Consider the following 72,089-nt stretch of genomic DNA (forward strand, 5'->3'; position numbering starts at 1 on the left):
GACTGTGATGCTTTGCCGATTTCAGAATATGCGCCACCTTCTTGAACACTCATTTATAGCCATTGTGAGTACATGCTAAATCTCAAACCGATGAATGAACAAAGAACCAGCAACAATTCCATCATTATTAGAAACAGAAATTGGTCCCAGCCAGTCACTATATCTCGTCACATATTTGTTGGTGCTAAATATTATTCAACTACGTATAGTCTGTTTTTCTCAGAGTGTTCTGTGCACAGCTCCTGAATTTGTATGAAAAAGGTAGGTTATTTTTGTTTATTTATGTGTGCTTTTAGAACCATTTGTGTAGGCAGTGTAAAGTTACAGTAATACATGTACGGCCTTTATTTAAAACATTATTATGTTTCTGGTAACCAAACTTTTTCTGGGGGGGGGTGCTGCTGGCAAATTAACCATAGATTTCAACTGATAAAGCACAAAATTTTATATTCTGGTAGTTTTCTTTGTCTCAAAAGTTCAGATTTCAAATGGGGGGAGGGGCTTCGGCCACTTGTAACAACACATACAAAATATATACTTTGGGGGGGGGGGTGGTAGGTTAAGGCAGAACCTATATGGTGTTAATTGTGTTGGTTTATTTTGGTTTCATTTACTGCTCTAGCAGATTGGTTGTCAACTTATTGGAGGTACGACTATTTTTTATACAAAAAAACAAAATACATAAACTATGGAAGTGTAATGGTTTAATAACATAAAATTACACACATTCCTCCATTTTCTTGTCAGTTTTGAAATTAAATTGGGGTTGGCAAATAGAAAAAAAAACTGCATATTGAGTTGCATTTTTACTTTTTTCTTTCAGGAATAAAGCTCTGTTATAACGGAAAGAATCAGCTCTTGTGAGCTATCCTGATGTCCTGTGTGTGCGATGCACCTGCTCGTTGTCTCGCCCAGATTTTTACACAATTTAATGGTTTTTATGGATGTCCAACTTGCTTGGCACGAGAAAACTCGTCCAAAACACTTAAAGGCACAATGACACATACGTACCCATTCGACAACTAAAATATGGCGTGTGGACATGGGCCATTGACGAATCACCCTGATACTGTATCCCATGCAATAGAGGCAGAGACGACTGGGAAAACAGTATTTGGTGTTAAGGGAGCCACATGGCTACTGAAATGCCCCATGTTTGATGTCATTACAGGGGTGTCTGTGGACTATATGCACTGTGTATGTATTTGCGTTACAAAAAAATTAATACGTTTGTGGACTAATACCGAGTACAAAAGATGTCCTTGTTATGTTGGATCATCTAAAGAAGAAATAGATAAGCGTCTTCTTCTTATGACCCCAACCAACCGAATCTCACGATTGCCTCGAACAATAAGTGATCTCCCTAACTGGAAAGCTACAGAATACAGGATTTATGGAATATTACCTGCATCGTATTTAAACCACTTGGGCTGTTTGGTTCAAGCTGTGTTTATTTTGCTTGAGACATCAATTAGTGCTGATAAATTGAAAGTTGCTCATGAGTCCATTATTAGGTTTTGTGCAATGTTTAGTGAACTGTATAATGAATGTTTTGAATCAAGTAATGTTCATGCATTGTTGCATTTATCATTAAAGGTCAGAGACCTTGGTCCACTCTGGCCACACTCTTGTGTTTTTTTTTCAAAGATCTTAATAAAGATCTCAGAATTTTATTTCACGGTACACAGAATGTTGCTCAACAAATCATTCAGGCAGTTTCTGTTCATCAAAAGATACCTGAAATGGTTAATCAACTTTGTGAAAGATCGAAGGTTCTTGCATTCTATGAACAAATGTACAGCTATCACAGAATTAAAAGTGTATTAACTGAGGTATGTTTTGGCATTCATGCTATTGGCACTTTGAAACGCTGCACTGTGAAAAAAGAAGTGTATGATAAAATTTTGGACATGTTCAGCTTTGTCGGGGACTTAATAATATACAAGTTTGAGAGGTTAATGTTAAACAAAACTGTCATTCATTCAAAAGTTTACAAAGCTGTATCTCGTCGAAATAGTTATACAGTATTTTTCGATTTTGAAAATAGTAAATTAATTGGTCCCATTCAGTACTTTTTACAGTGCAATCTAAATGCATGTATTACATATGTTGCAGTAATTGATGTTCTGGACATACACACCTCTCTTAAACTGTCGGCAGATCATTAAACTGCTGTAACAACAAATAAAAGGCAGTTAGTTGTACCAGTGAATTCTATCCAGGAAATGTGTGTCTGTTTGCCGTTCACCTTTGACGGAACACAGTTGATTGCCAGATATACGAATGTGTTTGAACATGAACAAGTTTGATTACAGCCACAATGAAAATAGTTACTATGTTTAACTGCTTCAATTGTTGGATTGCATGATGCAATTGTATTCAATGCAGTTTCCATGAAAAGCATGACTGCTAGCAATGTTTTGAGAAAGATGCACATAACTCTGTAAAATTCCTTGAAGATCGGTTCAAAGGCACTGGACACGTTTGGTAATTATCAAATTACCAAACGTGTCCAGTGCCTTTAATTTGTTTCGATGATAAAGGGATGTGAATACAAAATTTATGAACAGAGATGGATGTAAACCACTTTGTAAATTAACTTGGATGATAGAGATATGAATGCCTTCCACGTAATCATATAATAGTGGTTCTAATAGGTAAACTTAAAACCAAGACAGTACACAAGGTATACAGGAGCTTGTGATGCTTGATCCCCCTGCTGTAATATATGTAAGTCTACCACTCACAACACTTTTGACAATGATAAAAAAAGTGCAAACCAATTCCAGTTGAATTGTACTCAAATCCTTGATTACATTTTTGCAATATACTTTATTCAAGTGGAATGATGAAATAGAATGTATTTAGAGTGTAAAACAACTGAAGCAAGTTTAAGTCGTTTATTTTGTTTTTAAATACAATAAAGTAATTCCATCGTTTTTTTCGTGTACTGTCTTAAGTGACGGTCCTTTGTGTATCACTTCTGCATAGAGATTTTGTAAAAAGTGTTTTGGTATATAATGATCAAGTAATTTTGGTGTAATTTTGGTGTAGAATATTGAAGCTATGGTTTTGTTTTTTATGGAAATAACTCGAGTCTTTTTGGTGTCAACTTGGTGTAAAGAATTTTTGCCTATTTTTATTTGGTGCTATTTTAATTACCGTCATAGTCTTTTTCGTGTCAATTTGGTGTAAAGGTTTTTGCCTATTTTTATATGGTGCTAATTTGGTGCATGTACTTAATGACAAAATCTTTTTGGTGTCAATTTGGTGTAAAGATTTTTTGCCTATTTTTACTTGGTGCTATTTTGGTGCATGTGCATAATGACAAAAATCTTTTTGGTGTCAATTTGGTGTTAAGATTTTTTTCCTATTTTTATTTGGTGCTGTTTTGGTGCATGTGCATAAATGATTAAGTGTTCTTGGTGTCAATTTGGTGCAAAGCTGACCAGAATTGTTTTGTTTAAGACATTGGTGTACATTGGTGTACCTTTAGTGTACACCAATGGAACACTATATAAGCACCAAAATCATTGGTGTACACCAAAGTTGGGTAAGGGCATGTAAACGAAAAATAGGGGAAAAAATAGTGAAGCTACTTTTAGGGAAAAGAAAACTATTTACTGACGCAAGACCCCAATAATCTCAACTCGCTAATAAGGAATTAACAACGACAAAATCCACTCCAATTCCGCCAAATTCTGACTCATCGCCCACTTCCAATGTTGAAAGCAAGCAAGCACCACCAAGCTCTATCTCAGAGAGAAAAAGTGTCGATCCAAACTCTGTAAGATTTAAATCCAGGAGTAGTTTAAATATCGATTCTTTAAATTATCCCTGTAATATAATCTAATACTCTAGTTTCCCTCAGAGTAAAGTTACTGTACTTTTATTACAATACGTACTTCAGTAAAACTACAATATACTGTAGTATATTAGAAGTAAAACTACAGTTTTATATTTTGAATATACTTTAGTTTTACTTTAAAAATTCACTGTAGTTTTACCACAGTTATTCTATAGTTTCACTATAGTTTGTAAAGTTTACTATCATACCTATAGTAAAAAACGCGCATGCAAAATTATTCTTGCCAATGACTACGTGCGCTACTCAGACGCTCTACAATTGTGCAATATTGAAACACTGGTATGCCGTCGTAACCACTTATGCCAATCTTTTGCCAAAACTCTCCCTTCATCAGTCCTCAATCGACTCTTGCCACAGAGGTATGAAAGTGGGAACCAACTTAGGAACCCCGGACTTCTGGGTCAGTTTAAATGCCGAACAGAGCGCTATAGAAAGAGCCCTCAACAGAGCGCTATAGAAAGAGCCCTCTCCCTCACCTCACACGCCATTTTAATAACTGATTTGCAATAGAATGCAGCTTTTTATGCGCCCTTTGATTGTGCCAGCAATATTTTTTAACAATTTTTTTCCCCGCAACTTTCAGAACAATTAATTTATACATTTTAAATATTTGTCTTTCCTTAATCAATTATTTTTTAAATAATATAAAATGGTGTGATTTTTTCTTAGTTTTTAATCTGTGTATATTTTCCTGTAACTCGACCTCCGGTCGCCATGGGAATTTGTTTTTAAAATAATAAACCAATTATCAATGAATGAATGAATGAATGAATATTTTCCTGCTCATCTCGCCAAGTTAAATTCCCTAGTACTTTTAATGCCCCCTTGTTTTCATGTTAAACCCAATTTTGTTATGTCTGTAATTGTATTGTTCTATCTGTAAATTATGTAAATTCAATGTAATTTTGCCTATGGCAAAAATAATAGAGCAATAATAATAGAGCAAGGAAATGCCTTCATGAAGCCAAAAGAGACAATACAATCGTACAGCGGCTGACTGCAGAATTGTTGAGGGAATTTATGTATGGTTACATAACCCGTTCCATAGCCCCATTTGGAGTAAAGGGAAGAGTAGACAACTTGACATACCTTGGGAAAGACCATATCAATTAGTGAAACAGCTCACTGAATTAATACGTCTTTTGAATTAAGAATGGACCAAGTAAACTCGTTGTTGTACATGCAGATAGGCTGAAAGTCTATGAAGGACCCTTATAAAAATTGCCTGTAGTTTTACCATAGTTATTCTATTGTTTTACTATAGTTTGTAAAGTTTACTATAATACCTATAGTAAAAATAAAGTTTCCCTCAGAGTAAAGATACTGTAGTTTTATTACAATACGTAATTCAGTTAAACTACAATATAACTGTAGTATATTAGAAGTAAAACTACAGTTTTATATTTTGGATAAACTTCAGTTTTACTTTACAAATTCACTGTAGTTTTACCATAGTTATTCTATAGTTTCACTATAGTTTGTAAAGTTTACTATTATACCTATAGTAAAAAATAAAGTTTCCCTCAGAGTAAAGTTACTGTAGTTTTTATTACAATACGCACTTCAGTAAAACTACAATATACTGTAGTTTATTAGAAGTAAAACTACAGTTTTATATTTTGAATATACTTTAGTTTTACTGTTAAAATTCACTGTAGTTTTACCACAGTTATTCTATAGTTTCACTATAGTTTGTAAAGTTTCCTATCATACCTATAGTAAAAAATAAAGTTTCCTCAGAGTAAAGTTATTGTAGTTTTATTAAAATACGTACTTCAGTAAAACTACAATATAGCTGTAGTTTATCAGAAGTAAAACTATAGTTTTATATTTTGAATATACTTCAGTTTTACTTTATCTAAAACTGAGGTTAAACTTAAAAAAAAAACTGTAGTAAAACGTAGTACTAAGATTCTACTAAAGAATTCTAGTTTTCTATGGATCTAAATTCCTACAATTGCGTTTATTTTTAAAAGTTTCAGGTTGTCTATATTCTATAGAAATTAGTTTCTTAGTTTCTATTATAAACATTTCTTTAAAAACCTTTTCAAAAGTAGAATCCCAGCTTAAACAAAAATGTTTTTAAACATACTCCCCCCCCCGAGTTCAAGATCTTTGTATTGTAGCTCGAAAAATAATGACAGGACACTTTTCCACCAATAGAGGGCGCTATACGATAAGTGGTTGTATAACAGGTCAGCACCTAGACTTCGCTTATGTAAACTGAAGAGCTATGTTCTGCACAACATGTGGAGCCCGTCTATCTATCAGTCAGAGTCAGTTTCAAACTGTTTCAAACGGCAGACACCAACGGATTCTATATTCTGTGATGATGTTGTAGTTTTGGTGTATGACAATTGTACATTATGGAGGTATTTCCAGTGAATTGTAAAGGCTGACTGTGTGGGGGCTGATTAAATGTGAATTTCACACTGACAAATTAAGAGCAAGAGAGAATCGACGTCCGTCAGGTACCGTGACCGTGAGAGTGATGTCGGTGATCATTTTTGTTTGGTAAGTGTTAGATTTTAGCCTAATTGTTGTTTTTTGTGTAATTAATCGCTTTGGTTTGGTTGGACTTGGAACCTATGAGGGATACGTTAAAGATTATTCTATTAATTTTAAGTGTTCTTGGTGAAAAGATTCATACATAATAGGGGGGCCTACTTGATACTCTGTCCATGCTGTCTTGGTCTACCCTGTACCTGTTATTAATATTATTATAATTCAGAATCAGAGCCACCATTCATGAATTTATCTTTATTAGTTGCAGTGTATAAACTCATGAATGAAGGCCCTGAATTATACTTTTTTTGTAGAAGACTCTTAACACTTCTGAATGCAGACTCTTGTTGATGCATTCGGCCACACAAGCATGAGAAGAAGCATGACAAGCGGGGCTAGGCATGCTATTGCTAGGCAAAGCGCTGCAGTGAGGTTAACTAGTTTTCATTTAATTTTGTTATTAAAAAAAATAAAACTGTGGTATGGTATGTTTGTGTTTATGTAATCCTTAATTATTTTTGTTGGCACTACTTTACTTATTTTCTTGGCTAGGAAAAAAATTGCCTTGGGTCCGACATTTAAACCCAAATTAATATTTGATAGTGTGGGTTTTGTTAAACATTAGTTGTCACGTTCATAATCATGACAGAAAGTACTTAGACTGGAGTAGTCGATAACCTCTTTCCTCATCTGACTTTACAGACTGGAGAATTGTGCAAACCTAATAGTTTTTGGCAAATGTTTTATTATTTCTGACACATACTTTCCAATTTCTTCTTTTACAGATCTTGTGCTTCTCTGATAAAGACAACTCAATCAACATCACCATCAACAGAAAGCTGGCAATGAAGCATGGCGCGGTGTTTAGGCTACGTCTTCCTCAAGATAATTATTCCAAAAAGAGATTAATCCTGTCCTGTGATATTGCTTAAAAAGGTGCTGCATGTATTTTATTTACACTGCTTTCTGGTAAAACTACAGTTAAGTTAAGGTAATACTATTAAACTAAGGAATACTATAGTTACACTGCAATTGTATTGCAGTTTTATTGTAATTATACTGCAGGTTTACTGTAAACAAAGTATTAATGTGGTAAAACTACAGTTATGTTGTGGTAATACTGTAGTTTAACTAAGTAATACTACAGTTTCACTGCAATCGAATTGCAGTGTTACTGTAATTATACTGCAGGTGTACTGTCCAAAATGAAATGATGTGGTAAAACTACAGTTATGTTGTGGTAATACTATATAGTTAAACTAAGTAATACTACAGTTTCAGTACTATCAAACTGTAGTTATACTGTAATTATACTGCAGGTTTACTATACAAAATGTTCGAAAACAGTATAGATTTACTACAGTTAGTACTATTGTTACAGCAGGTATGTTGATTTTTCTATCTCGGACTTGTCTCTTGAGGGCGCTATTTTCAGCCGAGCCACAAACAATCGAGCCACATTGTAAAACTAAAGCTAAGATTTCTGAGCCCCTTTTTGCCATCTAAACGTGTCCACATTCCATTCTACCACAGACCTTGGACACAGGTAAATACATCTTTGAGTATCATAGTTCCATTTGCAGTAATTTTAGGTGTTTTGGACTATTTGAAAGTCGTGTTTTTTAATGACTTATTTAATGAAGTTCTGTAACGTTTTTTGGAGTTGAAATGCACATGTTATAAGCAGTTTCTATTTAGTGATAGATAGTTAGCACAGTTTAATGTTGCTTCAGTTACTTGAAACTTAATGAGTGTATTGTTCCTTAACTTGCAGTTTTTACGTGAACCTAGTGAACTACGTAGTGAACCTATTGAACCTACTGAACACAGTCAATGACAGTAAACAGAGTGAATACATAGATACCTGTACACTTTGTGCATGTCGCCGCCACAACTATAGTATAACTCCAGGATAACTATAGTATAAGTATAATTACTGGAGTAATTTTGAAATAAAAGTGTAGTGAAACTTCAATAAAACTAGTTATACTGCAATTAAATTGTATTATTTTTTATAGTAAAACTACAGTGAATTGCTATAAGGGGACAGCCTATAAAACAGTGTAATAACAGAAATACAAGGAGTTAAGAGGAGCCAACGAAGTAAATCAAAGAAGATACCGGGAGGAAATACGTGGACTAAGCATTCACTTCAAATTAGTTGATTAGACCTATGTTATCCAGGCAGGAGTATAAGTAATATTAATAACAGTGTTTTTCCATTTTAGAGTCTCGTTTATACAGAACGATAGAATTGGCAGACATGCAAGACATCATGCAGGAGAGAAGGATTTTCACTTGTGAAGAATTTGGATATATGTTTGGGAAGAGATATAATTTCCATCGCGATAAGGCCACCCCCCTCAACTACAGAGTAAGGTACCACTGCCGTCAATGCCACAATCGTATCTGAGAAGTAATCATTTGAAACGGCACTACGCCACTGACCACCGTCAAAATATTCAGGCTATGGAGTGGGTGCAGCCCCAATTGAAGCAGGTTACTCCAACAGCAGCTCGAGGCAGCTCAGACAGCTTCACTGGAAGCCGTAGAGGTAGTTATCGATGCCAACATGACAGATGAGGAGGATGAACGAGCGGCGGAGGCTCACAAGCACCAGGAGCCTACAAGGAGCCCCTATAGAAAAGGGAACCTTATCAGGCCGGATGAGATCCACAACGACGAGGAGGCAAGTGTCTCCAGCGACGAAACCGACGAAGAAGAAATAGAAGAGATCCCAACAAAGAGAACATGCAGATGGACACTGGAACGCTTGGAGAAGCTGCTGAAGAGAAACTTGTCAATGTAACGTAGCAATAGACGGTGAAATCATACGACAAGAAGGCGAGAATGGTCAGTCATGACATGACGAAACGCGTGTACAAGATAGCAAGAAACAAGGAGTAAGGCCCTTCAGGTAAAATTTAACTAGGTAACTTTGGCTCAATTTGACAATTCAAATTTGCCAACCATCCAAATGAGTGAGTGTAATGTCTTGATGTTGGGACTTGCACAAGTCTAATGGTTGTTAAGTGACGTCACGTAGCCCGCACTGGGCGCCGCCATGTTTAGCTCATGTTTACATGTTAGTAACACGGAATGTTGTTCAGCTCACAATAAATGCTTTGAAGTTCAGAATTACAAATACGATTGAGTTCCAAGTACTTTTAAATATTAGGAGTAGTCTACTACAAATTGGCGACGAGGATAATTGGTTCATAATGGCTGCCCTGATCGGGAAAATCAATGAATTTCGAGAGGGAACGGAGGACTGGACACACTACTTTGAAAGGTTGGAATTTTATTTCGTAGCGAATGATGTCACCACATCGGCCAAGAAACAAGCCGTTGTTTTAACTGTTATTGGCCCTGAATCATACAAACTTCTTCGAAGTCTGGTCTCTCCTGACAAACCTGGTGACAAACCTTACGATGAGTTCATAAAAATAATGACTAAACATCACAACCCTGTACTGTCTGAAATAGTGCAACAGCCGTGAAGTTTAACAGCCGTTTCCGTGAGGAAGGAGAGTCCATTGCTCAATATGTTGCTGCACTTCGTTCTATTGCAAACTTTTGCAATTATGGTACCTCCTTAAATGATATGCTACGTGATAGGCTTGTCTGCGGTCTACGGAATGACCGCATCCAACAAAAACTACTGACTGAGAAGAAACTTTCTCTCGAAAAGGCTTTGTCCATAGCACAAAATTTTGAAACGGCAACAAAGAACGTCAAAGACATGAAAGAAATGCAGGTGGCACAACCAAACAGCAATGAAAATAGCAATACAGTGATGAACAAGGTGTTTCATGATAACTCCACACCAAATCAAGTGAGTTTGAATAAGCAGAGGTGCAAAACTCAACCCTGTTATCGTTGTGGGAAAGACAACCACTCATCAGGTAAGTGTCGGTTTCGATACAATTCATGTTTTAAGTGCCAGAAGAAAGGCCATATTGCCAGTGTGTGTCGCAGTTCTGATAAAGGGGACCAGGCTTCACATGTAAAGAACATGAATGCTGTACCTACGACCAATGATCATGACACACATGAAGTCGAGCAACAACATGACAATCCTGTCTACTCACTCTTTACTTGCAGTCGACCTGGAATGAAACCAATACGAATCAATTTATTGGTAAACAAGGACTTTGTGATGGAGGTAGACACAGGGCCATCATTATCACTGGTGTCGGAGCACGTTTTCAAGTGTGGGTGGCCTAACAAACAACTAAGTCCATCAGAGGTCAACCTAAGAACATACACGGGTGAACTAGTCACGACGCTTGGCCAATTCACTGTAGAAGTTGTGCATAATTCGCAAGCCTTTGAACTGTCATTGCTAGTGGTGAAAGGAAATGGCCCAAGCCTCCTTGGTCGAAATTGGCCGGATAACATTAAGTTGGATTGGGAACAAATCCATGTGCTTTACGGTAGCAACATGGAGGATGTTCTAGACAGACATGCTGCGGTTTTTAAAGATGAGTTGGGCACGTTGAAAGGTGCGACTGCCAAGATCTATGTTGACAAGCAGGTTCAACCGCGCTTTTGCAAAGCACGATCGGTTCCATATGCCATGCGAGAGTTAGTAGGGAAAGAACTTGACCGCCTTGTCACTGCTGGAATATTAGAACCGGTTGAGTTCTCAGAGTGGGCTGCCCCCATCGTGCCTGTAATGAAGGCAGATATATCATCTGTAAGAATCTGCGGTGATTACAAACTAACAGTGAATCAGGTATCCAAATTGGATAAGTATCCGATTCCGAAAATTGAAGATTTGATCGCATCCCTGGCTGGAGGACAGAAATTCACGAAGCTGGACCTCTCGCAAGCTTACCAGCAACTGATATTGGATGAGGAATCACGCAACTATGTGGTGATTAACACTCACAAGGGATTATTTCGTTATACCCGCCTGCCTTTTGGAATCGCCTCAGCTCCAGCCATTTTTCAGCGCACTATGGAGAATATCCTTCAAGGAATTCCACATGTGATCCTCTACTTGGATGACATTTTGATTTCTGGGTCAGATGACCAGTCTCATATTTCAACGCTCGCCACTGTGTTGTCGCGCTTGGAACAGGCAGGACTTACGGCTCAAGTTGAGTAAATGTACTTTCATGGCCCCTTCTGTGGTGTATCTTGGGCATACCATTGACGCCCAGGGTTTGCACCCTACAGCTGACAAAGTCGAAGCAATTCGCAATGCACCAGCACCTACGAATGTCACCGAACTGAGGGCCTACCTAGGGCTGCTCACTTACTATGGCAAATTCCTGCCTCAGCTTTCTACCACGCTAGCTGCTTTGTAACGATTATTGCGCAAGGATGTCCAATGGAGATGGGGTACAGAAGAAAAGAGCGCTTTCCAAGCTTCGAAGGAGTTACTTCTCTCTTCGCAGTTATTGGTACATTTCGACCCTGGGAAGGACATCGTAGTATCATGTGACGCGTCCCAATACTGAATTGGTGCAGTCCTTGCTCATCGCATGCCCGACGGCTCCGAAAAGCCCATTGGCTTTGCTTCACGCACCCTCGCTCCAGCAGAGAAAAAGTATGCCCAAATCAAAGGAGGGTTTGGCATGTGTTTTTGGAGTGACACGATTTCATTCATATATCTATGGACGCCACTTCACGCTAGTGACAGATCACAAACCTTTGCTCAGTTTGTTCAACGAGGAACGTGCTGTTCCACCCCAAGCTTCCGCACGCATACAGAGATGGGCACTGACTTTAGCTACTTATGAATATACGCTTGTGTTTAAGCCCATGGAAGCACATGCAAACGCTGACGCCCTGAGCCGCTTACCCCTGCAAGCATCAACTCCTGCAGTCCCTCAGCCGGCTGAAACTGTGTTGCTCATGGAGAACATTGCAGCATCTCCTCTCTCCGCCACACATACTCGTGCATGGACTAGATGTGATCCACTGCTCTCTCAAGTGCTCCCATTGGTGGAGAAAGGATGGACATCTGACGCGAATTTGGGCGACAATTTTAAACCCTATACTTTGCGCAGGACAGAGCTCTCAGTACAAGAAGGATGTTTGTTGTGGGGGAGTCGTGTTATCGTTCCTATGCAAGGCCGTAAACGTGTGCTAAGGTCACTACACGAAGGACACCCAGGAATGGCTAGAATGAAAAGCCTTGCTAGAGGATTTGCTTGGTGGCCCAAAATGGATGCTGACATTGAAGATGAAGTGAAGGCATGCCATAATTGCCAACAGACCCAACCTATGCCACCGAAAAATGAACTTCATCCTTGGAGATGGCCCAATAGACCTTGGTCCCGCCTTCATATTGATTACGCAGGGCCATTCATGGGTAAGATGTTTTTGATCGTGATTGATGCCCATTCGAAATGGATGGAAGTGTTTCCACTGAACAATGCTACATCACAGCAAACCATAGAGAAACTTCGACAAGCATTTGCTTGCCATGGTTTGCCAGACAAACTAGTTTCTGACAACGGCACACCATTCACAAGCGTAGAGTTCAGGGAATTTATGACGAAGAATGGTATTCTTCATATTTGCACAACACCCTATCACCCTTCATCAAATGGACTTGCGGAGAGAGCGGTACGCACATTCAAAAACGCAATGAAACGCATGGACCAAGGAACGGTAGAAACCAAGGTGTCACGTTTCCTATTCAAATATAGAATCACGCCGCATAGCTCCACTGGAGTATCACCAGCAGAGTGACTGATGGGGAGACGCTTGCATTCCCATTTGGATCAGCTCCGCCCAGATGTGTCCAAAACTGTGGACAAACACTAAATGACACAGAAATATCATCATGACAGTCACGCCAAGGCTCGATCATTCGCGATTGGAGATACAGTATGGGTGCGAAACTACACCAAAACTGGTTACAATTGGCTACCAGGCATCGTGAGCGATTATGCAGGGCCAGTGTCATACAGGATCCGTTTGCAGGAGAATGATTCTGTAATAAGGCGTCATGCTGACCAAATTCGTGGAGTTGATAAGATGCCTCAACAACACCCTGTAGGGAAAGACAGGGAGCAAGTGCCGGATGAGGTTGATGTCACCATTGACAATGAAATTGAAGACCCAAACCAAGAACAACCTCAGCAGATTGACGGTCAGTATCATCCACCGTTGGAGACCGAACAACCCGTAGGTCGTAACCCGGTCCGCAACCACAATGCCCCAAATCGCTACGGATTTTCGGCCACATAAACTGTTGAGTTTCACAGGATGTCGCTGCACATTGTTGAGGCAGAATAATCCTCAGTGCATTATTATTTCGGGACAGGGTAGTCCACCCCTGTGCTCGATGTTTTTTATTGTTCATTGCAGTTGAAGTTTGTTAGAGTTCTTGTTAATCCATGGATCCCCCTAATGCAGTGATTGGGACTAAATAACTTGACTTTCTTTAAAAACTTGACTGCATTATTATTATTGTTGATGTTTAACATTAGGGTGGAGGAGTGTAATGTATTGATGTTGGGACTTGCACAAGTCTAATGGTTGTTAAGTGACGTCACGTAGCCCGCACCGGGCGCCGCCATGTTTAGCTCATGTTTACATGTTAGTAACACGGAATGTTGTTCAGCTCACAATAAATGCTTTGAAGTTCAGAATTACAAATACGATTGAGTGTTCCAAGTACTTTTAAATATTAGGAGTAGTCTACTACAGTTTGAAACGTGTTTTGTTTAAGAAGTTTCCCATTGAGATGCCTTACCTGTTTTGTACATAAAAGTGCAATTTAAGAAGTGTAACCAAATTGTTTAAATTAAAGAGAAATTTCGCAGTTGATTAAGAGGAGCCTTATCCAACTGTATGTACTTTCATGACTTCTTTGATCTAAAACGTGTAAAATCGTTTAGGTAATTCTATGAAGAGAACATGCCTAAAGTGGGAATGTTTCCACGACTGTAATTGTACAAATTTAAAGTACTAAATGTTGAGGATTGTACTGTATTACACATGTATACAGGTTGAGGAATGTAAAAGTCATCGCTACAAACCAGCGGATCTATAAATCCAGTGCAGCTGTTGGAAATAAATGCTGAAAATACAGTAAATCTACAGTAGAGAAGAAGCTCAAAGGTAAGCCTTACTTCAGTCACACAGCCTTCCCAAAGATTTTCCTGTCCTCGGCAAATTTAAAACACACAACAACGTGCTGTACAGAATTCCTCAACCTGTATACATTTGGACATAACAAAGAAACAAGAGAAGATAAAAATTGTCAAGGAAGCTTGAACTTGAATGGATACATCAAGGCAACCAGGTGCGTAAGCAAAATGGCTTAGGAATACGAAGCAAGCGTATACTTGGGAAAAAGACTGCCAACAAAGAGTCACTGCTACGGAAAGGCAAAGATATTTTTGCTCCAAAAGGCGTTCGAAACTACCAGTGCTCAGTGAAATAGCGTGTGGCATACAGGATTTCTTAGAATCATCATTTCCTGAAACAAGTACACATCACCGCTGTTTGCAGCGCGACAAGCGGTTGCGCGCACGCGCGGATATTTTAGTTCTATCTAGCGCCCTCTCGTGGTTAGATTTGGTTATGAGTAAACACGATCGCGTTTTGTCGTAGGCCAGCCAACCGGATGATGTCATTCGACCTCGTATTTAAAGCAAGACGGTCACATGAATATTTAACAAAGGTCATAGTTCGATAGATTTTAAAGCTGGGGAGACAATGGTATCAGGCATGGCTTCGTTTGACAAAGTCCGGGCTGCACAGCTGATCCTCAAACTACATCAAAAATATGTCACGATCAGCCAGCTTTTGATGGATCGAGGAACAAGGTAAATATTGGTACCTTTGTTGGCGTTTTTAAGGGTCGATCATGAGTTTTCTTGGTGACAAAATAAGTTTAGGAGGGAAGACTGACTCATTGTGAACACGTACATGGTACTTAGCACTGAGCAAACCTCAATGGAGCCTCGTGGCCAGCCATTTAGAAACGGGATTTTTACGCGACACCGTGGTTGCGTTGTCGCCATTGTTAGTGAATTTTCACAGTGTGCTTGGGTTTCAAACGTGTACAATGGTGTAATAGTGGTCCCATGGAGGTCGCTTGAAGTTTAAATGTTTTGAGCTATTATTTGGGGTTCCATTATTAATGATTGTTAATAATTTTTAATAAATAATAAAAAACATTATAAAATTATATTTACTACTATACTAAATTAGTAATAGGGCCTATTCCTAGCTTTCCCCCACAGATTATTATTATTTTTTTTTATTTAGTTCACTTTATTATTATGTCATTAATTTTCCTAATTAAGCCATGAGTATAAATTTTAAAAACAGCTCAATATTATAGGCCCACACACATGACACAAGCATTTAAATAACTCATCACACCACCTGATGAGTAGTAATGGTACAAACAATTCATGTCAAGTCACATTGTTCTGACAAATATATACTTTAATTGATCTTGTCTTGTAGTACATTCAGACTTGCCTACTTTTTTCAGATATTTTTTCCCTTGGATTTTGTTGAGGTGTTTATTTAATGCTTATTGCTATACTACCTTCTTGATTCTAGGACTTGTCAGGTTGTAAGCGGCGCTTACGTGGTCGTGACTTTGGACGGAGACTTGTTATGGATGGGTTTACGCACAGATGATGTTCCCGCATGACGCAGAGGAGTTTGTGAAGTTTGGGGTTCAGTTTTGAAGTGTTTTTGGCACCGTTGAATCGTCTGTTTAGGATGTTGAATGAGCGTGCATGGACTCTCCCCCCTGCTCACCAAGCAGCCCCAAACCATGCTTCGTGCTGCGAATGAACGGGCAGACATGTTCCTCAAGCATATGCATTTTGGGGGGAATGGTCTTGGTGGGGAACGTGGTGCGGAAGAAGTCCATGAAGAGCTTGATGCTTTCGTCTAAGAGAGAAAAAAGTAAGTTAAACACTCACATGTAAAAGTGTTCTCATTTGTATCTTAAGAATGCTGTGCAACCTAAAATGTTAGTGTTATTTTACATTGTTAATTTTGTTTTACCTTTGCATTCAATGACATGTTAAATATTGAACAAGAAACTCACCAAGGTCTGTGATATCATTATCACTGAAGTATTCCACCTTGTTGTACTTGTTGTGACAGTTGGAGAACAAGGAAAATACAGTAGAGAAGTTGTGAACAATGGTACTTGCTTTGCTCAATTTGGCTGGACAAAGTTTTCCCACTTCCACAATTACTGCTTCTGTTATTTTTTTGATGTTCATTTCCTGTGTGATTGAAAAAACAATATAGTACACAAAATTAAATGGCAAGAAGAAAGTATAAGTTTTGTTCTCTATTTTTCATTGTTGTTTAATATATTACCTTGAGACATTTGTGTAGGTGGTTTCCGACAAAAGTGTTCGAGTAGTAGGCCTGGCGTCTAACTTTTATGTCTTGTAGAGTCAGGTCTAGCCTCTTCAACAGGGGGTTGTGATGATCTTGTAGATTGTCCACTTTTGTGTTTCCAAGAATTTCCTTTAATAATAAGATAAAGACAATGCTAAATTTACACATTTTAACTACTTGTGATATTTTTCGTTAATGAAGATAATTTTACAGTGTGAGGACCACATCCTAGTAACGACTGGATTGGTGGGCGGGCCACTGTTGTTTATGAACCAAACCAAAGGGACAGTTAATTAAATTGACTGTTACTTCCTTAATTTTCAGCTTTTACCTGTCTACTTAGTTCGTCGGTGAGGCTGCTCATCTGGGCAGTGACATCGGCCACAACTTCTGATGCATCAACACCATCATTGAGCAGAGCAATTACTGCAAGCTGCTCTTGAAGGACTTCCATCTCAACACTGATGTTACTTGCTCTTAGCTTGGCCGTGTGGACCTCAGACAGCTGGGCAATGTGCAGAGGGAATGGTCCTTCTCCAAAGTCAGTTGCACCTGCACTTGAAGTTGCAAGCTCTCCCGCAATTTCTTCTCCAAGATTCCTGCATTCTGCCTCAAACATGGTGTACAGCTTGAACCAAATACCCAAGCTGATATGTAGAGTAGGTGGGCATACCTGTGAAAATAAAGTTGTTTTTGTACAGTATTATTTTAAACGTTTAAATCAAATGTCTGTTCGCAGAAACAGGTTGCTATATTGCTAAATGCATTGATTTTCTTAAAGACAGACGATGCCTATTATCTGTACAGAGAAATAAATGGTCTACCACATTCATTGCATTTTTTTAAATTTGATATTAATACATTGGTGATGGGGATAGAAAAGAATGGCTTGTCAATCGAGTTATTGTAGTTCTTTGCTTTCTTAATTTGTCCTCCAGAAGCCAGAAATTGCTCATGATCATGATGCAGGCTCTCAAGTGATCTGATGTTACAAGGATGGCGAACTGCCTTGTCGACTGCCATCTGAGCACTTGTTATGTTGCACCATATGCAGGGATGCCGACCTGAGAAGACAAAGGTACCAAACTGTCAAATTTTAAGAGAAAAATCTCACATTATGTAAGGTGGGATCAATCTTACCTTAAAAGAATATTTTGTTGTTACATGGGTTTAGGTTTAGTTAAAGTGAAGTAACATAACTTACCACTTGCACCAGATATTCCCATCATTCTGCACAAAAATTCATAATCGCCAAACAGATACACCATGAGCTTCTTTCCCCTGGGAATTATGTAAAATAAGTTCATGTTTAAGTAGGGTTTGAAACTTTGCATGGTTGAAATATGATATAGAAAGGTTCTGAAAAGAACCATTGGTTTAAACTCGACGCTTCGATCAGTATGCTCTGATCGTCTTCTGATCATCTTCTCCAGAAGACGATCAGAGCATACTGATCGAAACGTCGAGTTTAAACCAATGGTTCGTTTCAGAACCACCCCAACTCATTACAGATAGTCATTACATGGTGTTACCGCAAACCTTTCTATATAAGTTCATGTTTATTACTTCCTCCGTCCAAAAGATATTTAAGTTAGGAGGCCAAATATTTGATACAACATACCTCCATGTCATCCTCGTTATTGCTTCTATTTCGGTCTTGTACCTATCCAGGGCCATGTGGAGATTCACTGATGTGTCTGTGGCTTCAAATGCACACAGGACAATTGTGTTGTTCTTGGAGTTGGGGGCTTCTGTATTTTCTATCTCCAGCATAAATTTGAAACTCCCTCCACCTTTGTCTCCTCCAAGTTTGAGCCAAACTTCATCTTTCGGCTGACCCTGATGCCAGTACAACCTTTCAGATCTGCAGGGAAGGTAATTTCTTTTAATTTCTACAAATAAAAGATAATAAACACAAGGGCCGCTAGATTTTCTTGTTAGTTGTTTTTTGTTGTTATTATTATTATTCTTGAAAACACTACCTGTGATATTCCTCCAGCAGATCGATTATGTACTTTTGGAGGTCTGCTATGAAGACACAAGCAGCCGGTTTAGTAACAAGGCCAGTCTGCTCGCTACACATGAACGGTAGCCTATCCCCCTCCAGAACATCCTGCCCAACAGAGGCCTTTCCGAGCTTCCTACTTTCCTGCTCATTCGCCATCACAATCTTATACTGACGCAGCCACCTATTTAAACAGCATGAAAAAAAAACAAGGTATTATTTATGTATTCGAAAAAACACACAACTTCATAGACCCCTGTACTGTTGATGTCCCGAACTTGCTATTGAATTGATTACCAACGTGTCTCTGCACAGCTGTCAGAAATCCAGTACTACACCGTAGTAGAGCAAATGTTGACATCATCAGTAGAGACAGCCTACTTTGTTGGTACTTCATTACTCCACCTTCTTATACCTCACTTTTGTAGTATAAATATACAAATTATATGAACACAATGTAAGATGAGAGATGAGAAATACAAATCTTACAACTTGAGCTCTCTTAGTCCAGCCCATGAAAGCCCTAAGTCTGCTTTTAGTGCTAGTTCGTTCAATGCAGGAATGTGTATCCTCAGTTGCAGCTTTCCTAGGAGATCTTGAAGGGATTTTCTGGAGGCTGTCTTGATCAGATGTCCTAGTTGTACATCAGACTGTCCAGCGCTTATGTCCGACAGATGAGCCTTTAGGTATTTGGTGCGACGCTGGATGGTTCCTTTGTGGACATCATTGCTTGGCTTGTGAACAGTGGGAACACGCTGAACACACAGGGCCTAGTATTATTTAGAAAACAAAAACAGGTTGTGGTTGTTGAAACATGTTTTTCACATAAAGGAAACTGCCAAAGAATTGAAACGATAAGGGCAACAAATCATTTTGCTTTTTTATTGAAGTAGACAGTGAAGATTTCTTTCTTTCAGAGTTAGCGTTAGCGTTATTTAAATAAGTTGTTTATAAGATGCTCAAAATTTGTCAATGAAATTTATCACAAAGCAATACTTACTGCCCCCTTAGTTGCTAGCCGCACTGTTCCTCCCGAGTTGACCATACATTTTTTCAGAAGGTGGGATGTCAGTTGCTGTCCCAGTTTCCCAAGTGGTGCAACATTACCGAGTAGGATGTCTTTATATGCCTCTTCATCTACTGGTATTGACGAGTCAGGATTAGAGCAAGTGTGTTCATGTGCAGTTCTTAACCAGCTACTCATCTTACACATTGTGCATTTAACCCTTACATTTTGTAGCACATTCATGAAATATTGTTTAGGGGGGTTAATTTCTTTAAGACTGAAATTGCTTTTGCATACAGTGCATTTAATAGTGCAAGATGATGTTGTGACAAAAATACTCTGCAGGCACGATAAGCAAAAAACGTGTTCACAAGTAGTCTCGACTGGTCTGGATAACAAGTTGTTGCACAACTTGCAAATAAACAGTGCATCATCAGTAGAGAAGTTCAAATTGGGGTATGGAGTGGTTGTTTCCGACAACTCATGAAACCTAGCCAACACCTCTTCTTTGTTGTTCTCTTCAGTCTCTTCTAGGTCATCCAGTCTTCGGTACTTTGTTTTGGCTGGCCGACCACCTTTGTTACACACCACTCTATTGCAAACACTGCATTCACCTTTAAGTGGATGAACACTCCAGTCATTGGGCATTACCCGTGATGTAGGTAGAAATAAATTAGAATAACACAGATGGCAGATAAATAGAGGATGGCGAAGACTTTCATCACTAGTCATGTCAATGTGGTACTTCACTTTAATTTTATCTGCATACTGAGAGCAGGACTTTAAAGGTTTCTTCGTATTTTTGTTCTTGAATGATTGCACCCGGTTGCCACAAACTCTGCATAATTTTTTCAAATTGTTGATGTGATCTTCCATTGTTGAGATTACAGGCTTTATGGAGTTTGATCTGAAAATATTTTGGTAAAATTTAAACAGTTAATATTCAAAGAATTGTTTAATTATCTTAAACACATTTAGTTATTAACGCCAGTTTATTGTATCTGATGACTTGTTTGCCTTAAAGTAGTAAAATAGTTTTACGTAGAGTCTTTTTGTCTTGGTGTTTAAAAAAATATGTAACAAACTTGCAGTAGAGCTGTTTTTTTAGTAAATAAATTGTGCATGTTTTCGGCCATTACTTGTTCAAAATGTAAATTTTATAACTAGATGTGTTGCTTTGCAAATTAAGATATACTTCATTGTAACTTAAACATCCAGTTGACTCCTTTAAACATATGAAGTCTGTAGGTCTACTAGAAGAAAAAAAACACAAATTGAGTTTAGGAATTGCTCGCTTCCCCATCCTGCCTTTTTTTTTTATAAACAAATAATAACTTATTATTTTTAGGCCTACAGTACCAACATTGGTGTGTTTCATCTGATGACTTGTTAGCCTTTTAAAGTTTAATGTGAATTAAAATATGAGAAACCACTATCCGTTTCCTGGTGAACATAGTCTAAATCTAATATAAACCAGCTAACCCCAATTTCATATTTTTAGAAATCAAAGTTTTCCCCTCAAAGTCTGAACGCACAGTGAGCAGTTTTTTTTTAATACAAACAAACACTACATTATATGGCCAGGCTATTGTGTACAAACGTATGGGCAACGCGCAACGGAATCCCCAGAAATCTTGTTTGCCGTAGTAAAACCTGCGGGGGAATCCCACCATTTTAAGACAAAGTACGGGGTTTGCTCATATAAAAAGTATCAATTAGGTAAAGGAAGGGCTAACTTATTATATCTTACTTTCCACGTATAAAGAAAAACTCATCTTCATGTAGGAAATCCGCCTCCAAATCTGTGAAATTTCAGCCTGCGCTCGTCTCGTTTGGACACAAACTTCGGCACAGATTTCCCCGAATTTCGCGGGGTTCCGTCATCGCTCAGATGTTTCTTTACTACATAAGTTGCAGACGATAAAGTTCTTCGAGATCCTATTGGTTAATTTCCTTTTTAATATGAATATTCAGTATGTAAATGGCGTTTTTTATCAATGAAGCCAAGGCGAAAATACGCTGGAGGTCACGCCTAATGAATATGCATTCTCCAATGACCTCGCTGATATTTCGCGCATGCGCGCAAACCGCGTGTCGCTCACAGGGCTTATACAGCGGTGACATGGGAATACTTTTGATTTTACAACAGCTTTCAATTCACAGGATAGACTGACACGTGCACAGATTGCTCACAGAAAGCGTGAGATAGGAAGGTACCGTCAGCAAAACCATGCACCCTCTCATTTATATGTGCTGCCGCGACCCAAACATCAGACTGAGGATGGGAATCATACCCAAGGTCACGGTGGAAGAAAGACCCCATCAGCTAACCCATGTACATGTATCCTCTCATCGCATCTATCGAGGAGAATGGTTGCTGCAAGAAAGCTTTGTGTTGAAGAAAACTTTCAGTGCTTCTGTCGGACACCAAGAAGTCATATGAAGTAGTACATGTGTTTTAAACTTCCTGGACTGGGTACCGTCGAATGGGTTAACATTGAGCGACTGATGGACATAAGGATGAAAAGGTATATGCAGGGAGTAAGATCAGAATGAGAACACGAAGGTAAACTGAAGAGGCAGATCTCGACCTTGACAACGGCTGACGGCCTGGAGTTTGCAAGGCGAATTTGAAAATTTTAAATTTCAAGGGTGCGAGGCTACAGTGCAGGGTATCCGTACAATTGAGAGATTGATCCACATCTTGAAATATCGGAATTGGAATTGCCGAGGTTATGGCTACAAGGTTCCTCTCAGCAAGACAAACCTAGTGCAGGCAGCGGGATTCCTGACCAAGGCAAGTGGAGAGTGGATCTTATTCTGTTGTTTGCATAAGCGAGTTTTATAGTATCTAGGACTCTTTTGTCTTAATCATAACATTTTGACCTTCGTGGTTTATTTTGTCAAAATTTCTTAATGAATGGAGCGCACAGAAACTTTTCTAATTAAAATTGAATATTTTCGCGGATTTGGTTTAATAAATTTTTGAATTATCAATTATGTATGTATATTTTTAACCTATAGATAATGCTAGCAATGTGTAATCAACGTTTTGTATTTTCTATTAAAGACTATTTGAGACCTAGTTTACTAACTGGTTAAAATGTTAATAAGAATATTTCACTCCCGTTCCTATAGTGATTTCGACCCGCAGAGACATTCTCAATGAAATTGACTTTGGAGTCACGGTTCGCCCTGTAAGAGAGACGGACGATTGGCGGGAATTCAAAGTCAACTTCACTGAGTTCTCCATCCAGTCCCTTCAACCGAACCGACCCAGAATATGGACATCTGGACAGCCCCACCTCGCCCAACATGAGCAGTAAGCCAAATTGAAATAGTGTAAATTAATTAAAGTGTTAAACACTAGTTCCAAAAAAAAATGTTGTACTTGAAGAAGAGGACATCAAAACTCAGAAGTACTAAACTCTTTTGTCAAAGAAAAGCTTAAAGGTGGTTTCCAGGCATGCTTAGGTAAAGTTTTTATTTGCACACGCGCACGGACGTAAATTTTAAGCTAGAAAATAACGTGCGGTCACATCACGTTGGTCACGCCAGTCGCGTGGAGTACTAGTTTAACGTAGGCCCCTACTCCGAGTATGAAAGTAAGTTGTGCTTTTGGTTTTTGTATAAAACGTTTTGGAATGTCAATTGCTTGACGGCGACCTTGGTGTCCATTTCTCCGGCCAAAGAGGTCACCGTCATGGTGTGAAAGTTCACAGACTTATTTATAAAAAATGTTGTCACGTTGTGTGCAGTGGACATATTAACAATGCCTGTAGTGAACAAACATGACTTGGTTTGTAACTTCTGTGCGTTTTTTTTGTAAACTGATAATTTGACTCTGTCCAAACGATCTAACATTTTAACTTGAATTTTGGTACTAAGTTGTTTCACAGTGACGTATTGGTAATCTCTTATAAATTGATGTGGTACCACCATTGTTTCACGTTCATGATCGATTTATTGAAATTGAGCGAGAGTCACTGATTTTGAACAGAAGTTTTGGTAAAAACAAAATAGAGATGTTGTGTAAATAGGTTTGAATTTTTCAGATGATTGAAATATTAATACGTTTTTGATGATCCACAAAATTGTGTTGAAAAAAGGCCTGAGCAAAAACAAATGCTCCTGAAAATATTAATTAGTCAATTCACTGTTTTCATTTGTTTTAAATTTATGGCTAAACGCGAGGACGCAGTTATTTAGTTAAGTGTGGGAGAGTGGGGCGAGAGATTTTTAGGCCGAATTTTTGTTAAAAATAGAGCTTTAACCTCTGACACATGAACTCTCACAAACGTAAACATTGTAAACACTTGCTGCATTGAAGGTTGTCAGAACCGATGAAATCGTGTACAAAAAATCATTTTATTCAATACCGGCCACAATTACAAATCAAGGGAATGGAACGAAAGAATTTTCGCAGAAAAGACGTGAGCTCTGGCTGACAAGAATTCACCGAAAAGGCGATCTAATTCCGCCTCGCAGTTCAAGTGTTTGCTCAGATCATTTTTACTCAGGTAAGTACGTTTTCGTTATGTACTTCTGACTGTGATAATGTTTTATTCATCACGAACTTTACTGTGAATATTTAGGCTCTCCATCACCGAGATTTAGGAATACATTGTATCCGAATTATTTTCGATTGTCGTGCGCATTGTATGATTGTTGTTGTTCGATATTAAGTAAACATTTGTTTATAATGTTGGACTCGGCCGGTTGTTGTGAACTTGTGGCCGGCTAGTTACTGTGCTTGTTTAGTAATAATGAGTGCTATTGTGTAGGTAGTATTATAAACCATAGAGCAAGGTAACTTTGACATGGGTAAATTTAGGCTTTGTTTATTAAATTAAATGGCCACCACACCATGACCTTCCTTCAAAAATTTATTTGAAAAGAGCAGGAGCATCACATTTAGCAGTTCTGTAATGCTGCCGGTGTTAGGAAGCTAAATTTCCATTGGAAGTTCATCTCATTCTAGGGTTAAGTAACTCTAAATGAAAAATCATTTTTAAAACCTTGTTGAACATACTTGGAGTTTGGGGCTGGCCCCATTTTGGGTGGTTATCTTTTTAAAATTATTAATTACTATTAATCTAACCCAAATTATTGCTATTATTGACAACAAATGTTTAATTTTTGTTGGGGGGAAGGATTTCTTTGAAGGTGAAATCCGGGGAGATTGTGGTGGGAAGTGGCCTAAGTCCAGTACGCAACCTGACCCGTAAGTTTGTTGTAAATGGGCGACTACTGCCCCCGTATCCTTTTCACTCGCCCGATAAATAAAATCCGCAAGCATAGGGCTAGATCAGTTGGTAAAGTGCTGGCATGTTAATCCGGAGGTCATTGTTTCAAATCCCACTCCATTCATTTGCTCTTTGTTCAACCCCAAATCATTTTATTAAAAACACATGTTTTTTGTCCTCCAACAGGCAAGCCATCTTATCTCCATGATTCAACAAGTCCTGATTGGGCGCCTTTTATTAAACTCGGCTATGACTTCACTTGTGAGTCCAACAAGACACCAAAGTGCCGTAAGTCGCCGTAAGCAGAAGATCTATGCAGAACAGAAATCATCCAAAAAAGATAGAGCAGAACCTGCAGCTGGCCATCGTGGCTGCAGTTTTCTTCTCTCAGGCAGCCTACGACCCTCAATGTCTACTACAAAGCAAAGTGAGTAATCACTTGAGATGCCCGATGAAGCCAAGAAGAGAAAGCTAATGACAGATGAAATAAGTCGACTAACCACTGATAATCAACTCTTGAGACAGCAAATCCTAGACAGTCAATTTACTACCGAGTCTTTAACTGATGACCACAAGGTCAAGCATTACACTGGACTGGCCTCATTTACTATTTAATGGCAGTTTTCCAGTTTTTGGAGCCTCACATAAATGAAAATGGAAGGTCTGCATTAAAGGGACACACCGGCTCACCGTTTACGCAATTTAGGGGTGTAGAATCATAAATAATGTTTTTATAGATGGTTGCTGAAAAAAAAATCATCAAAATGTCACGTATTTAGCGAAAAATGATTTTAAAAAACGAAAGCGGCCATATAACAAGCTTCAGTTACACGGACTCTTTGAATGTGAATCTTACGTTAGAATTTACATCATTATTTACATTTTGTAGCGATAATTTGAACACATGATGTTTTTCGTCAATTATTCGTAAATAATTTTGTTAAAAAAAAGATTTAAATTTGCTTAAGTAAGTTACTTTTAGACGGCTGAAAGTAAGACTAGCCCGGAAGGTCACGTGATTGTTTGTACCACTTTTTGGTTAGATTTGTCTTAAAATTCTCAAAACCGGCTAAATTTGATGATTTTTTTTAAGGACTGTTCTTCATTCCTGGAAGACTGTTGAAGTCACATCTTAGTCTATTTTGTAGCCCAAATAGCCCAACTCGGCCGGTGTGTCCCTTTAACAAAGTTCCAGAAGGTTATTTTAGTATTAATGAAATTAAGGCTTAAACTGTCTGTGCAAGATCTTGCCTCCAGGTTCTCTGTTTCAAAATCAACTGTTTCTAGAATATTTTTGAATACAATAGAGATGATGTACATCAAGATGAAAAAACTTATTATTTTTGGCCTGAAAGAGAGGCTCTTAGAAAGATAATGCCAATAGAATTTCGGAAATACTTTAGGGTCAAGGTTGCAATTATTATTGATTGTTTTGAAGTGTTCATTGAAGACTATCTAATCTTAAAGCTCGTGCTTCCACATGGTCTTCCTACAATCATCATAACACCATCAAATTTCTTATAGGCATCACGCCACAAGGTGTTATATCATTTTTGTGAAAGGCATGGGGGGAGGAGCAAGTGATAAATATATCACTGAAAGATGCAACATTTTAGACAAATTGCTTCCTCGAGTTAGTTTTAGCTGATCGAGGATTTGATAATCAGGACGGTGTCGGTTTGATGTGTGCAAGTGTAAATACCTGATTTTACAAGAGGGAAGGCACAATTAAATTCTATTGAAGCTGAAAGAACCCGGAAAATAGCACACTTGCGAATACCAGAGATGCCAACATTTCAAATTCAAAAAGAGTAATTTGCCCTCAGACTCAGATTATATTTTACAATTTAGCATTGGACAGCCCTATAAAATACATGATGTACTAACCTGTTGTTCCTGACAAGAGATTCGTATGTGGCCTGTTTTGCTCTATGAAGCACAACTTTGCTGGGTTTGTATTTGCGACAAGGGGTGTACATAGTGCTTTTTTGGACAAGCAGAGCTTCCAGGGTGTCTCTTTGTAAGTTTGGACGGAATGCTGTTTGATTTTTGCGCACTGTGCTAAATACACGCTCACAACCAGCATTTGAATGTGGGATGACAAGGATACCCATCATTACACCTGCCAATTGTCTATATGTAGGCTTGCCCAATGACGAAGTTAATTTGCCAATTTTGAGCCACTGTGCATCTACCCTGCCCATATTCAATATCTCTGGTGTTAATTCCTCTACCTGGTATAAGGCAAACTCTTGTTCAAGTTGGGTTTCCAATGACCTGTCAGGAAGTAAACAGCTGAACCTGTGTATGAAGTATTCAACAGATTCAAATGTCTTTTGTTCTCTTATAGTCCAGGAAATATACCGTTTGACCTCAAACAAATTGCAACAGTTTTTTTTTTTACCACAGTGCATTTTATTGAGGTCTTTTTAATGACATACTAAAAATCCGCAAAAATCCAATTAGTGGAAATATGCTTAATTTGCATATTTCAAAATGGCCGCCATTTCAACAAGTTTTTCATTGATTTGAATGTAACTCTTGTTTAAGGTAACGTATATCCAAACTAAAATAACTAAAATGCATATTTCATGATAGATAACAAATCCGTGGTTCACGAGATGCGGAAACTGTTTGAAAATTTGCCATAATTTGCATAATTAAAATGGCTGCCGTTTTATTTTTTTTAACTTTCTGAATATTATCGGTTTTTTTTTTTTTTTATGGATGGACAACCTTGAAATTCCACATTTCTGTATATAAACATTGTCAATCTCTGTAAATTATCAAATTATTTCCTTACATTATTTAAATGTTGACTTTTGAGTCACCCTCATCTTCAGAACCATCTAAATCTAGGTCTGGTGGCGGTGAGTTGGCACAACTAGAACCACGGCATTCACCGTACTTTCGGCATGTGCATTTTCTGTTCATACATTCTTTTGTACACCTACACCTGATGACCTCAAGTAGTGTTGTTGGCGCCGGTGGTTGGTCTGTCTGTTTGGGTAGATACTTGCCATCTACGATCTGCCAACCCCAATCTTCTGAAGATATAGTTGTATCATCTGTCAACCCCTTCCACTCTAATATTTGATAATAGACACGGAAACTATGATACTTTGCTGCTGCTGAGGTTAGTGGCAAAGTAGATGCTTCGACATGGGAAGTGCTTGTTGACACCTTCACACAAAACTTCTTGTACCTCAAAAGATCTAGATCATCTGTTGAATTACCATTGTAAAGCCAAACCAGAGCCATCTCCCCAGCTTTGATAATGTCCTCTTTCAAAATTGATCCTGTTTGATTGAATACCTTTGCGTGCTCGCAGAAGTCTGCTTTCCCCATAAATTTCTTTAAGGCCAAACCCTTCCCAAGTCCAAACATACGTGATGTAGTGTCACAACCAAGGAAAGCATGTATGAAGAGAATGTTGTCACACACGGTGCTTCCCAAAGTTACCTTCAACAGCTTGATGTTCCAAATTCTACTCTTCTTTGAGTTTGTCTTTGGCTCAGGTGCAAAGTAAATGTTGTTTGCATTTAGTTCAACATGGAAGATAAGGAGGACAAGAAGGTCGGTGTCATCTCCAACTAGAATGGTACTAATTGATCTCGCAGACTCCACTGCTTTTCTGACAATCAGGACATCTGCATCATGTCTTGCATGAACTGTGACACATCCAGCCATTTGCAGTCTGTCGCTGAGGAGATGGATAAAATGTTGTTTGTTTGACGTTGTTCGCAAGGAATTTCTGTTTCCTTGATTTTATAATCATGTCACCAGCAAAGTTTACCGTCAGGCCTGAGCAAGCTCCTGTTCTTCTAAAATGAGTAGGGTCCTTCGTAGTAGGACCATCATGGTATCCATCAAAAACTATGGTTGGTCTTCCATATCGTTGAGTAACATATTCAGTATACAGCTTGCATATGTTCTTGTAAGTAGTTGCCCGAGGCCATGGAAGACGATGCAGAAGTGCCCCACCGTCCAAAACATAGTGCACTTGGCCAATGGGCTGTGACTCTTCGTGCTTAAACACCTTCCATATGGCATCTGCAAGGGCTGGTTAGTAGGCTTGGAGGGGAAGGCAAGACGACTCGAACATTGCAGATTGATAACTACACAACTCATAGCTGAAGAGAGACGGAAGATCATCCGTGCGTTCCTTGCCTACAGCCACTAGTCTCTGAAGAAGTAGTTGTGGGTCCACCTGAACAGACTAATTTTTTATTTTTTATGGAGGATCTTGAGCCGAGTGTCACAGCTTGGTCTGCTTTATTAAATGTGTATTCCTCCACATTCCTTCCAGCCATGGAGTCCAGAATCTTTTGTCCTATGTCTTTGGATTGGTCTCTACATTTACTTTGCTCTCTGTAGTCATTCCATTTGCAATACTATGCAGATCTGATTCTGAGTTAAATGGGCTTCGTTCTCTGATGTAGTGTAGCAACTGTATTGTGTCTCTCACATCCCTAATCTGTCTTGCATATGATATATCTTTGTGTTGATCACTACTCTCATTCTTAACACCTGTGAGGTCTTGCATTGCATCATTTACCAATGCCCTTGATGGCAGTGACAGGAGCCACACATTCCGCTGAGTTTCAGACATTCCAGTTCCTCTGGTTAGCCCTCCACTTGTCTTGATACTCCTCATTAAGACCTGCTCAATAATGAGATCTGTGGACAAACCTGCCCAGTAACGATCACTTCTCCTCACTACATCTTGGAACCTTCCGTGAACATCTGCGTGTGAATTTGGTAAATCATGCATCAATTGCCAGTATATATAGGCAGACTTGGCATAAAGCGAGTGTCCAGAAGCAGCAAAGTATGGTAGCATATCATGGACAGCCTGCAGATGCAGTTCCCAGTTTCCTGTTCTCTCAGCTTTCAGAAACATGCGCAGAATATCTATCATGTCCATGTACTGTAGCCAGAGACGTGATGTACGTGTTGTCATGGCCTCCTTTGCTTCCTTCATCAGACTAAGAATCTTGTTAATTACATTTGATAAGCATACTTCATATACTGATACAGTGTCAGACATCACACGTTCATAAATGTCTTGAGCTTCTGTCAAATCTGTTGCTCGTACATCTGCTTCGCCACAGGTTACATCAACTTCAAGAGACTGTTCCTCATCATTACTTGGCAGAGGCGCATTGTACAAGTCTGCAACCAGCATGGTATTGAGGGCAGCATCAACAAGGAGATGGCCAATACTTCCAAGGAAGCTCATTTCAGTGTGTAGTCCTCCAAGTCTCAAGACAATTTGCTTCATGTCACTGCCATTAGGCTGGTTTCGAATGATTGTCAGTGCCTTCCACCATAGTGGCTGGTCAAAAGTCAAAACAGGAGTAACACTGTACTGTGCAGCATGGTCACAAACAAATCGCAGTGTTGAGTACACACAAGATGGGTCACTTGGATTCATGTCAATCATAGGAAGAAAAGATACTGATGAATGTCCTGGGTATTCACCCTTATTGACCATCTGCATCATGCCAGACCATGAAGGCCTTGGGGAACGAAGTAGTAATGATGTCTTCCAAAGCACATCAATGTTAATTGTTGGGTCTCTTGTTCTCAAATTCACCATGGGTTGGTACATCAGCTGTTGTACTGTACGAGAGGCCTTAAAGTATTCTATGTTGATACGCCCAACAGCAGCAATATCTGCGGCAGTTACATTAACTTTTGGTATAGGCTTACAGGTCATTGTACCTGGTGTCTTTGTAGCTATTATACCCATTCCATGGAAGGTACCAAATCCATCAATTGTACAAATGTTATGGTCGACATTGTCGGCAACATACTGAATGTACTGGTCCTGAATATAACCAGGAATTTCTGTTCCTTGTGAAACTGCTGCACTTTTTTCATACTTTTTCACTTCAGGCGAAACCAAGAGAGTGCACTGTGTCGACTAGGAACCGAGATGAAAAATGATGATGCATCAGTATTCCAAGACCAAATTGGAGGGGAGCAATGAGGACCCTTGGCCTTATTGCTTGCATGATGGCGTGCCCAATGGATGCCAGCTTGATGTCTACATTTTTGCCAGCAAACATAGTCCTTAACAGCCTCTGAAGTGAATCTGGGATAAAATCAAGTGATGCAGTGGTAGAGGACATTTCTGCCGGACTTGGGTATGCATCAGCGGTGATATCCCGAAACTTGACATCACTGTGAATAAGTTTGGCAGCAGTCTCTATTATTCTCATTTTCTCCTTTTCCGGTGTCTCATTCTTTGGTTGCTTGTGAAATTCATACAGAATAGAATTTGCTGTGTTGCCAAATGTCACAACACCATGTTTTCCATTAATTTCGGTTACAATGATTCTATCTCCGAAGTGTTCTAGTAGTTTCTTTTTCATGTACACCGCACTATAGGCCTCATGCCCTGTATCTTTTAGATAGTCTGTCATTTTTGCTACTAGTTCACCTACTGTGGTTTGTTCATCATCATTTTCCTCCAGAAATTCTGCAACCTGTAAGAATGCTGTCATTCTCACCTCTTCTTTGGGTCTGCCTATTTTTATCTTTTTGCGGTGCTTGGGTCGTCTTCAGAATAAGCCTGGGGTATCTGTCTTTCTGTTCTGAAATTCACACAACACTGTTAATGATAAACAGCATCAGCTGCATGAAGATCATTAACAATTGCAAGTCTACCAAAAACAATCTGAGACCATGGATCATTACGAGATTTGCAAATCTGTGCAATTGAGTCCTGAAAGTCCTTTGATCTGACAGGGATAACTTCAAACCCTTTGCGTTTGCCATCATACTTGGCAGGATTACCACAGAACATGCAGTGTTTACTGAAGTCAAAAAGTTCTTTATGAGAATGAAGACTTCAGCACTTCTCAACCTTATTACTCTGTGCAGCTGTCTCATTTGCAATTCGTTTAGGGTCACAGAAATCCCGACGACAATGCTGATGAACACGTTGTCCAGGATTTGTGGTTATATTGCTACCCCCGTTTTTTACTTGCACGATTAACTCCATCACTACCCTTAGCTCGCAGCTCAACAGATGGCTTGCCATCATCAAACAAATCATTGCAAATACAGCAGCTCCCCATGACTTGATATTGTATTGTTAACAGTATTTGTATTCAAAACCCTTTGCATACGATCACAAACTTCATTGGGAACTGCATGTCACTATAAAAGTGTAGATGCTTGTATTAACAATGTATTACATTATTGTATTACATGTTGTATTACTTTTTTGTATTACTTTTTTGTATTACATTGTGGTTAAACCAACTGCGCATGTGCTCTATTCCTTACATTTTGCCTTCAGCCATTTAATGCACCAAAAATGTCGCCTAGTATGAGATTTAGGACGGAATTAATTAACAAAACCTTTAAAATGGCAGCCATTTTGGATTTATGCAAATTAGTCAGACTTCCACTACTTGGATTTTTGCAGATTTTTAGTATTTCATTCTGAAGCAATTACACGAGACAAGTACGTTGGGTACCAAAAAATAGGATTTAGACGAATAAACTAGCTTTGCCTAGTGGCACCATCAATCTTATATCAAAATCTAGCGACGGGTCTGTTTTGTACCCCACATAAACAACATTAAGAGGAACCAAAAAATAACTACAAAAAGCCCAGATCATTGAAATGGAAAGGAAGCAATTTTACAGTAACCAATACAATCAGAATCAGTGACATTAAATATTATACAATAAAACAAAATACTACTTACGAAAACGGCGATGAAACCTAGCTGGGGTTGACAAAGAAAAATACGGCGAAGTTCACCAAACGAAACCAGGAAAAGAAATTACTTAGAAATACCGGCACCCAGGTACCTGCGTATAGAAAATAGGGCTTGCCACACCTTAGACCAAATTTCTAAGATGCCCGCAGGCGATTGGCTGCGTGCACTGACCTTTGACTTTAAACACAATAAGGATTACCTAGTAAACGTAACAGAAACTTGTTAATTATAAACAACAATATAAACACATCTCCGGTGGGAGATGACAAAAAGGCGTATGGTGTTATGTGTGTGTGCGTGTGGGTATCACAATACAAACAAACCTCATTTTGTCCGTATTAATACGCGTAGAGAGATTCCATGCGGTGGAAGTTGTACTTGTTATACCTCGGTAACAAATTGTGAATTTGAGTCGGTTATTATAGTGATATTAACTGGTGTACATCACCTCGATTGTTCCTATCGTTGGTCAGTTCCAGGGGAGTATAAAACGGCCGAGGGAACATTTAGGCCGAGGGACAATCATGTTACCAATGTCCAAAACAATTGTTGCACGCTATGATTTGGGGTTCTGTGTTTTACACAACCCGGGGAAAATGGCAACCTTGGCTTCGCAAAATTACAAGGAAAACTGCCAGTTACCGTTGACTTTCATTATATGAGTGGCAGGAAAACAAAGAGGTCGGGCGAGGTAATAGGAAGGTATGGTCGCGGACATGGTTAGAGTGCATGACTATAAATAGCTTAACGTCGAGTGTTGTAATGGAAGCGCCAACGAGTTTGCTCGACTGTGCGACTGAAAACGAAGATCTGATTAAGACTTTACATACCTCCTTTTGAGCAATGCACCTGAAACAAAAGAATAACAAGCAATCCATAGTTGCCTGAACATACTTGTTAACACCAAATAATGATCAGTGCTTAAAAAACTCAGATGACATTTACCGGCTACAAATATTAACCTGCACTTCCAGACAAACTAATGTTGAGGAATGGGTCCACTTGGAGTGACCTTGATGCTATTATTTTGTTTGGTCCCATGAGGGTTTGTGTATTCAAATCGTCTTTCTGCTTTGAAGGAGTTGTTTGGGGGACCAAGTGCACAACAACAAAAACAGCTACACGTAATGGTTAAGTCGTTCAGTGGTCAAGTGCATTCTAAAGCATTACCTTTGCTGGTGTTTAATTAATGGATATTCAGATTTGACAAGAGTTTTGAGTAATTTTCCTAGAGAGGTCAAATAAGCAAAGTAACGAAGTTTCCAATTGCATAAATCGATTCTATTAGAATGTGCAAGTGCTGCATGCTATGTCCCTAGGCCAGGCATTTGGAGCAAATCAATGCCAAAATGTAAAGCTGTACAATGATTAAACGAGAGCAAAGGGACACTGGAAGGAAGTTTACCTTGCAAACTTGACATAGCACATCAGATATTTTTTTGGAAATGGAAGAATTTAGTTATAAACTGTACACAAAAGTAACGTTCAAATGGAGATGAAGACAAGGTAGAGTTAGTTAAAGCAGATAGGACCGAGAGAAGTGTGCATCGGCGTGTTTGATTATTTACAGGCGGTATTTTAGTGAGAGAGTAACAATTCTCTATGTATTTGTTACCCACTCTTTGAAAACGAGTCAGATGTTGTCGAATGCATGATAAAGTTATGGACAGTTAAAGATATTCGTTTGCATGGTTCACCTTTAGAAAATACTTCTCTCTAGTTTGTATCTTTTTGCGTGAAATGGTAGTGTAACGTGGTTTATTTCCTGGTTCTTGTAATTCCTGGTGCCAAACGCCACACAGAAATGACGGACAATTCAAACTGTTCTAACTAAACTAACAACAAAATTTTAATCACAGTTTCAAGCACACGTCTATCTTAATCAAGCTTCAACCATCGACTGACACTGTAATCTCCGTTTCCCGCCAACGCTACACCCATTTCCGGTGTTCTTAACAAAACAAGTCTTTTTTTAGTAACGACGCCAGTCCAAACGTTTCCGGAGTCCAGTTCACTGAGAGTTCATCCCATTGTTCAACTTCCCCGGCGGCTTAATCCTTGCTGCGTCGGCGTAGTATTCCGGCGGCTGAAGTCTCCGTCACACTATCCCCGCTTAAGTTCAGACCTCATTCTCATGTATGAGCTAATTAACGTTAATTTAAAAAACAAGGGGCTTGTATTCACAAAGAATGTTGATTAATGCTGGAATCGGTCCCCAAATTGGTTACGCAACTCAGCAATGGTACAACAATCCATAAGGAACACAATCCAATAACAAGTTAAAAAAAAAAGTGAGAAACAATACAATCCCAGTCCAATGTTTTAATTGTTTTTTTTCCTAAGAAGCCAAGCCTTCACGGTTCCAGGTTCTCCACCAAATAGCTCCAGGCACTCTTGTCCCAATGGAGTGAGTGTGCCTGATGGTCCGAATCCCACCTTGGAGGTGGTCTACGACATCTCAGTCTCGAATTCATCTTTCATGAGAACAGGGTTCGTTTGCAGCCCGATCTCGGTTGTTGCTGGCCGGCGGTACTCTGGCGGGGGTTCACATCGCGAAAGTCCCACGGTCTGTATGGACCGAGAGGTGTACAACACACCATCAATGTCTATTCTCAACCACTCCTGTCGCCGCCGGTGGAAGAACTTCCAGTGCTCTTGTTTGCCAGTGCACTGCTTTCACTGTCGGGATTTCTTGACAGGCAATGGGCCGTGCTTCTCCGATGCCGAATAAGGTAGTCTACCCGCCGGTACTTGTTCTCGCAAACTCCGCACGGGTACTTCGGCTCCCCATGGGCTGACTATTCATGCCTGCGTCTGCTTGACATCGACTTCTACAAGCTTCCACAGACTCGGCATACTAATTCCGCTCGTGTGTTTTTATGCTGGAAAATAGGTGTTGACTGGTCGATGTTGTGGGGGGAAGTGAGTCACTCTCCACGCGTTGTGAAGTAACTTGGAGAAATCGTGCTGTTTGCGCACCGCCCTTCCACTCCTTGTCCCTGTGGAAGGGCCGGGCACTGCATTGGCGTCTGCACCGGCGGGGCCATCTGCACCGGCGGTGACTTCCACACCGATGGAGCCTCCCGCACCGGCGGAGCCTTCCGCACCGGCGGTGTCATTCACACAAGCAGAGCCGTCGGCACCGGCTGTGTCATTCATACCAGCGGTTTCATCCACACAAACGGGCGCGGCACCGGCGGTGTCAACCATACCGGCGGTTTCAGTGGGTAAACTGTCTGCACAATTGAAGCTGTCCTCACCGGTTGCTGTTGGGAACAAGGCAGACCTTTGAAACCCATACCTTTCAACAGTTGCTCAAATGCAGTGCTTCAATCTGTCTACGTGTATAATTATTGGTCTAGCCCAGGGACTTCTCCGTATGCAGTATACTACATCAGACAGTCTTGAAATGACAACGGAGGGTCCAGTCCAAGTTAAACTTTTCTTTGGTGATCATCCACTTTTTCTGGCGATATTGTGAAGCCACACTACCGACCGACAGTTATACAGCCGTTGTTTGACATCTGGATCATAGTGTTTCTTTTGCCTTCGCATCTGTGTTTTCGCAGTTTTCCACACTTGCAAAACCGTCACCGGCGTAGAAATCTGTACCGCCGGAGGAGCCAAACTGTTGGACGACAGACACGGCCATCTGTTGCCTACCACGAAGCTGCCCAACTTCGAGTTCAGTCCCATTTTGGATTTCGTCTTTTCTGGCTGCGTGATTGCACTCGGGGAAGCACTTCCTTGATAGGGCATCAGCATTCCCATGTTTGTTGCCTGAGTGATGTTCTATTGTGAAGGTGTATATGGAAAGTTTCTGGAGCCACCGAGCGGGTTGTACTTGTGGGTCCGCCACGCCATACAGCCATTTCAGCGGTCGGAATCCATTCTTTATCGAAAATGGGACCCATACAGATAGTGAGGATACTTTCTAAATAAAGAAAGTCAACACCAGCAGCTCCCGTCTTGTTACACAGTAATTTCTCTCACTCTTGGTCATTGCTCTGCTGCCATATACCAACACCCGCTCCTCTGTTCTGTGTCTGTGGGAGAACGGCACCGATAGCGAACCCACTGGCATCGGTGTCAAGAATAAATTCTGTCCCTTCCATAGGGTATGCAAGAATAGAGGTCGAAGTAAGACACGGTTTCAGAACCTCGAACGCTCCTTGACACTCATCGGTCAATCTCAGTTCTTTTCCTTTTTCTGTTGTTGATGCAGTGGTCTAGCAATCTTGGTGAAACCCTTTATGAAGCGTCTATAGTAAGACATGAGTCCAAGGAAGTTCCGTACGTCTGTTTTTGTCATTGGCTGTGGCCAGAGTCTTGAACTGCTCGGATTTTGTCGGGTCGGTTGAAACTCCATCCGCAGAGACCACGTGGCCAAGAAAAACCGCTTGTTGAAACAGTTTGCACTTTTTTGGTTTCAGGTTTGCCTCTTGCAGTCTTTGCAGGACTAGGCATAATCTCTCCTTGTGGTGTTTTGCTGAGCCCCACTGCTGTGTTTCTCCATAACCTCCAGTCCACTGTCAACAAAGTGCTTCGTCAGCTTAGTGATGTATTTGTCACTGACCCTTGGAAATAAATAAATAAATAATAGACCTTTTGTTCTGGCGCTCCTTCTGTTTTTGTTTCCTAGTCTTCGTCATTGGTCCGGCTCGAACTCCACTGGTGGACAACTACCCAAGCAAAACAATCATTTTTTCTCGGGGTAAAGGGCATTCACTCGGAGACGTGTACGAAAGACGTAGTCATCGGTGAATTTGTGATTCGCCCAGGCCTCTGTATGGCTTCTTATAACGACATCGGCGAACCCTGATACTTTCCATTTCCTAATAAGCACAAACAAAATAATTATGATAATGATTCATTAAAAGGTTTCAGTTGCTGCTGAACCTGCGACATCACAGGTTTCCTAAAAAGCCAATGAAAACGAATATACAATTAAAGTATCAGCCTACCCATACGCGGTATAAAACCGCTCGTTTCAGGTTTTGTGATGGTCAGTTTGGCCTTTGCCACAAACTAACTAGTAGGCCTAAATAATATTATAATTTAAAAAATAATAATAAAAATAAATGCTCCATCAATCGAACATTTTTTAACAAAAGGCTCGTTTTACTTTTTAGATGACTGAGTAAAAGATTTCATCCATTGATTGATACAGAAAAATATATAGATAACCTTTTTTAAGATTCGTTTTTAACAATCTTGCATTTGGCATTTTGAGTGTGGGTGAATATTATTATTGAAAAAAAAAATACAACCAAAAATTAATAAACCTTTTGGTCATCTTTCGTAATAAAGAATGACATCGGTTCCTGGCTCAGTTACCAAGAAGTTTTCTTCCTCACTGTCGATGTCAATTTCTTCGATTTCTCTTCCTTCTATTCACTGTCTTGATCTTCGTTGTTATCATCATCACTTTCGTCTTCATGATCGTTGAAATTTGCCTTTTCCTCCGGAGTTAGCGTGACATCTTCATCGTCAGAATCGACCCCATCACGTAAGTACTCATTTTATGATTCCAGCACACGTCCTGAGTCTCTGGCATTAAAATCCAGTAACTTGGCATCATTAATGGTCTCTGAAGTTCGTCTTTCTATGTCTCGATCTTTACTGTTTAAAATCGCGGCCATGGTGTTTTTTTTTACGCAATGAACCATGAACCCAGAAGATTACACTAGCACTGAAACTCCGCATGCTCCTGTCTGGCCAATCGCTTTGCTTCTTCTATTCCTTTCAGACGCTTCAATGACAAAGGAAGGCACTCTTAGAGTCTTTTTCATTGGTTTATTTCTTGCAAGTTATTTATTATTGTCCGTTTCAACCAATCAATAAAAAGCCAGCAATACAAGTAAATGACTTCAACTCTCAAAATAGATCAAAATGGCGACTTACATGTAAGTTTGAGCGTCGGAACTTGGAGGCAAAGTTTCGCAAAATTTCGCAACTACTTCATTGTTTTAACAAAGTTCCCTCATTGTTCGAGTAAAATGCCGGACGTAAATTCCTATATTGTAATATTTTTGAAACTTTTTTGGCTCTCAAACTTCACAGAATGTATTTTTGACATAGTACGTGCATCTCGACCTATTTTCGGTGACCACTTGATAGCTCGAAGCTTCGCTGGTCCGAAGGTTCAATAGTTCTAACCTGTTAGTCCGAAGGTTCGTTGGTCCGAAGGTTCAATAGTTCAGAGGTCGGACAGTCCGAAGGTTCGATAGTCCGAATGGCCCGTTAGTCCAAAAATAGGATAAGGTTAAATATTCCGAAGGTTCGGTAGTCCGAATTGACAATTTGGTTCGATAGTCCAAATGGACAATAAGGTTTGACAGTCCGAATTGACAATAAAGTTTGACAGTCCGAATTGACAATAAGGTTCGTTAGTCTGAATCGACAATAAGGTTTATTATTCCGAATCGACAGTAAGGTTTGATAGTCCGAATAGACAATACACACGAACCATTGCCTGTGTAGAATTTATTTTGGTTCGCCATAGACGCGGTAACAATTTCACGTTCGAAAGGCGACGCGCAGAAAATGCACACAGGAGCTAGGCTTTAGACATGCTAAATGTCACGTGCCGACGGCAACAAGTCACGTGACCACCGCAACGCACAGAAAGTGAACAGGGGAGATAGGCCCATGCCAGAACCCGTGTATGTACGCGCGTCCGATATAGTTATTTCAATTTTTTATCTATGAACAAAACGAACTTCTTATTTAAGTTTCCCTGCGGTGTGCGTCTTTCGAACCTTAATCAAACCGTATTATCGATTCAGACTATCGAACCTTAGTTCGGACTATCAATCCTTATTGTCAATTCGGACTATCGAACCTTATCGTCGATTCGGAATAATGAACCTTCGAACTGCTGAACCTCGGTTTTGTTTATAACTATCGAACCTTCGGACCATCTAACCTTTTTTAAATTTGGGCTACCGAACCTTCGGACCAGTTAACCTTCAGATCGATGAACCTTTGGACTAATGAACCTTCGGACTATCGCATCATATGTTCGGATTAACCAACCCTATTACATTTTCGGACTAATGAACCCCCTCTTATGGAACAATTGTGCGTTCGGACTATCGAACCTTCGGATTATTGCACCATCGGACTAACGGACCTTCGGACTATCGGGCGGACCCCCTATTTTCGACGATTGCTCAAAATGTTTAAGTGCGGGTATACGGCCCTTCAGTGGTGGCGGGTCACATATGCATAAAATAACAAACCTGTGAAAGTTTGAGCTCAACCGGTCATCGAACTTGAGAGATAATAATGAAAGAAAAAACACCCATGTCACACGAAAGGTGGATGTATAGAAAATAGACAGGACTACTACTTCAGCTTATCGAATCGTAATAAACTGTACTGCCGCGGAATCAGTTCTGAATTGGTCTACCTGTCAGGTAGATACAAACATGGTGTTACCGCAAACCAAATTAATTTACATTGATACCTCATCATGCAGTGCCTCAAATCCTATATAAGTGTTATTCTGCTGCTACAAAATAGCAACTCCGGTTTCTTTAGAAGAGGACCGAGTAGGACTGGTAGGACTTAGTTACTTATTATGAGTTTTTGAAAGAATATTGTTACAAATTGTTTTACGAGGGGGGGGGGGCGGCAAAAGAAACGCAGGGGAGGGTTGGATTTTTTATTAATTGAAGGCTCATGAAATGTTATCAACACGAACACGCATCTAACAATAGCAAAGTACCGAGTGTTTTATTGCCAGCTTTCTCGGGGTTACACTCATGTTTATAACCACAAAAAATGAAATGCGTGCATGATTCCATTATCTTAATTTGATTCCATCACTTTTAAAAACTATGTTCTGAAATTCACTGGGAAAATTGGCTGCAATACAAGTTGTCTTTTTGTTATTGATCAACGAAAAAACAACTTGTCGGAACATAGTGGTGGAGGAACATAGGGGTGTCCGAATATAGGGGTGGCGATACATGGGGGGTGTCACAATATAGGGGTGGCGGAACTTAGGGTTGCCGGGAATATAGGTATGTCGAAATAGAGGCCGAGTTGCAGAACAAAAAGATGTCAAAAAACACAGGGGTGTCGGAAGACATAGTACATTGCAGTGCACCTTTTACGTGAAAACAGGTACATCTGTTGTGATAGTGGGGAGAAGGCATTTTACCTATCGTTAGTTAACAGAAAAAGAATTGATGAATTAGAAGGAGGTATCTCAAAAATTGTAAAATTGACAGTTTGAATGCATTTTTTAAAAAATGCATCCTCAAATATGGATGTAATTACCAAGTACATGTAGGTAAATATTTTGAGTAATAACCATTAGTGTCCATTGCCTTTAACGACATTTGTAAGTTATGCCCAACACGTTATCCAACAAGATGTTGTCCAATGACGTCCCTTCTTGTGATGGGAGAGTTCCTTTATTCAGGGCAAGGAAGAGTTTTGAAACCTTGGCATCTCTCTCGTCACTGTATTAGGCACCAGGGGCCTTTCTCAAACCTCGGTTTCGGCTTGGAGGCTCAGGCTTCAACTTTGCGGCTCAGGCTCCGGCTTTAGATTGAGGGCGCTCGCTGTCAAACGCTTTGGAACACCGAGGCTTCGGTTGGCTTTGGTTACTTCCGTCGGCGTGACGAACATAGCTGATAAATCATAACAATGTTTTTGTTGACATGGGCGGAGACTTGTTGTTCAGCCTTTCAAGTTCATTGCATCTTTTAATTTCCGATTCTAACAAAATTAATTCGATACGAAGACAACGAAAACGATTTCTCTTGGCTTTACTGCAGCATAGTTTAACATAACAGGTCAGAGATGTGAGTATTTTAATTAAAAGGAATTTGGTTTTGATAGTTCGTTCGAAGGTACCATCCATGTACATGATGAGTTGATGATAATTGAGTGGTACACAATGATTAATGAATGATTTGATCATAGAAACAGCTGATTGCACTTACAGTTGCAATTTGTTTTGTCTATAAAAACTGATTATGTAACGCTAACTTGTCAATGCTTCAGGCAATGACATTGACGCCATGCTGTAAGAAATACGTGATGTCAGTTGTAGAGTCTGTGTGGGTGCTGCTGTTTACGTTTTTCTACGTTGGTTACTCGGCAGAATCCTTAAAAGTGAGGACGTGTTGGTTTTGGCCCTGTCTTTTCAGAAGTTGGCCATTTTAATGGTAAATAAAACACAAATCTTCCATGGCGTAGCCGCTGTATACTTCTAGAAACTATATATAAGGCCCGCTCACAGGGGAGCCTTATAGTTTCCAGCCAATGATAGAATTTTGAGTACATTCTTTATTAAATTAACCACATGACCCTCATTTGCATATTTAATTAGGAAATCTTTGCAGCATCATATCTCATGAACTACACGGCCAATTTTTAAACTGTTTGTAGTTATAGACTCGTTAGGGTTGGAGATTAATTTTGAAAAAACGTGACCTCAAGTTGACCTCCACTTCCGGGTCAACCGGTTGTGGGACCATATCTCAAGAACTACACAACCGATTTTCAATTTTTTTTCAGTTACAGACTCCCTTGGCGTCCGTCACCCATTTGTCAAACTTTTTTGCAGTTATATACTCCTTGGTCATTTTAGCAAATAATCCAAGCAAAATACCACGGAACAGCTTTGTGTTTGTTCACAAACACTTAATGTCTAGTTATTATTATTCTTTGTTTCTCGCCAAAACCCCATTGCATTTGTACACGTTTTTTCTTTAAGCCTAATCTCCCAAACCATAAAACGAAAGAGTGAGTCTATGTTACCAAATTGTAGCTTAGAACATAAGCTTTACTCAAAATGTAAAAAAAAATTAAAATTTTAATTAATTAACTACGAAATCTTCATTTGAATATAACTGGATGCAGTCGCTCCATGATAATGTTAAATATTCTCCTTGGTAAATGCCGTACAGTATGTACCTATCATGAGTTGTGACTTCTTGAGATGAGTCTACCCGTTTGAACATAACTCGATGCAGTCACTTCCATGTTATCGTTAAACATTCTCTATGGTAAATGCCATGCAGTATGTAGCTATCATGAGTTGTGACTTCTTGAGAGGAGGTCTACTCATTCTGTTTTCCTACCATCGTTCAGGACCCATAACAATCTAACCGGCTTCCAGGCCCATATACTTTGCATGCGACGAAGTACGAAGATTTAGGGATTTCGTTCAAACGAACATGCGTAATTGAATAGGGGTTTTTGACGACGACGACACACCATCGTGTCCACAGATTTTCACTTAACTCAAACAGTTTGAAGATAATGATAGTTGAAAGCTTCCCTTAAAATATTACTTGCTGTGGTGTTGGAGTTTTTGAGAAATTGGTGAAAAAAAACCGTCAACGTAAGACTGGGACCGAGTTGGTTTAGTACCGAGTTGACCGGGTTCGTTTTTGAGAAATGAGTGAAAAAACTGTAAATGTATGACTGGGACCGAGTTAATTTGGGACCGAGTTGACCAAGTTCATTTCAGGCGACGAGCGTGGACGACGAAAATAGAACGCGTGGGATTTGGAATCTTTTACGGGTGAAGTCGGGGACCGCTTGCCTAAACTAATTCAAGTATTTCGCTTTCTTTTCGGAAATTATACCATTACATACAAAAACTCTTTGGCAGGGATACAAAAGCAGCGATTTTATTATGCTGATGTTTCTCTTGTGGTTGAGTGGGTCATTTGTATAGAACTGCTTATAATAAGTAGGCAAAAAATGTTGCTTTATAAAAATGCAGAAATTGAGCAGAATAGTGGCTAAATGTTATAGAGCTGCTACTAATGAATAGGCAAACAATTTTGCTTAAAAAAAATGCAGATGAGCAGAATACCTTGATTCACAACTTGTACTTGTATTTGCTGTGTTTAGCTCCTTTTTGTGTTTAAAAAGCTTTAGTGTAGTTTGGTCCTGGGCCAATGGCTTTTAAAGGAAAAAATCGCAGTGCTTACGTAAGCATGGAATTGTGCTTACGCTAAGCATATTTAACAGCTTAGCAGGGAATGTGTTCTTGAGCGTCACAATTCGCAATAAAAAATGCTACAGTTGACTAACTGTGCTCAACTCCTGCAAAACTTTCACTGCGAAAACAACAGTGACTTAAAAATTTGTTTTGCATTCGCAGGATAATACCCGTGGTTTACTTACGTGCACAAATAGGCCGGGGTGACTAGTGTGTTTTAGTGTTAAAGTCGCGACTACAAATTATTATTTGAGTTGCGACTACAAATTATTATTTGAGTCGCGACTACTATTTTTCTCTACTCTGTTATAATCGTGCTCAAACGTTGACTACAAAAATTGTCCTGACTACCTGTCTGTTGAAACACTGAGTTGTGTTGCTTCTTACTATTCACAACATATAATATTGTGCGCTTGCAACACTTTGCGGCTCAAGTCGTAAGAATCCGTAATTTATCTCGACAAGTGTCGTAGTTGGGTTTGAGGTGCTTAGCAGAAGCAGTGAATTCTGCGCTTACGTCAAGCGGAATACACCGCTTAGCAGGGATTTCTTTTTTTAGTGTGCTTCCAAGCTCGCATATTAAATTCCGCGCATGCACATTAAGCGGAAAATGGTGATCGTAGGTGCAGAGTTTGGTGGTTAGGAGTTCAGTAAAATCCACTCGAACTAGATCAAACATCAAACCACCAACCAAATAAATACAAAGATTTTATCCTTAGTGGTTTGTCACATGGCAATGGACTCTAAAGATACTGGCATGAACTCAAGAAACAACCAAATCAAACAATCCTGAGTCAAATACAAGTTTTTACATTATTCAACTAGGGACCACTCATCTTATATACCGCCCTCTATTGACGAGTGACAGTGAAAATCCTTGCAGCACCATATCTCAAGAAGTGCAGGACCAATTTTTACAGTCTGTAGTGAAGACTCCTTGGGGCATGGACATTAATTTTAAAAAACTGACCTCAAGTTGACCTCTACTTCCGGGTCAACCGGAAGTGGGACCATATCTCAAGAAGTCCACAACCGATTTAAAACAAAATTCTTCAGTTATATACTCCTTAGGTCTTAAAATTTGTTTGGAAAAACTGACCTCATTTTGACCTCTTCTTCCGCGTCAACTGGAAGTGGGACCATATCTCAAGTACTATTCAACCAATTTTCAAACTTTTTTTCAGATTTTAACCCCTTGGGCATAGGAGATTAGCCTTAGGTTACCGTGACCCCATGTCGACCTCTACTTTCGGGTCAACCGGAAGTGGCACCATAACTCAAGACACTATTCAACATTTTCAAACTTTTGTTCAGTTACAGGCTCCTTGGTCTTTAGCACATAATCCAAGCAAAAGAACACGGAACAGCTTTGTGTTTGTTCACAAACACCTAATTTCTAGTTATTTATTTTTTTGTACAATAACAAGGGGCTTTCTTTTAAATATGTTTATGTATACACTTGAGGAAGCGGCATAAGAATTTTCAGCCAATTTATTTTACGTACAGGGGAAGAGAAAGGATCCTGACATTTTTAGCAACCGCAAATGGAGCTAGACTGTGGATTCATCAAAGTCATGTTGCTTTAGAATTGTTGTATTTTTCTAAAGATATTTGTTGACTGATGTTTTCGTGTTGTATTTAGCATTATTTGAAGAATTTAAAGGTGTTTCATGACGCAATTTCTCCCCTATATACTCTACTGTGAAGTGTATGTTAAGTTAGGTATTCCAGTTGGGAAAGTCTGTTGCATCTATACTTATCACCTTAGACTGCAATATCGATGACTGCCCCTGTCATTTATCTAGAGTACAGCTGAATAATCAATGTCTTGATTAAAAGCATCATAAGCAAAAACTATAATCCTTTCCACGTAAAAATTGGCAGAAAGTATACACTTCAGCAGTATTTTTTTAACAGCTCTCACGTGATGATATGATTAGTATTTACAAATTTAAAAAACCTAATCACAAAAATGAAGTGTTCGTCTTGCAGGCATGGAGTAAACAACTTGTGTCCACAAAATGTACACCGTCCACTCCTTCACCCCCGTATGATCAATTTGAAGGTGCATGCAAGCTGGTGTTTTAAATGACCAAAGTTTCATTATTATAGCAATTTTGAAAAATTGCATTAATTTGGAGTTGTGATTAAACCCAGCAGGCACACGACGTCTTTATGTCGTCTTTATGACGTCATATTATGGTTGATTTTGAGTCGCGACGTCAGATTACCAAAAAGTGACTAAAATACAACGTCAGATTGGCGACAAGAATCAAACGTAAATTAATAACGTCGTATGGACGTCGTAAGATGGTCATGACTATGATAACTAAAATGTAACCGAAAATAAACGATACATTTTAGGTAGATTTATAACTGAATAGTAACATCATTGACCAGACGTTGCCTAGACGTTATTTTATTGTCATAGTTTAACCATCGTTTTATTACAACAGTCTGACCATAATAAGACGTCGCATTAATGTTTGTACTTTAACCAGATAGTAACGTCACTGAGCAGACGTTGCATAGACGACTTTTGTATGTCCCTTTGTAACCATAATTGTATTACCATAAGCCGACCATAAACAAACGCCATATTTTTGTTCGTGGTATAACCAGATAGTAGCTTCATTATATTTTGGTCAACCTGTGACGTCATTATGACGTCTTAATAAGTACATCAGTATTTCGTCATATTATGGTCATCTTGTGACGGCAATTTACCGTCACGACATCATTTGCATATTATGCAAATTTTGAGGTCAAACTAAGATGTGGTTACTACAACAAATTTATCGGTAATTAGGTACTACAAACACATGTTTTGTTTTGTTTGTGTTAAATATCAATAGATTTTGTGATAAATTAAATGTGTGAACTAAATTTGACAGCTTAATTCCAAAATATTAATTAAAACTACAAAGTTTTAATTACAATCTTTAACACCCATGAATGTAAAATTCTTGAAAACGATCGGTATATATACACATGCTGTACCATTGCATAGTATATAGGTGCAGTGACTAGAGGTTGACGAAGGGAGTTCAAGCGGATTGTATACAAGTGTGCATTGTATTAATTGATAATGTAAATAATTAAAAATTAACTAACTATAAATAATGAACATTAAATGTTGATGTAACGTCAAGTTTGGGGTCTTCTAATGACGTCTAAACGATGTCATTAATTGACAATATGCCGACGTCGGTTTGTGGTCGGAAAAATTACGTTGTATCATGGTCGTAAACAGACGTCCTACAAACTTTCACATAGAACCATTAGCCGACCGTCATCCGACGTCGGGATTTGACGTCATGTTTTGGGAAGTTTGCCGACGTCTAAATGACGTTCATTTATTGACCGTCTGTCGACGTCGGTTTGTGGTCGAAAAAATTACGTTGTATCATGGTCGATAACAGACGTCCTACAAACTTTCACATAGAACCATGAGCCGACCGTCATCCGACGTCGGGATTTGACGTCGGTTTAACGTTACTATGACCATCTTGTGCCTGCTGGGAAGCTAATTGTCATTTTGAGAAAAATGCAATGTCACATTTAATGACTGTTGTTTTAGGTTGCATAACACATGTTAGTTGAAGAATGTTTGGAAATAAACATGATAATTCTCAGAATATATGCTGTTTTTGTCAATTTTTTATTTATTGCATGTTGTGGAAGCATCACTAAAAAATGGTCATATTCATGTCAGGACGACGTCATAGTTTAGGTGTTTCACGTAAAAAAGACGTCATATTTTTACCTGTAAGACGTGATTATTACGTTTAATTTACATGTCGTCATGACGTCTTACATCTGTTCAAATTTACGTCTTAAAGACGTTATTTGAAGACGTCATAAACACGTGTAAAGCAACATGATTATCACGTCAGTTTTTACATGTTTCTGCTATCGGGGTATAAGTAAGTTCACCATTTATTTGTCATTTAACGGCAATTTGATAAGCAGACTGGACACAACATAATAATATGTAGACCGGAACTTTGACTCAAGAAGTCTGTTTCACCCAAAAAATGCTATATTTTTTTCTTTTCTTTTTTAAACGCATCGTGTCTTAGTGTGTATCAAAGTTGGGTAAAAACATAAATTGTTCAGGCGGGGTGGGGGGGGGGGGGAGTGGTTGAGATTGAAATTTGGGTTAATAACTTGAACAAGTGTGGGTAGTGTTACGTAACATCAAATGCTTTTATTGTGATAGCAGTTACGCACCAACTTCAGTCTACAGATTAGGGATGAATTCGTTTAGAATGTTCAGTCAGTCTGTTAACTTATTGAGTTATTGACAACTGGTTTAATTCAACCAAGTTGCGCATAAGTGTGTACTACCTGCAAAAGGGTAGTTGTGCCCTGCTGATGAAATAACAGACCAGGAAGACAATGATGATGAAACATATGAGACATTACATTGGTGGTCTTTCTGTACGTAAAAGGGTTTGGTCACACCATCAAGGTAAATACTATTTTGCGACACCTATGGTCACATCAAGAACAGTTTTTTACACGAAGAACAAATAAATCACTTTGGTTGTCACTTGATCAACATTGACGTCCTTACTTTTTTACATGTAGGTACAGTTCCTACTGCAAACATGTGATTAGGGTGGATTTTTTTCCTCATAGTTTCAGCCTAGATGATCCACAAGTAAACATCAAAGAGTTACCAGAGGTATTCATCGGGGACGTAGTGTTCGACATAGAGGACGACGATGATGAGCACCAAGAAGGGGAGAGGCAGGAGCAAGGAGACAGGTTAATAGGTCGTTCAGCTACTGAAGAGATGGCGTCGCATAAGTGCTATATAGTCTACCACGATAACTTGATGGCTTTATGTAGTATGATTAAACCAAAGTTCTTGGTCACATGGTCAATCGGTGTGGAGACGTTTGCCGGGCCCAATCTGAAAAGGCAAGGAATTGCGGCCTCCATTTTGTGGGTATGTGAGAGGTCTACATTATTCTAAAAGTTTAAAGTTAGACAGTATTTCAGCATTGGAATTCATTTTAAAATTCCACAATCGACACTGGACAAAATCACTATATGAATGTTTCAAACATCTTTTTTATTTTGTTAGACAAACTTGCTTGGAGCTAGTGACATGGTGTTCTTTAAAAATGTGTGTTGTTGAATTTTGGTACTTCTAATTTTAAGACATTTAAAGAGTGAGTAAAAGTTGTACTATTTTTGTATATATCTTACTGAAACGTTTTGCTCGCCTTCCTTACAGAAATGCAGGAAAAATCACAACTGCAAAACTTGGAGGCTACAGCCACAGTTGAATGGTGTAAACCTGGGGGACCTTGCCATGGATTCGGCTATCCTTTTTTGGGGGAGCCAGCATGCCAAGGTTCACATGATGTGTTCCTTTATGAACCTCGGATGCTCTAGTGCAACCCAATTTTCCAGGTACAAAGGATTTACCTCTTGCCCACCATCAACAGCTTCTGGGTCAGCTTAGAAGAAGAGACTATCCAAAGTAGACGGGAAATGGGATGTTGTCATTTGTGGTAAGTCACAAAGCATTTTTTTAAAGTAAAATGTGCCAGTTGAAGGATGTCTGTACCTGTTGTAACACGCAACTCCACAGATTTACATTAAACTTACATCGTTTGAAGATAATGATATTTTAAAGCTTCCATAAAAACATTACCTCCTGAGATGCTGATATTTAACTTTTTATGTGATCGGTTAAAATCCATTGTTTTTGGTGTATAATCTGTGTTGGTGAACAATACAAAACACAGTACAGTGAGAATAAGTGTTGAGTGATAAATTTATAATCAGGGAATAACAGTGTTCGTACCCGGTCTTCACTGCATGGTAATGACCGGGTTGGTGGCTGGTGCTGTTAACGGGCCGAGCCGATTAATAAATCCCTTTTTTAGCGATTTAAACGGCTAAAATTGTCCAAATTTTGTGACTTTTCTCTCGGTGGTACTTCCAGACATGTTCAGGGGCCATATTTGATGTTTTGATGGTTCCCATCTCTTTCGTGCCGTAATCACATTACTGATCTTTGAGACCAGTGACTCTTTAAATAATGATCTGTTTAGCGCCTTCACTGGGGTCAAAAGAGGCAAATGATTGGACGATAGCTGTTCCTTGTGCATTAAAACACGCGCATGAGCTCGGCGTCAGTTTATACGTCCGCATATGTTACACGCGCGCACTCAAAATTGATACATTTTTAGCGTAAGTGCGCGAAGTTGCAATGAAACTAACAAGGATATAAATAAGCGTGCGATACAGTGCAACGCGCAAGGTTTACACAATGTATGCTGATTTAGTGGCTACTTATTCGCTATTTTCCAAAGCCGCTCTTTATACCACTGTTAACACTCCCACACGTGACCGGGTTTTGACCAATCAGAGACTTGAAACCGTCCAAGGTATTTATTAATTAGTGTTATAAATTATATGTTAACAGTTTTAGCTCACAGTATTTGTAATCATTAATCTTTCTGATTAATGAATAGTTATTTACACGTATTTACAGGACAGGACTACAGTGTTCTCAAACACTCGTACGATGTGTGGCATGCTGCCAAAAATCTGTCCCCAAAAAACACACTTGCTCTTTAAATTTTTTACTTGCATATATTTGAGCCTGCCGCATACCCAGATAACCCAAATGCCCCGACAATATGGGGAAACAACCATCTCCAGCTTTGCTGAACCACTTTGAAAAACAGAGTCCAGAGGTCGCTACATGGTTGACCCACTGGTAGATTCTGATCAATGCAAAGGCGAGCTTCTGCCTTTCCAAAGACTTGTTCATCGTAATCTGCAAGAAATCGAAACAGACACGTAAACAACCCCAACCAAACTTACAGAGAGGCTGTTCCACAAAAAGGACTACAAATAGAACAGGGTACACTTTAAAACTCTAAATTGGCCATACTTAAGTAACATTAATAACTAGAATTTGTACCGAATTTGTAAATATAAAAAAAGAAAAAAAAATAGACTATAGATATGATAGAGAGTATACCTTAATTAAAAATCAAGTAGGGCCTAAATAATGAAAAAGTCAATTTAATCCTATCACCACAATAAAGCAGGTAAACAAACAAATTGTACAAAGAAATTGAAATAAAGTGCAAAATATGAAAGTAAAGGAGATTAAAAAAAAAACAAGTAGGCCCACGGGCTATTTAAAACTAAAAATTTAAAGGGTGAAAAAAAAAAAAAAGTGTCCCTACCCTATCGTATCACCCAAAATAAAGTAATGGATAGTTTCCATGTCAGCATGTGGCGCCACCAATTTTTCATTTGATATGAAATAATATAATCTAATTTACCTCAATGAGATAGACCTATCCCTTTTTCAGTAAAAATTTGTGAAAAAGTGGTGGCGCCATGTTTACAGGAATCTATCCATTCCTATTCTGTTTTTTATGATTAGGATGGGCGTATGGATTGACAATTTTAATTCCTGATGTTAGACCAGGCATGGTCTATTCTAGCCCTGGTATTAAGTGAACTTAAGTGGGCTCGTATGCTATACAATGGCTTGGGTTGATTTCTCGCTTGTGTCTGATAGCATTTGTTTTTCTGACAAACGATGTTCTATCTCAGCGATGTCAGCTAGGATTTCGTCTCCAAAGTGCCCTAGAGTGTTGGATGTCCTCTAGTATGCCAGTTGAGAGACAATGGATCGAAGGGACTAAGGGGGCTGTGTGTACGGGCGTCGTAGATGTGTGAAGCGTGGGGTGTGCGTAAGTCTCTGGACCATCTTGACGGCGGAAGAATACTGATGGAGGGGTGAACTTCTGGTTAGTGGATGACCACAGATGATGATGATGGAGTAGGGAACAGGTGTTCGTTCCGTTTGTCGTTACCCTAGTTTACGTCTTGAAGTAGCCATGCTGCTGGGTATCAGAGCAACTAGCAGACTTTGAATTACCACCAATTATAGGTAAAAACAATGCATGAACCTCAATGTATATTACTTCAAAATTCAAAAGTAGAACCCAAAACAAATATGTTCAATTGCCAAAAAGATTGAATAAAATTAATATTCGGCAATATGGAATCACAAAACAATTGTCACATAAAATTTCAAATACACCAGAACAATGGAATTCTGTTTCTCGCAGGGAGGGCCTATAACCTTTGCCCGCAAATCCTTAATTCTAGCTAGTCTAGTCCAAAAATGCTAAGTGCAGCTGTTCATTGTAACAGAAAGCAAAGAGCGCAGTGCATAACTAAATTAAGCACAAAGGATTCTTTACAAAAACAGCCACCTATTCTGCGGCAATGGTTTAAATAGTTACACCTGTCATGCAATAGTCAGAATTCCATTGGAGAGTAAACAATTGATAAAATACAATGATGCACAATGACAGGATATCGTTGTTCATTGGTACAATAGTTCAGGTTTTAGTACCAAATTCCTTCTGCGGTTGCGGTTATTGTACTCTCGGATTAGTTCTCAGACCGATCGTTTAGCAATTAGTCGTGACAAGTACTATTACTTGCGTTCGTCTTCGGGTGAGTCTACGAAAGAAAGTGCGATGTCATTGTGTTTTACACTCCCAGTAATGTCAATTGTTCAATGACTACAATTCCGTCCAAATGTTAGATGACCGGTCGTTGTCCTCATCTCCGTCATGAACGATTTGAAGTGGGGTTCAAGTTCAAACCGGCGTTGATCTGTCAAAAAAAAAGGCGAATCTGGGAGTAGCTCCTCAGTTAGCGATTGTGTAGTTACTCCGCGAAATACATCAAGGTCCAGTCGTAGACCCAGTAACTGGGGCGCTGTACTCCTTTTAAAGCAATTTTTGACTTCATCTGTTGTAAAAGCGCCCCAGAGAACGGAACAGAATTTTAACAAATACCCGGTTTTTCGCGACACCCAGCCACAAAAAATGCCTCCAAAATGACAAAAAGACCAAACAAAATGTCTCACGTGACCTAACTGTAGCTGAGGGCTATTCAGACTGTTTATCAACGTTACTTTAGGCTAACATGTTTGTCACTCAGATTCTACAAGCATTAATTTTTGATTTTATCCCTGCATGTTATTAATTTTTGGTCCAGCTATCTTTGCTCTACTTGTTCTTGCTAACTTTTTAAATAGGTCAGGTGACCTAACTGTCTCGCGTGACCTAATTAGGTCAGGTGACTCAGACAGTTATTTTGTATCTTTCTTTATGCTTGTTGTATGTACATGCCTGTTGTAATCTTCAAGTTCAATAGTGTGAAGCAAGATACAGGTACTATTTTCAGGCTCTTTTCAGGCGTAAGTGTCAGAAAGTTGCAGCATGTCAAGTCTATTATGTTCGGTGTGTGAAGCAGAGTGTCCCTCCACTGGGAGGAGTTGGAATGAACGGCGGGCGAACCTGTGTACTCCTTTGAAACATGTCAAAGCGACAGGGGATTCTTCAATCGGTTTATTTCTGACAGAGTTGCTCGGAGTTGATCCAATTCAAGTAAACATGTATTCAAAATGGGTGTGCTTTGATTGTCACGTAATAATCAAGAAGGCTCATCGCTCCCACAGCATTTTCCGTGCTTCAGAAGTAGTTTCGTAATCGGACTGAGCAACACAGGTAATTAAACATTGATTACTAGTCTGTTTAATGGTTGGGTCTTCCCTTCCTCTCTGCTTTCATTCAAGTGCTTCATTCCCACCACCTGAGCGGTACTGAGTTTGTATTTTATGGTGGAATTGTTAAATTTCGTCTTGTTTTCCCCACCCCCTTTGCAGATGACACCTGTATATTTTAACACGTAGGGGGGGGGAGGGGGGATAATAACGCAGCGAGGCGCATCAAAGTGCATTGATGTTCTTACAATTGACAAAGTGGTTCGTCAGCTGTACACGGACATTTGAGAAAATCTTCCTCCTTTGCAAAGACGCGTGTTTTTGAAAAAAACGTGTGTGTATCCTTTAAAGAATTCTGCAAATAACAGGGAATATGGCAAATGGAATAATCATGTTAGCAATTTGAAACGGAAGAAGTTGTGTGCCAAACTAAAATGCGTCATGGCAGTGGATAATGTAGATCACAATCTCAGCTCTACAACATCTCATGATTTATTCCATGGTACAGTCATATCTATCATGCATGCAACATCCAGGAATAATGGTATTGACCGTGGACTGGTACTGATCAACGGTTTCTCACCTTCCAACTTCCTACACTTCTGTTCCACCAGTTGCTGTGAAGAAAATGAGTTTAGTGTACCTACAGTACCTAGGCCGTTATTTCCCACTGACGAACTTAAGTTTTCTAAGGCCATTGAAGAGGAGAACAGTGGTTGAATGTGGTCACTGCAGCCTTAAAGAGAGACAAACTAGATGATTCAGAATAGATATTGTGGAGTGCATACCATGCCGCTGTACAGCAACCAGATGCCCATGCCACCCGCATTGAATGCTCTGATGCCACTCTTCTTGGACAATGCTCACTCAGTTGCCATGATGAAGCATTCTATTAATGTTGTCAGTGCAGCGGTCAAGTACCTCAACCCTGGTCAAGTTCATTCACTGCAGTAGATCAACCACTCTTTGTCGTAAAAGCAAATTCAGTGGATGAGGCAAGGGGACTCTCCATCCAGGTATACTGTAATGGCAACTGGAAAATAAAGCAGCTTCCTGAATCCGTACATAATGTTATTAAGTATCCTGATGTTTTATCTGTAATTGTTTTACGCTCATATTTTTTTTGTAATTTTAGCCGAAAAAAAAAAAACATCTTGGGGTTTTCCAAAACTCGCGTCCTTTCATGGTTCCCTCCATTGACATTCGTGTAAACCAAAGCTGCAGCGCTTGCATTACGCTATAGAATACGTGCGTGAACCAGCGACTGACCCATCGCGCTGCAGCTTAATGTGTGACGTAAATGAGGGGAAACCACGAAGTGATGAGCGAGTGTCGCACACACGTGACTTGTCGTTTGTTTACAACCGTAGCATTACGCGATGACTTGATTATTCCATGATTTTTCGAAGACGTCCACCAAGTTAAGACAATGCCGAGATCGTGTGTTGTCGTGGATGTACTCGGAACAAAGTTTAGAATACAGAAGTGAGTTTCTTTTGAGTTCCAAGCGACCCTGTCCGTAGAAAGAAGGCAACACAAGGAAGGATTTTACGTTGACAAAGTGGTGATTGACATGCAGTGCCCATTTTGCGGACGACTGCCAGGATGTAACATCCAGCCGGGAAAGCATCAAACGATGACTAAATAAACTTGGTTCTTAAGACTTCAACTATTGATAATATCCACCGTTTCTTTTCACAAGAGATTTCGTATTTGGCCGCCCAAATAGTATAGTAACATTACCATAAAAAAACAACTGCCCAAGAATTACAGCTTCAAATATTATTTTTTACAAGTCTCCGTTCTTGGTATTTCCTTCATGCTTGTTTATGTGGTGGGGGGGGGGGGGTGGGTGTTCTGGAAATAAACCGATCCATTACGCCCCCCTGCTTACCAATTGACCAATCACAGCCGTAAAACCCGATCACCATTACTGCAAAGATCACCAAACGGTTCAAATGGTGATCAGATTTCGCGGTTGTGATTGGTCAATGATAATTGGGCCTGGCTTAATGGATCGGTGTATTGTCATCTCTTGGTCAGTACATCTTTTTCTTTAACCCCAAGTAATTCTCTGTGTGTTGCTGTGGTCACCCTCTCATATCTTTCGGGGAAGCCTTGAACAACAATTTGCATTTATAGTCATGGCAAAGAAATTTTACCTGATCCTACATGTACGCAAATAAATCAATGCGAATAATTACACACCTCAACTTACACTTAGAATATTTTTGAATACAATATTTAAATTTAATAGAATTTGTCTTCTTTCTTTTGTTCAGGTTTTGCGAGAAGCTTTTGCTGAATATGGTGACCAGGCCCTGTGAACAAGTTGTCACATCTAATGAGATAGGAAGCTGAAGCACATCTAAAGAGGTAATGAAATAGTTTACTGGCCTGTTGCAACAAACACTTTATTATTACATTTTGTTTTGGGAGACATATTCAACTGCAGCTGTAAATAAGTAACTTTTTTTACTTTGTATCTTTGAAGTATTTCTTGTTACTAACGATTTCCCTCCAAATTTAGGGCGAACAAACTGGATACATCTCTTCCAATATTTAATACAGAATTTTCCCATAGAGACTGAAACCTTGGCAGAAACCTTATCAGTCAGAGTTCACAAAACCAGCAAAACAGCTAAGTGTGACATGCAGTCTGAACCTTTGTAAAGTGAAGATTGAAGCTATCCCCTATGGTTTTTTATTTGTGGCCATCATGCTACATGTCTGGTTCTCACCATGACCTTATCGCAAATACTCGGTACGCGCACAACAGACGTGGAATGATGTGCATGCTGGTCTAGCTAACTATTAAATTTGGGTACCAGCTAGACCAGCATGAACCTCATTCGACAGTTTGCGCTTGCTTGCGCAATGGTATTTGCGAAAAGGTCTATGTATCCTATTAGACACAATCTGCTCAGAAGCCCCCTCCCCTCCTTTTCCACCCAAACCTCTTCTTTGATGAGCATAACACCAATTTCCAAACCAGTCAACATATATGATCCAACTTGATGACAATGGCCTCTGTGATACTTGTGCCATCGAAATATTAATGAAATATTTGATAATTTTATTTTACTCCTCAGGTAACATGTTAATAATTTTGGTTGTGCCCTTTCACCTACATTTATGTGCATTAGCAGTGTGATGAAGATGTTCCGGCAACAGAGTGGGATTGGAAGCATGGTGGCAGGTACCAAGGGCAGGAGCGGGACAACAACGGAAGAAAAGAAATGTATCAACTGAGGGAGGTAATGATTCGTCAACACGCAAGAAGAGGACAACTCGAAGCAAGAAGTCCAAGAAATTTACTAACCTGGATAGTTTGGATGGGTCAGACAAGAGACAATACAAGGTTCCCATTTTGCAGAAATCAAGTTCGAATGAGGAAAAAATAGTACTCTTCTGATTTGTCAAGTCAAACACTGAAAAAAATGTGCTGTAACACACTCGACATACTTTTGATACTGTTAGAAATTGGGTTGTTTAAAAAAAATTATTTGTTCTGAATATATTCAATGTATCAAGGGAAACTGACTAAATTTGTTAATGATTTTTGGGGTTGAACAAAGAATTGACTAGAGTGGGATTCGAACCAACGACCTCCGGATTAACGTGCCGGCGCTCTACCAACTGAGCTATCTAGCCCTATATTGGCCGAGTCCCTATTTTGTCAATATCTTTGTTCGGGGTGCCAGTCAGAAGCCATACAACCGTTTACTGCCGTGTAGCCAGGGATCACACCCAAATTACGATACAACCTGGGAAGCGGCAGCTAGGGGATCACCTTAAGGGGATGCGACTTTTTGTTTCAGATATCAATATAAACCACAAGGAAACTGACTGGGTAAATTTGTAAATGATTTTTGGGGTTGAACAAAGAATTGACCAGAGTGGGATTCGAACCAACGGCCGGCGCTCTACCAACTGAGCTATCTAGCCCTTTATTGGCGGTGTCCCTATTTTGTCTTAAATGTGAGTTTGAATGCAAACTACACATCGGAGCGAACGATGCAGGAAATGGTGTGGTGTTTAGGTAATTAAAGTAGAAAGTAGTACTGTAACTAATAAATTAATTTTTTTCAGAGGAGAACAAAATTAGAAGAAAATTTAAACTTTCAGGAATTCGGTTCTACAAAGTTATGACAATAACAAACTGACAAAAATGAAAATTTGTTTCTGTTAAGTCAAACCGTCAATGATTCTGTTTTTGAGAAGGTAAGGCACTCCAGTGTCTTTGCCTCGCTAATTGACGAGTCGGCAGACATCACGGTAACGGAGCAGTTACTGGTGTATGGCAAGTGCATAGATGATAAGACGGTACCAAAGATTTCTACGTTTTGACAGTGGTTTTCCATTACAAATAGTGCAGTCTCATTTACGCATAGCGCGTCGCACGTCGATCACACCCGGCCCGAAACTGTTGCGCACAACCTATAGGGTTTCAAACTTTACAGACAGTTGGCGAAGAAGTTGTACATTTTAAAATTATTGCTACTTCATATTCTGTTGAAGGCATTATTAGTCAATCATTTCGTGGTGTTTTGATGTTCATATCTTAAAAGAATCCACCCGCTGTAATCAAAATTCAAGTTCATGTCACTTCATGACCCGTGTTACGTTGTAAGTAATGAGGGCGCGCTAGAATGCTTGCTCTATCGTCCCCGATGCGTTGTGTATAAACAACCGTCATGTTCTTCACGAGCACCAGTGAATTTTTGCCACACAAGTACCAGGTACTTCAGATCACACAGAAGATGGTGCCAGCTTTTTTTTCTTCTTTCGTTCAACTAATGCACCCGCTACCCGAAGTTTCAGTACAGGTACCATACACATGACCTACTTGCAATGTGGCGTACGCAAAATGGACCTGCTCCACTCTGCGTGTGGGGGGTTTCAACTGAAGTAACATACCGGAGGGGCGGAAACGCGTGCATCAATCCGCTTCATTATTGTATCATTTTGTAATAAAATATTATAATGTCATCAAATTTAGAGGCTGGGGTGTTGTGAGTGACAGTCTTATTTAGCATTTTTTTTAGTCTACATGTTTATCATTATGTTCTGGGGTAAAACAAAATGTACACTAGATATTAAAGAATCACACAATAAATTATATCAATTTCTCCTTTCTTAGAACATGTAAAAATTGGTTTAATCAAGCATCTCTGAAAGTTCATCAAATGGAATTGCTGTAAATAACAAATTTAAAACACTTAAAAAAACTGTACACTATTAAAGAATCCAAAATAAATTTTATTTCAATCAATTTCTCCTTTCTTAGAACATTTAAATTGGTTAAAAAATCAAGCATCTCTGAAAGTTCATTAAATGGAATTGCTGTAAATAACATTTTTAAAACACTTAAATTCAATTCATGTAATGAAACTGAAACAATAACCTTAATTTACAAATACATGTACTTGTACTCACATAGAACACAAGTAATGATGCTTTTATGTTACACCTTGTTATTTTTACTTATTCAGTTGGACACAAATAATTTTGCGCATTCCTGGTTATTTTTTACATGATTTATCTTCTTTTAAAAAAACTTTTTTTGAAGTTCACTTAGTCAGCTAGGTCACTTGCTGGATTACTTGAGTTTCTATACACAATGTATGTCACATGAGTAAAATTGTAAATCGAAAACACACACTTCTTTGGTAGACCCCGTCCCAGGACAATTGTTCTCTAAAAATAGCTAGTAAGAATATCATGTCATGATGATATCACAGTGATAATCCAGCCTTTTATATTGGACGTTCCTGAAGACGTTTATTTTAACGAAAATAAATCATGTAAAAATACACAGGAGTGCACAATTTGTATAAATTGTATTAACATAAAAGCATTGACTTTAATATCAGCAAACCTTTATATAGATTCATTGTTGCTTAACAGCATAACATTTAAACCAACTAGCTGTTCTTGCACTACGAACTCTTCTCAGTTCTTATTAACTTAGCTCCTGAGTTGTTGTCAAATTAATGATAATGACACGTCTTTGAATTATGGCCAGTTTTATGGCACTTGGCGCATTTAATGTTGTGTTTTTTTTTGCAGTTTGATCTGATTTCTGGCAAGCCACAACTTTCTGTTTTGCTTCCTCATTAGCTGGTCTAGTGCCTTGATACCCTGCCAGTGGTTTGTGCTTTTGAAGTAGTCTACTGTCATTAGGTGATTCAGTTTTTCCAGACCTTGTGCATTGAATATAGACAAAGAACCATGTCTTTCTATCAATTCTGCTGCATGTTTCACTAGAAGGTGCATGTATGGCGTTACATGCCTGTAGTGATAAATACCAACAAACATTTCCAGCCAGCGGTTTACACGAACTCTTAGTTCTTCAATTTTTGGACCGTCATTTGTTCCAGTGCAGAACTCATTAAATGATCGCAACAACTCATAAATTTCAAAGAATTCGTGCCAAACGTCAATAATAGGCTGCACCTCTTCTTCAGACATACCTTGAAGTAAGTCTTTAACTCTATGCAAATTCCTGAAAAGTTTTATCTTCTCGGGCCCTGTTAGATCTCGCCACTTAAGCACCTTACTTTCTTTTCCAAGATAAAAAGAAAACCCAGGTATCCCTATGTCTGACAAGAGTTTTTCCAAATCTGCACAATGTGTTGCCTGATTCCTGTCAAACTCTTTTAATGCTCGACTCTGAATGGCATCCAATCTTCGCAACTCAATGATGAGCAAATTGAATAACACATCTGATATCCTCAGAAACATGTGTAAAACGTCAATAATTACTCTGTCAATGGGAATTGTTGCAAATAATGGAGTTCTTGCACAGCAGTATTTGTTTACTTTGGAAGTTTTCTGAGCAAGGCAGGCAATTTCTGCAGTGGTACGAGATGCTGATTCAACAGATAAATTGTGGAGAGTTCCTTTTTCTCGTTTACAGTATATGCAAGGGTACTTAGAATTTGCACTATTGAGGCCACAAACTGTCAGGAGAAACTTATAATCACCACTCGGATAGTAAACAATGGAATACTTAACACCATCCAATATGTACTCAGTAAAACACTCCACAGTTTGTATGATATCAGAGAGCTGGACTTTCAAGCTATCATATTTTTCCAGGTCACAAAGAATGGCTAATGGATGATGACTATGAGGCGAGTTAGGGTCCTCATCATTAAGAACAGTGAAAGTTACATTAACAAAGTGAATGTGTTTTCCCACGAATGTTCCGTCCCCTGTCAGTTTCACATGGATGTCACTGTGTTCAGCGTCAATTTTTTTGCACCTTGCCAAATCTTCAATTTTCAACTTAAGCAGTTCTTCAAGACTTCTCTGAATCCCTGGCTTGTCTGATGGTGTTTTTGTTACAGACAGATTCTTTCCAATTTGTTTGCCTTGCTTTTTCACAGCACATAACCTTGGTAAATTTGAGATTTTAGCAAGGGCATTAAATGCTTCATCAGAAATGTTATAAGAATCCTTAACCAGAACTGCAAGGTTAATCTTTTCTAGATTTTTTTCTGATAGCTTGGAGGAATTTGATGCTTCGTTTTTCTCCGCAGTGTCAACAACAGTAAATGTTTCAAATTCTTTAGTGTTACTGTTTTTCACTTGAACAGTGTGAGCTTCGTAACCATGCAGTCCAAGAAATTTCAATACTGCTGCGCAATGATCTTTAAGTCTAGATTTGACTTTAAATTGCTGACTTCGACTGTAAGAACTTATATCTCTAGCTTTGAACCGTTTATGTGAGAGGCTTCTTCTAGCAAGTCTTGTAATTTCTCTGTTCCTGTTTTCTCTTTTAAGCTTTTTTGCTTGACTTTTCAATGTTTTGACTTTGTTTACAAGTGCATGTCCTGCCAACTCAGTTGACAGGACATGGATCTTCCAAAATGAGGTTTGATCACACCAATTCTTGAATGATTTTTTTGCTCCACTACCTGACCAGGATTTTTTCCAGCGTTTAATCAAATTTGAAACCAAACACCTGATTCGACTCTGTAAACGGGATGAAAATATTAACTCAACTGAATGTGTCTTACATATAATTTCAAATACTTCGAATGACAAACTTGTCAAAGATTTGTTCAAATAATTTGCTCTAACAAAATCAAAAATTATAGGAATATTGACATTCAGTTCAAGTGACGGGTGAATACTTGCTGGCATATGGCTGGCATTTCAAAACAAACTACTACATATGCATTGTACCGGTGTATCTTTTGGCGTCTCCTCGTACAAAACCGAAGGTCAAAAAGTGGCCACGATGGATCTGATGCTCATGAAGCTCACCATCCCATCCTTTTACGAACTCCAGCAGTGGACGATGTTTTGTCAAACTTAACTCAATTGTATTGTCAGTCACAAAACAATAATCGCCTAGCTTGTTCAGGCAACGAGTATCCCAGTCCTTGTCGAATATACCACTTAAAACAGTATTTGAAATTCGAATTCTTCTGCGTTTCTCTCCAAACAAATGCTCAAACACATCAGGATCACAATCCACGTACAAAACTACCTTTGGATCGTTCTTTCGGCTTGAGTCCAACTTGTGCTTGATTTCCACTTGAAGATTTTTGCAGAACACAGATGCTTTGATGTCAACAGGAGTTTCTGCCACTCTCTGGGAACTTCGAAGAACGACGTCAGATTTGCCAATCCACTGGTCCCAAGCCTTTGAGTAACCAATGAAGTGAATACGGTACTCTGTTGCGCTTTCTTCTGTGATCTGAAATAAATTCATGTCAATATGAAAAATGAGGTTTTTGTTACATGAAGTTTATAGTAAAGAAAACACTGATCTGGCCTCCTTACTACTTTTGTTGTGCCTGGGCCTGAGTAAGGCTAAGTGTTTTCAAAATTTATCTTAATTTCAGATATTTCAGAAAAAAAGAGAGAAAAAACAATAGGCCTAATTAATAATAAACAACAAACATATGAAATAAAAGCATAATAACACTAACAGTAGATTCTAAAGATTTGAACATTTTGTCCAACAGATAATTATTAAATCTGCTTTTTTTTTGCTTAAATTAAAAACAAAACAAGTCACAACAACCGACATGCAACTGCTTACACAGCCGGCAGCCAGTCACACACACAACGTCCCTCTCTTTCTGAACAACCTACCCCTGTGCAAAAATGGTCCGTTCCACAAACTTTTGAGCGTTGTCAAGCTTGCTGTGTGTGTGTATTAAGCGTGCCCTGAAACCATAATTTCTAGCAATTTTTAACGAAAGAAATACACAAAATTACAAACCTCTATATCAAAAACTTCTGTTGGCCGCCACTTCACTGTATTCCTCTGCCGTCGAATTCCTTTTAATTCAGGTAAACTGTTCAAGTTTCGATAAAAACCCGGATAGTATTTAGACCGAATTTTGCGAGTGCTTCGCGGCATGTACGCCATTGGAGAGAAGCGCGGTTTCGAGCACTCATAAACTTGCCACTGACACACACTGGGTTTCTGCCCTCGCGCGCTTATCAGAAGTCACGCTGCACGCGCACCGTGCGAAATTGAGAAGCGACTTAGTAAAGTTGAATACTGACGGTCAATGTGAGACTCGGCGTGTGCAAACAATTTGTAATGCATGACCAATAAAATATGCAGACCTTTTCATTTACCACGGCCGGGCACCCTTCGCATCTTATAATTCGACAAATTCATTTAGGTTAAATTATGAATTATTAGTGAATAATTTCAGGTGCGTTCTGTTACTGCTGATGCATTGACTAGGAAGATCGTGGAGTTTGCTGAAGAGAACAACCTTGACCTAAAGAACCAGCTGGCAGGATTCGGGAGTGAAGGGGCGGCCGTTACGGTTGGTTGTAGTTATGGTGTGGCCACACAACTTAAGCGGGTAAGTTAATAACACTTTCAACTGTCGCGAGTGAGTGAGCGGCGGCCCGAAATCGTTATAAAAACTTAAAAGGTTGTTTACGAATTAATATTTTCGGCCTTTTTTATTTATTTTTATTTTTACCTCTTTCCTTTTAGCTACATTTGTGTAATTTGCCCCTTCTACTTTTTACAGATATCGCAAATTGTAGTCAGCAACCATTGCGTTGCACATCGCCTGGCATTGGCTATGGGGAGTACTGCCCGGAGTTTACCATGTATCAAGTCTTTCAACAACGTCCTGCAAATGATATATCAGTATAATGAATACTCGGCAATAAGTTCTGGAGGACTACTGAGCTTTCAAATGAGTTTATTCATATCATCGCACCGTTAGGAGAGAGCATTTTTTATTAACTTGAGAAAGCTCTTTAACTCGTTCTCAACAATAATAACAGTAAAATACCTATGTATTCAATTTAAATAGTATTGCCTAATACAAAGTTATCCCTAGGCGCTTTTTTTACAAATTCTTAGTATTGTATACATCTCAGTAAGCACTCAAAGACCCAGTCCTAGAACCAAAAAGAGCCCTGACAACGAGGTTGCTTTGCCATGACTACGCATGCAAGACGGAACGTTTTGACGCTAAGGCGACGGGATTGCTGAGACTGGTAGGCAATAGACCGATCCATTATGCCCCGCCTCCTTACCAGTTCACCAATCACAGCCGCGAAACCCGGTCACCATTAGTGCAAAGATCACCAAACGGTTCAAATGGTGATCAGATTTCGCGGTTGTGATTGGTCAATGATAATTGGGCCTGGCTTTATGGATCGGTGTATTGAAAGTTTGTTGCTACTCTACACACCTTGTGTGACATCCTCCCACAACTAGCTATACTGTGAGAGAGTTTCCAGATATGTTCTTGGCGATCTATAAATATTGTTTACGCACATGCAGCATTGCCAATTTTTTTTTAAAGGTGTATTTAAGCAATAAGGGTCAGAAGTAACCTGGAGTTCATCAACATGCTGGTAGAAACCATCAAGGAGCGGTTCCCGCAAACGGATATTTTGGATGCCATGACCATTTTGGATGTTCACAAACTACCCCCTAACAATCAAGATGCAGTAGTGACAGAGCACGGTATGGCGAGACTACAAGTAAGTATTTGTGCGCAGTTTATTGTGTATACATCAGTGACAAAATCTGCAAGGAAACTTTTCAAATAATTGTCTCTACAAGCTGATAAAGTTTTTTTTTACTTTAGACGCTGTTGGACCATTATGAAGAAGGCCCCAATCCAGAAGGATGCAACTGCAGAGTGGGTGTCCCTCAGATCCAACATGATCAAAAATCCACGTAACTTCGGAGCAAACGTTATGGATCTGCATTCTTAGAGGATCTACCAAATTTGGTGAAAATAGCCTCAGCTGCTCTGGTGATTCCCGTATCAAATTTCATCAATCCTCAATAACAGTGTAAACATTGATTTATATTTGAGTTTTGGTCTCAACGTTTGGACTAGCTTGCTCTAGTCATCGTCAGGAGACTGACGTTTCGACTAGCTTGCTCTAGTCATCGTTTGGAGACTGAGTCTACTGACGATGACTAGAGCAAGCTAGTCGAAACGTTGAGACCAATTTCAGAACTGACTCCGCCGCTGTACAGTTAATTTAGACCCTATAAGCTGAAGTAGTAGTCCAGTCTAATCTCTATACCATCCGCCCTGGTAATATATAAAAAGCAGGACAGTTCTTTTCACAACTGAGAAGTCTCCCGAACCTCCCGTTATCTACTCCACGGCAGTAGAATAAAGCAAGACAGTTCCCCAAGAACAACTCTACCTGACAAGTAGATACACACATGGTGTTACCGCAAACCAAATATACATTGATATCTCACCATGCAGCGCCTCAAATCATAGATATTATGAATATTATTCACTCCTTTAACAGATTTTGCTAAGCAATCCCTGAGCTCCCCATGGTTGCGTTCCGCTGCCCTAAAAACTGGGATACATCCTAGTCAGGGCCAAACTCCCCTATGGTACAAGCAGAACACCACCCTCATATCACATATATATATATGTGGTTTGATATTTGATGTATATGTATATATATATATATATATATATATATATATATCAAATAATAAACCACAAGGGAAACTGACTGGGTACATTTTTAAATGATTTTGGACTGAACAAAGAAAAATTGACTAAAGCGGGATTTGAACCAACGACCTCCGGTTTAACGTGCCGGCGCTCTACCAACTGAGCTATCTAGCCCTATGTTGGTGGTCTCCCAATTTTGTCAATATCTTTGTTCGGGGGTGCCTGTCAGAAGCCATTAAACCGCAAACTGCCGTGTAGCCAGGGATCACACCCGGGTAACGATACAACCTGGGAAGTGGCAGACAGGGGATCACTTTAAGGGGATGCGACTTTTTATATCAGATATCAAATAATACACCACAAGGGAAACTGACTGGGTACATTTTTAAATGATTTTGGATTGAACAAAGAAAAATTTACTAGAGCGAGATTTGAATCAACGACCTCCGGTTTAACGTGCCGGCGCTCTACCAACTGAGCTATCTAGCCCTATGTTGGTGGTCTCCCAATTTTGTCAATATCTTTGTTCGGGGGTGCCTGTCAGAAGCCATTAAATATATATATATATATTTATAATATATATAATAGGTGCTACAATTATAGCCATTCTCGTAGTATTTCACATAGCATATCCTAGCCTTTACAGAAGTAAGTCCTGAAACCCGAATCCGTTGCATATCTTATTCATTTAAACTGTACACGGTTCATTTTACATTCAAAACTATCAACAGGCAATTAAATCAAAATAAAATTAAGCAAATGATAAGTAAAACACAATCTTCGTTTTAATTCGAGGGGCTACCTTAAGAAGTCACATTTCCTGGTTGCTTTTCTTTATTTCACTGATGTGTAACTTCAGTTTAAATCTTCGTACACATGCTATTGTACAATTCTTGCGTTACAAAAACACTTTTATCTTCTTCAATTTCACCTCAACGCAGTGGTTGTGTTTCCAGACATAAATTACAACAGTACTAACAGTTTTGGTGTATCTTCAACCTTGGCTAAATTTAACAAATCAATTTACAAAATAAATTAAAGCATATTGATACTTGCACTGGTTCTGGCTCTTGACCGTCACTGTCGGCTAGGTTGCGGCCATTCTGTCTCACTAGACTCTTGGCGCTCTGGCCCTTCATTTGTTTCCCCGTCTTATGTATGGACCGTGTATACCTTGGCTTCAGTAGGTAGCCCCGTGTAACAGTCGGGGATGAGATTCTGAAAAAATGTAAAAGTCTGTTCATCACTGGAGATGAACACACACTGTAAAACTTTGCTGTATTATTGACAGTATTTTACTGTATTTATTTACAGTAGTGTATTGTATATTTGTTTTACAGTACCTTACTGTAAATTGTTGTTGCATCAACCAGAATTTTGCAGATAGTTTACAATGCGGTAATTTACTGTAATATTATGACAGTATCATGACACGTCATACACTTTCGACCAATGGCAGGTGTGCCCGGCAAGCTGGGGATGCTGACTGCGGAAGTTTTGTGACTGTGTGGTTACTGGTAGTATAAGTGAAAATCACGGTAAGTTTGTACAATTGTAATGTTGGTAATTACAACGATATCATTCTTATAATCTGGGGGTATAATCATTGTCTGATAGTTGACTGTTAATTCAAACGTACTGACTGATACTTGGTAGGAAAAACATCATTGCGTTATTATAGAGTTAGTTTCAGGTGAAAGTAGCCGTGCCGTGGCTCGCGTGCACGGCAGCTGTCAATAGAATGAGAGGACTATTGTATGCGGGCACAGGGCTTTCGTGGAACATTGTATAAATTGTGTTACATACAATTACAACATAAACAAGGTTAACGATAAATACTTAATAGTCCTATTTCTGGTGTGAAAATGGCAGGTGCCAATGTCAACTGTGCTAGTATTCCAGTTACTCGCTGAAAGCATATACTGTATGCTTTGAATTTCATAGAACGTTCAAAATTTTAATTTTCCATGCGTCATACCAACATGCATCCGCACATTTCGAAATTTCCAAGCTTTCAAATCACATGTTAACAGAGATCACAAAAAAACACAAAAAAAAGTACAAATCCAGGGAGATTTTCAATAGGTACAGGAGTGGATCTGATGTGTCAAATGTGTGAATGCAAAGTAAATAATTTCTATACTTGCGCACTTGAAAGATCATATTGACAGTGGAGTTGAAATTGTTTGTCTATTCAAGAATTGTATAAGTGTCTTCAGTGTAAAATCATCATTTTCGTCACACTTATCTCAGAAGCACAGAAATTGGTCGATTAATCTTCTTTCTGATTCGGTGTGTAGAAATAACGTACAGGCCCTGTTGCTACTGTGAACACCATTGAAGATCCAAGTGTAAATGATAGTGCTTTTGATTTTGGTTTGGCTCAGTTGTATCTGAAATTGCAAGCAAAACTGTTACTGCCAGCCTCAGTGATTCAACATATAATCAGAAGTTTCAGTGTATTCATGATATAGGTCAGTCATATTTGATTCCACATTCGAAGAGAAACTGTTGAACTTGAACTTGGGAAAAATGTAACATCAGACATAATAGATCATGTGTTCAAGACAAAACTTTTGAAAGCATGTAACACTGGTGTACTGAGATCAGATAAAAGCCGTCAGACATATCTTAAAAGTAAGTTTTTATTTTGTAGAACCTCTTGAAACTTATTTGGGACAGGATTTTGAAAGTGGTAAGCAGAGATTCTATCAGTACATTTCCATTAATTACACACTCAGTGCACTGTTCAAACCAAAAACTCATTCCCATAAATCAAAGGAAAATATATTTGAAGATGTGTCGGAGGGTAAATCTGTCTTAAACAACGCGCTCCTTCAAGAATAACCCTCCTCTGTGTCACTGATACTTTACCAAGACTCGTTCGAAGTGGTTAACCCTTAGGATCCGGGAAGAAAAACACATTATACTTGTAGTGTATGATACACTTGCAGACATTTTGCCACAATCGATCAGGCATTGATCACATGCAGGTGGTATTGGTCTGCAGAGAACAAGATTTTGGTGGAGAGGCTGTTTTCTCTCACCAGATGAAGGATCTTCAGTCTCCAGAATATGATGGCATCATTGTAGATAAAAGTACATGTCCATCTTAAGTTCTAAGGGGTACAATTTGCGCTATTGCTGGTGATAGTCTAGGCTCACACAATATAGGTGGATTTACAGAGAATTTTAGTACAAGCAGGTACTTCTGCCGTTATTGCATATTAGAAAGAGCAACATTCTTTACCTCACCATAGAGACACTTGGTCCTGTACGAAAAATAAAACTGCTTTGCAGCAATTGAATGAAGACCCTCCAAACATATTTTGTTTTGGCATCAATTGTGACTCAGAGTTCAATAAACTTAAATACTTCCATGTTTGTCAGCCAGGGTTGTCGCCATGCCTTGGCCATGATCTGTTTGAGGGAGTTGTCTCATTGGATCTTGCTGTGTACTTCAAACATTTTGTATGCGTAAATAAATGCTTTACTTTCACACTAGTAATAGAGCAATGAGTAAGTTTAAATACTTATAAAGTGATTAAGACAATAAACCCTGTTTAGTGGATGTCATCGGTGAAAGGTTAAGTGGGCATGCGGTGCAAAACTGGTGCTTGCATGGTTACTTAGAGCAGCGTGCCAGGAAGTTGCACAATTTCAAGACTCTGTGCACCAACCTTTTCAAGCCTATTTATGAACAGGTTTTCTGTTTCCTTCCTCTGTTATCAATGACAAAGGGATATAATTCAATATCAATTCGTGCAGTGATACTATCCAGAACTGTGTTGTTGATTCCAAATTTCAAGTAGAAAGTACTGTGGCAGCTCACATTGTTACTCTTTGTTGCACTGACTACAAACGTGGAATGGTTGTAGGCTTATCTCACTGTGGTGATGCTGATCTGTTTGGGGAAATTGAGTTGATGCTTGTACACTGTAATTCTGCAGTTTTCTTTGTTGTACAGATATATCAGTCAGTTCGTTTAGTTGAACACAGGGGCAAAGAATACGTTTGTATTAAAGCAGACTAATTGATAGACTTCTACCCTTTACCATTATACAAAATGAATGGTTTGTCACTATTACCACTGCACCATGCCATCAATAAATATTTGCAGTTTACTTCAGACAATGCATTTCTCAAAATGGTGAAGAACAGGCCGTGTAACAAGCACTGGCCGACCCACTGTTAGAAGCAGTTGTGGACAAGTTGGTAGAGTCAGGTGTTGAAGGAGTTGATACTTTGTGTTTGTGGAGGCATCAGATTTAGATCTTCTTACCAATCCAAAGCCGAAGGTTTAGAAATCGAAAGGGATGAGCATGTACCCAAATTATAATTATTTCAAAGGTAGCACCACAAAGACATTTTTGTTAAATTAGATCTTGTGTCGTGTCGTGTATTCTAAGTTGACAAACAAACTATGTGTGGATAGATGGGCAGAAACGTGCTTGCTTCGGGCAATGGAACTCTACCTACTTTTTTTTACAGCTGGCAAATCCTCTTTTTGGGCCCTCCAAACCGATTTTTTTTGGTAAGGTTTGCCCAATACCACCTCCCCTTCCTCTTCACTAATTTTTAAATAGAAACAACTATATGTTTCTTTCACACCAAAGAGGGGTTTTTCTAAAAACCCTCTCGACCAACGACCCCTCGACCATCGACTTTTGTGTGATTTTTTTTCTGTACACCGAAATTGCCCCAGTTCACAACCTCGGCCAATCACGCACACAATTTTGTATGCTGACATCGACTACCATGCCTCGCACATCGCATCACAACAACACAGCGTACGAGACACATAGTATGCACGAAGCAAACTTCGCGTTAGAAAGAAATTAACCCAGAGTATGATGGGACAGTGACAAGTCAATACCGCATAGCCATGATGCAGTTTGGAATGCGAACGTGGCGTTGCTTGCCCCCGACATGTCAGGACCCAATTTAATAATGCGTGTATAGTGGCACTAAAGTTTGCTAGCACAAAATGCAGGGCATAAACTAATTACCAGCCAAATTTAATATAAATTTGAAAACTTGTGGCTGGTGCCCAACTAAATTTTCAAACAGCAAAGACATTTTGTTAGCAGTGTTTTCTGCTAAACAGATGAAACTAAACAATGGGCTCTGTTGTTCACAGTAAAATATTTGTTATTTCGTGCGCTCGTGAAGGATAGAGAAACTTTGCGCGTCTGCATCCCATATTCAATGGGGTTAAAGGTTATGTCTTTGTTTTTTCCCGCGTTAAGTTTAGAATGTAATTATTGCAGTGACCGTATCAGAACGTGACGCATTGACTCTCACAATGTGCAAAGTGCAACACAAAGTAGGTTATCCTCTGTTTTAAAACCCAAGCAGATTCTTGCTATTTGATTGGAGGATATTGGCCGTCATATGTTGGCAAGTAAAAGTACTATTGCAAGCTGCGTCACTCAGCGTTTTGTTCTATCCGAAAGTACTATTGCATGCTGAGCAAAAACCATCACCGCTTGCGCTTGTCTTTGGTAATGCAGTAGTGTTACTACAAGGCACATTAATTCGGCTTTTGCGTATCTCAAAGTAGCTGTAAAAAACGCACATTGTCAAACAGGCTGACCCAAAAGAAACGGGTGTAATTTCACAATTAGAAGTTGTAGGCCTACGCTTTGTTTGATTGTATCCGATCAAATAACAAAGATCTACTTGGATGTTATATAAAACAAATAATTAATGTTTATGAGTAAAATAAAGTGCTCAAAGTTGGTTTTTGTCGGGATCTTGACTATATCAAGTGACCAATTCTGATGTGTTTTATAAGAACCATTTTAAATTTTTGGCATGGTTCCTGACAATTAAAAGTAAAAAAATTACTTTTTTCCCGCAAGAGCGAGTGATACTCTGTGAAATACCATTCCCTCAGAAATTTCTTTCATTTGCCCCCCCCCCCGAAAAAATAGATTAAACAATTCACAATAATTAATAATAGCAGAATAACACTCTTTTTACAACATTAAACTTCTTCGGGGATATTTGGGGGACAACAACAAATAAAGATCGGTTACCAGTACGTTTATGGACTAAATTGCGGTCTGGTGCAGTTTTCTTAAGTCGCACCGTTTTGGTCACAAAAGAAATGGCAAACACAAAATATTGGTGCAGGTTGTCGGAACATAGGGGTGTCGGAACGTAGGGGTGTTTGGGTCGTTGGAACATAAGGGTGTCGGAACAGCGGTGTCAGAACCCTGGGATGTAGGAATTAGAGCAGTCACCATACGAAAGCTCCCCACTGCTCTTAATTAACGGTCATTAACTTTTGAAGTTTACTACCAAAAACGCCCTGCCTTTAGAAGACACTGGACACTTGATAATTGTCAAAGACTATTTTTTTATATCAACATAATATGCATAAAATAACAAACCTGTGAAAATTTGAGCTTAATCGGTTGTCAAAGTTGCGAGATAATGACGTTATTCATACTGTTTGGGTATCTATTTGACATGCTTTACACTGATTTATCACCTCTTTAAAACAAAACAAACCAAGTAAAAAAAATGTCTTCAGAATGGGATTAATCACAAATACTTGTCACTTTCAACACTCACAAATCATACACATTTTGTATTTAGATTTCAGGTACCTACATTGTCAAAACAAAACTAAATATTAAACTTTAGGGACAGTTGTCAGCCACTTAAAAAAGTATCTTGTAGATTAGGATTTGCTCACATGATAATTTTTCTCAAATTTTACTTAATGATATTTAGTGAATCATGCAACAATGGACGCTTGCCATAGTTTAAAGAAAGTAACTTTCACATTCATACAAAGCGTACTCAGGAAAAGACTGGTCAATTTAACAAATCTGTCTGAATAACTCGGGACAACAATTCCTGGCTCTTTAC

The 72,089-nt window shown here is 39.1% G+C and overlaps 3 protein-coding genes and 1 pseudogene across 3 annotated transcripts; 2 read left to right on the forward strand and 2 right to left on the reverse strand.

Moving 5' to 3' along the window:
• The first annotated feature begins 1,029 nt into the window (after positions 1-1,029).
• On the forward strand, positions 1,030-4,325 carry LOC139943491 (uncharacterized). Its single transcript, XM_071940297.1, has 3 exons — positions 1,030-1,354; positions 1,648-2,024; positions 4,203-4,325. Exons 1-3 carry the CDS (start codon positions 1,030-1,032, stop codon positions 4,323-4,325), a joined length of 825 nt encoding a protein of 274 aa, XP_071796398.1.
• An 11,587-nt stretch (positions 4,326-15,912) lies between these two features.
• On the reverse strand, positions 15,913-21,571 carry LOC139942599 (uncharacterized). Its single transcript, XM_071939455.1, is given in 12 exon segments — positions 15,913-16,091; positions 16,094-16,255; positions 16,416-16,599; positions 16,697-16,849; positions 17,052-17,393; positions 17,582-17,784; positions 17,925-18,001; positions 18,342-18,584; positions 18,703-18,909; positions 19,215-19,495; positions 19,726-20,638; positions 21,482-21,571. Coding segments are annotated over 11 exon segments (2,913 nt in total). The 5' UTR covers positions 20,608-20,638; positions 21,482-21,571.
• A 390-nt stretch (positions 21,572-21,961) lies between these two features.
• LOC139942600 (uncharacterized) lies at positions 21,962-26,792 on the forward strand (annotated as a pseudogene).
• Positions 26,793-59,313: 32,521 nt separating this feature from the next.
• Positions 59,314-62,644, reverse strand: LOC139942601 (uncharacterized). The gene is made up of 2 exons (XM_071939456.1): positions 62,510-62,644; positions 59,314-61,978 (listed from the first exon to the last, which is right to left on the reverse strand). Exon 2 carries the CDS (start codon positions 61,417-61,419, stop codon positions 59,314-59,316), a length of 2,106 nt encoding a protein of 701 aa, XP_071795557.1. The 5' UTR covers positions 61,420-61,978; positions 62,510-62,644.
• Positions 62,645-72,089: the final 9,445 nt, after the last annotated feature.

This window comes from Asterias amurensis, chromosome 10, assembly GCF_032118995.1.
Source record: "Asterias amurensis chromosome 10, ASM3211899v1".
NCBI classification, from domain to species: Eukaryota; Metazoa; Echinodermata; class Asteroidea; order Forcipulatida; family Asteriidae; genus Asterias; species Asterias amurensis.

Coding starts and splice junctions, on each gene's coding strand:
- LOC139943491 (XM_071940297.1), top strand. CDS start 1,030: ATGGCGTGTGGACATGGGCCATTGACGAATCACCCTGATACTGTATCC. Junction 1,355..1,647: donor ACGATTGCCTCGAACAATAA/GTGATCTCCCTA, acceptor TTTTTTTCAAAG/ATCTTAATAAAGATCTCAGA. Junction 2,025..4,202: donor CTCGTCGAAATAGTTATACA/GTATTTTTCGAT, acceptor TCCCTTCATCAG/TCCTCAATCGACTCTTGCCA.
- LOC139942601 (XM_071939456.1), bottom strand. CDS start 61,419: ATGCCAGCAAGTATTCACCCGTCACTTGAACTGAATGTCAATATTCCT.